Consider the following 60948-nt stretch of genomic DNA (forward strand, 5'->3'; position numbering starts at 1 on the left):
CAGTGTGCTAGCACTATAAATCGGCATCAGTCCGGACTAGTACAAGCAGACACACAAATAATAGTTCAACTTGTCACCTCACCACAGTCTTTAAATGGATTCTAGCAGAAAACGAATTGTGATCTTACCGACAGTAATGCAAACTGCAAGTCCTAAGAACATGATTGGAGTCTACCAAATAAGCAATTGAGTCTGGACATGATGGGATTGTCTTTATAGACCCCTCTTGTATACCATGCATGCGTGGGGACGTCAGCTTAACATGGGAGAAAAGATTTTGCTTCTGATAATCTTCATTGATGTTCCGTATCCGATGAAAATCTATATGATTTGGTTTCAGACAATGACGTTTATTCATTGACACTGAAGTCAGACATCTACATTGTAGTTATCAGACAAGCAAACAGACAGTTGTACTCTGGAAATGAGGTAGCTTTACACTGGGAAGGAGAGTACCATACTCTGCGAATGAGGGTACTGTACTCTAGGAATGAGGGTACTATACTCTGCGAATGAGGGCACCATACTCTGGGAATGAGGGCACCATACTCTGGGAATGAGAGTACTGTACTCTAGGAATGAGGGTAGTGTACTCTTGGAATGAAGGTACTGTACCTTGGGAATGAGGGTACTATACCCTTGGAATGATGGTACTATACTCTGGGAATGAGGGTACTATACATCTGGAATATGGTAATATACTCTGGGAATGAGGGTACTATACTCTGGGAATGAGGGTACTATACTTTGGAAATGAGGGCACGATACTCTGGGAATGTGGGTACTTTACTCTGGGAATGATGGTACTTTATTCTGGGAATGTGGGTACTGTACACCGGGAATGATGGTACTTTATTCTGGGAATGCGGGTACTGTATTCTGGGAACGTGGGTATGTTTATGATTTGTTCATTTCACTGTCTGTCTTTCTTGCTGGAGGGATAAAATGACAGGATATTTTATTTAGTCAAGCTATTGAGGGTTTTTTAATGAATCCACCAGGGAGTCAACCCACATCGTTGTTATGTAATCAAGTTCAGGAGTATTTATATTCTGAAACGTCTCAATGGATTTGTTGGCACTAGCTGGGCCACAGAAGGGGGCGCTGTTGCTTGTACTGTCGCTAATGCAGCCCCCCTTCTACCACGTTTGATCATACAATGAGTACTACCCCTATTGCTGTTGGTAGTACAATATGACCTCTAAAGTTTCTACATGGAAAATAATATGCTCGTTCTCGTTAGATACAATAGAAAGTGGTACCTGACGAGAACTGGCGAGGTATTCTATATATTACACACGTTAAATATGTAGTATTATGTAAATGTATAACAAGTTTAGTTCGTTAACAAACTAAACCGAAACCGGCTGCAAGTGCGGGTGCGTGTTCAAACTGATATATACCCAAAATTGTTAATACTACTATGCACCCGCAATAAAACGTGTTCCTGCTGTGCGCAAACATGACAGTAATACTTTAACATGGACCTGTGACTTTCGTAGCTCTACGATCGCTTCACTTTGTGGTACGACTATATAGCGCTACTACAGTCGTACGTCTATGTTAAACTATGGAAGTTACGACCATCTAAGTGCTATGATAGCTTTGTGGAACCGGGCCTTGGATGCATAATCAGGAGCATCTAACTTCCTGTCCCAGAAAACTGAAGCCATGAATGTTCATTCAGTCCTCTCCCTTTTGGAAATAGACTTCACGGTGATGGCCGAAGAAATTCTTGTTCATGTTCATGTGCAAATTTAACATATTTGAGAACCTTCTAATATACCATACAACATAAAGCCGCTTGTATACTGAACAACAAAAGTCCCTGTGACATTTAATAGGATTTAATGCAAACCAATTCAGAAAGAATTTCGGTTTGCCACAGATAAACAACTCCTGCAAGTGTTCAAATGGTTAAATTTGCCATACTGACTTCAGAAAATGCGTGATTTCATTAAAAAAACCATGAACATGCCAAAATGTCAATTTACAAATCAATAGCGTGTGTGTTCACCTCTGGTTGGGATGCAAGCAACGCATCCTCGTCTCATGGAATGGACGAGGCGTCGCACAGAGTCCTGTGGGATATCTGTCCATATCAGCTGGAGCATGTTTCAAAGTTCCTGGAGTGTCTGTGGAACAAGTGGTTGACATCGAAGGCGTCGATCCATTTCATCCCACATGTGCTCGATTGGTGAGAGATCAGGGGAGCGAGCCGGGCAGGGGATGACATTCACGTTGTTTTGTTGAAGAAAATCCTGAACAAGTCGAGCAATATGAGGCCGGGCGTTGTCATGGTGAAAGGTAATGCCTGGGCCATGACGACGCAAAAACAGTAGAACAACAGGGCCGATGATCTCGTCGCAGTAGCGCTGTCAATTGAGATTTCCTTCTACCACTATCAAACGGGTCCTCTGTCTTGCTTTAACCCCACCCCAAACCATAATGCTGCCGCCCCCTAAACGATCTTCTTCCATGACACAATGATTGACGTTACGTTCACCTCGACGTCTGTACACTCAAATCCGTCCATCGCTGCGGCTGAGGTGAAAACGAGAATCGTCGGTGAATAGAACTTGTCCCCACTGCATGGCCGTCCAGCGTAGACGCTGTCTGCACCACTTGGTTTCCTGTCAAAATGGGACGTCTGGTGGGTCTTCTGGCGACAATCCCTGCACATCTGAGGCGACGACGTACGGTTTATGAAGATATTCGTCGAAGGCCAGGAATGCTTCTTGCAGTCAGTTGCTGGCTGGAATCGATTTCGTAGGTGTGTTGTTCGAATCCAGTTGTCGTGTCGATTATTGGTTACGCGTGGCCTGCCACTCCGAGGATGGTCTCTGACTGCATTCGTCTGTTGCCAACGTTGCCATATATACCAAATGTTGTTTCTGTGGACGTTAAATTGTCTTGCAACATCACGTTGATTCGATCCTGCTTCGAGCATACCAGTTGCTCGCAGACGCTCAATTTCGGACAGGCGTGGCATTTCGTAATGTTCAATAATTGCGTAATTTTGTTGTTTTTTCTGAGTGGTTGTCGTCAGCTCGATGCTAAACAATGCATAAGGAATCCCCTTAACACACATGTTTTTAATACCCATTGTGGGGTAGTGAAATGCAGGGGCTTGCATAAAAGTCAACTTTTGCATGGAATGCATGCTTTTCTGTAGCAGTTGCGTTTTTGTGACTTGATTCCATACATGTACTTCAATATTGAAAACCAAACTTTACTTGTTTGAAAAATACACTAAAATATTGGTGTCACAGGAAGTTTTGTTGTTGAGTAGTTGTACCTTGCCTTTTTGTCGCCAACTGGTGTATTAAAGTCTATGTTATATACGTCCAAAAGTGGAATATTAGACTGCATTTCCTACAATGAATTTGAATTGAAAGAAATTGTACATATATTAGTATCCAGGCTATCCTTAATACTACTCAGAGTACCCTTACTATTTTACAACTATTAAGGCAACCCTTCCTAGCGCAGCTAGTAGTCACACTACCCTTCTTAGTACTAGTAGTACTGCTGCTGCTACTACCACCACTACTACTACTACTACTACTACTACTACTACTACTACTACTACTACTACTACATGAGCTGACGGTGTGAGTGCAACCCAGTATGCAAATACAGCTGGTCATGGCTGTGTCATAGTCATGCATGCGTTGGACGGCGCCCGGGTAAGTGAGATGGCTTGTGAGATGGCGCCCTGGAAGAGTGAGATAGCGACAGGTTGAGTGAGATGGCGATCGGGTGAGTGAGATGGCGCCCTGGAAGAGTGAGATAGCGGCCGGGTGAGTGAGATGGCTAGTGAGATGGCGCCCTGGAAGAGTGAGATAGCGACAGGTTAAGTGAGATGGCGATCGGGTGAGTGAGATGGCGCCCTGGAAGAGTGAGATAGCGGCCGGGTGAGTGAGATGGCTAGTGAGATGGCGTCCGGGTGAGTGAGATGGCTAGTGAGATGGCGTCCGGGTGAGTGAGATTGCGATCGGGTGAGTGAGATGGTTAGTGAGATGGCGTCCGGGTGAGTGAGATGGTGTCCGGGTGAGTGAGATGGCTAGTGAGATGGCGTCCGTGTGAGTGAGATGGCTAGTGAGATGGCGTCCGGGTGAGTGAGATGGCGTCCAGGTGAGTGAGATGGCTAGTGAGATGGCGACCGGGTGAGTGAGATGGCGTCCTGGTGAGTGAGATGGCGATCGGGTGAGTGAGATGGCTAGTGAGATGGCGTCCGGGTGAGTGAGATGGCGACCGGGTGAGTGCGATGGCGATCGGGTGAGTGAGATGGCGCCCGTGTGAGTGAGATGGCGACCGGGTGAGTGAGATGGCGTCCGGGTAAGTGAGATGGCGTCCGGGTGAGTGAGATGGCGATCGGGTAAGTGAGATGGCGTCCGGGTGAGTGAGATGGCGACCGGGTGAGTGAGATGGCGACCGGGTAAGTGAGATGGCGACCGGGTGAGTGAGATGGCGTCCGGGTAAGTGAGATGGCGTCCGGGTGAGTGAGATGGCGATCGGGTAAGTGAGATGGCGATCGGGTAAGTGAGATGGCGCCCGTGTGGGTGAGATGGCGATCGGGTAAGTGAGGTGGCGACCGGGTGAGTGAGATGGCGACCGGGTAAGTGAGATGGCTAGTGAGATGGCGACCGGGTGAGTGAGATGGCGACCGGGTAAGTGAGATGGCTAGTGAGATGGCGATCGGGTAAGTGAGATGGCGCCCGTGTGGGTGAGATGGCGATCGGGTAAGTGAGGTGGCGACCGGGTAAGTGAGATGGCTAGTGAGATGGCGACCGGGTGAGTGAGATGGCTATTGAGATGGCGTCCGGCTGAGTGAGATGGCGTCCAGGTGAGTGAGATGGCTAGTGAGATGGTGTCCGGGTGAGTGAGATGGCGTCCGGGTGAGTGAGATGGCTAGTGAGATGGCGACCGGGTAAGTGAGATGGCTAGTGAGATGGCGACCGGGTGAGTGAGATGGCGACCGGGTAAGTGAGATGGCTAGTGAGATGGCGATCGGGTAAGTGAGATGGCGCCCGTGTGAGTGAGATGGCGCCCGTGTGAGTGAGATGGCGCCCGTGTGGGTGAGATGGCGATCGGGTAAGTGAGGTGGCGTCCGGGTAAGTGAGATGGCTAGTGAGATGGCGACCGGGTGAGTGAGATGGCTATTGAGATGGCGTCCGGCTGAGTGAGATGGCGTCCAGGTGAGTGAGATGGCTAGTGAGATGGTGTCCGGGTGAGTGAGATGGCGTCCGGGTGAGTGAGATGGCGATCGGGTGAGTGAGATGGCTAGTGAGATGGCGCCCGGGTGAGTGAGATGGCGCCCGTGTGAGTGAGATGGCGTCCGGGTGAGAGAGATGGCTAGTGAGATGGCGACCGGGTGAGTGAGATGGCTAGTGAGATGGCGCCCGTGTGAGTGAGATTGCGCCCGGGAGAGTGAGATGGCTAATGAGATCGCGTCCGGGTGAGTGAGATGGCGCCCGTGTGAGTGAGATGGCTAGTGAGATGGCGCCCGTGTGAGTGAGATGGCTAGTGAGACGGCGCCCGGGTAAGTGAGATGGCTCCCGGGAGGGTGAGACGGCGCCCGGGTAAGTGAGATGGCGACCGGGTGAGTGAGACGGTTACTCTGTAAGTGAGATGCCGACTTTGTTAGTGAGATGGCGCCAAGGTCAGTGAGATGGCGCCCGGGTTAGTTAGATGCCGACCGAATGACGACATTGGATCGTTGCTTCTGCTGTCACAATCACTGGTTGACCTGGTATGGTTTCGATTATGTTCTAACCGACACCAAAATAACTGAAATAGTTCATGACTGCTCGTGAAGCACACATTCACATCACTGTTAGTCTGCTTGTCACCTGACATTTACACTTTTCGTGACATATTGCAATGAACATTGGAGGGGTTATATGCTATATACAAGTTCATGCGTGCCACGCTTAAATATACCCGTTCGTAAATATATCTACAACATGATTTCAGTTGTGAATGAATCACCTGAAATAGTTATTGTTTTATATCATGTCATATCAGATCCTAGCAATGTAATCAGAGACGAACACTTCCAGTCTACATGCGATGTCAGCGAACAATACAGTGCTTAATGTCACGCTGATACAAGGCTAATGTATACACAAACATCTACAAACACGAGTAATGAAAACACAGGTACATGAAATCTCCCTAACAAATGACTATGTGATGAATGTCTGCTCACTGCGTCTAGCACTTTGTGTATTATATAATCTGCTCATTCTTCCATTCTCACCAGTCACTGTGCAGGGTACCAGAATCCAGTGATTCTAATCCAAGATTCGACACGTTATATTTGTTACGGTTCTATTCTCTGGGGTGCTATGTGTTATGGTTGAATTACAGATTGAATTATTTTTATGAACGTAATTAAGTTCTGTGGGTTTTTTCGTCTCTGTCGGCGGTCATATTGCAAAGAGAGATTACAATATTCTTCATGTACAAAATGATACATTAACAAGTTGACGAAGCTATTCGGTATATCAGGGGTAATGGTTAGATTATTGACGATTTTGAAATTAGGTAAGCTTAATTGGAGTATGGTTGGTGACTCTGCTTGTCGATGTGTTATTTCATGCATGCCACGTTGTCGTCCTGGTACCATTTGCAGCAATAAACAATCAGTGCGGAATGATGGTAACACGATACGTATTGCCACGGTAACGATCGGAGAGCATTGGTATAAGGACTCGGGGAATGAACAGTGTTGTGATGACATTGAAAACAAGAGAATGATGTAAGAGTGAGTGAATGAGCATATCTGTGATGACGTTGTGCCCTAGAAAATGGAAGTGTGACAATGAATCCGAGAGAATGATGGGGGAGTGAATGAATCATTGAGCATTGCTGTGATGACATTAACACGAGAGAATGATGGGAGAGTGAATGAATCATTGAGCAATGCTGTGATGACATTTAACACGAGAGAATGATGGGAGAGTGAATGAATCATTGAGCATTGCTGTGATGACACTTAACACGAGATGATGATGGGAGAGTGAATGAATCATTGAGCAATGCTGTGATGACACTGAACACGAGAGAATGATGGGAGAGTGAATGAATCATTGAGCATTGCTGTGATGACACTGAACACGAGAGAATGATGGGAGAGTGAATGAATCATTGAGCAATGCTGTGATGACACTTAACACGAGAGAATGATGGGAGAGTGAATGAATCATTGAGCAATGCTGTGATGACACTTAACACGAGAGAATGATGGGAGAGTGAATGAATCATTGAGCATTACTGTGATGACACTTAACACGAGAGAATGATGGGAAAGTGAATGAATCATTGAGCATTGATTTCGGTCGACTGTAGGATTAACAAAACATACGTACGGTCAACTATGCGTCCATAGATAAATTGCAAATCTTTTCATGTTTTTAACGAAGGGGCTCAAGTGATTTGCTGTACTTGGCGAGGTAAAACCAGTATTATTACAATATAGATCTTGATTATCAATCGCCATGTTGTTTGAAGCTAATGAAACTGATGTGAGAGATGGAATCTGATCGGTCAATCGAATGGACACAGAAGGGACATAACTCGTAATAGCCACTGGTGGCGCTCCGATCGAGCCCTGAAATTCTAACCTAGTTCGGCAAGGTTGGAAACATGACTTTATAGTTAATTATCTCCCTTGCCACGGGACGATGTGACACGGGAGCACGCGAGAACGCTACCTGGAGCTTTCCACGATGGTGATAGCTTCTCTCAACTGCCATAGCTCTGTGGATTAATATTGCTGAAGGTATCCTGACATCATTGCAGATAGTCAATAATGATATCCTCTTACTGTCCCAGAAAACCGAAGCCATGACTTTGCCAACTGACCACACCGCCTATACGTCAGTCGTGGATCAGGCTTCTACGGTTTGCTCTGAAGTTTTGAATCGGGGTCAAAGTGAAGATTTCAGATACCATCATGGATTACAATTCGTTTAAACATGATCAGAAGTATTCTGATAACTGGTGAAAAGTCCCTTGGTATGTTGAGTCGGACCGTGTTCTTCACATCTTTGTATATTTGCTTTGGTGACATGCTCTGTTCATGTATGTACTCAATCACAGCTTGTGTGTCAGTTTTCCCCAATTTCGACGGTTCTCTTACCCTTGTCAATTTCTCTTGTTAACTTCTCGAAAACAGATGCACTTATTAGTCTGTAACTTTGTTGACTTTGTGATGATACATTACTCAAAACAATTTATATAAGGCCACAAACTATTGAAGTATTGGAAATACGATCGACCTGTACATGCAATCTACTGCGTCTTGGTGATATGGGGATTTATCCCCGTATAGGTAAAACACATCGAGGAATGTTGATACAACATAGCTTATGGATAGATTTCTATCTATTAAATATTCGTGTCCCAGATGCGCGAATATATCTTGTAAACCTTTGTTTACTATATGGATGTTTTGTTTATAGAAACCAGGTAAACTATCTTCAGAGTAAACATAGTTTACCTTATTTAAGCACATGCCAGAAACGATAATACCATAGTAGGGTCAGCTGACGCCTAAATTAACTCCTTACATATAATATTATATATGATAACCTAACTTTGCTTTGTTTGGTATCAGACGGGATGTCATATGAAAAATGATCGCCATGTATGCATCATAATCCGAATTGATTTATTTATATCAGTTATGTCAACTCTCAATATACGGGTATTATATTTCCTGTGTTTAGACGGACAAACAGAAAGAGATTGAATGTACGTTGAACCCAGTTAAGTCAACAGTCCTTTGAATAGGCTGAATGACCGCGGCGCACAGTTGTTTCCAAGATGTCGACCTACTTACACAGGGTCTTGTTCCTCGTGCTGGGTCTGTCGTCAACTGTACAGGGTACTGATGGTGAGTATTTAGGCTATCAGACGAGAATGACAGTAGCAAGTATTTCAGGTAGCCAGTAGCAGATCATCCGCTATAAATAACACAGCGAGGTGTGGATATGATGTACTAGACGTAAAGAATAAGCTCATCTATAGGGCTTTGTGGTGTTGTCAATTGTACAGCAACGAATGTGAATAGGTCACATCTATTTCTTATTCACTTACACGTGTCTTTTTTTATGACAGGCATCAAAGCATTCTTGAGGTTTTCTCCACAAAGCCTCAAGGACAGCCGCGGCTGTCACCTCCCCGTGACTCTCTCCTTCAGTATCAGAGCAGGACCCTACAACTGCAGTATCAACGTGACCACCAACACTCATGTGGACGTCAACGTCCCGGTGTATACCCCGAGAGGGGGCGAGGGGGAGGGGTACATCTCACAGAGCACTCTGCAGATTCAGGTGCATCAACATGTTTCTTAATGTATTCAGTTGATATGATCTGTCTATTACTGCACAATATGAAAAGAGGACCGCGCATCGTGTGTCGGCCTGAAAAGACATCCTTAAAGATGAAAGAAAGAATTTGCTGCATGTATAGGATGCATTCTGGAGGAGGTATTCTCCATGAATGAGTTAGGTTTAACGCCGCTTTTAACAGTATCGCAGTTATATCGCGGCGTGTCAGCTTAATGTGGGAGGAAAGCCCGAATTGATGCAGGCCTCATACGTTTACCACTTTGGGTAATAACCATGAGCATGGGTATGGTGCTGACAAACCTAGAAACATTATCGGGGCAAACCGGGAATCGAACCCACAATCATAGGTTTCTGGTGTGCCCAAGGGACGCAACTCTGCACAGCGAGTCCCGGCTCCCTAGACGACTGGCCTACCCGTGCCCCTGTATTCTCTATGAACCAAGTTCCTGAACACAATAGTCATGTCGTCCCTGATGTTTAACTTCGTGTGTTCTTCAGGAGCAAATAAAATATATTTAAAATATATTCGTGTTTACATAATGGACGCGGTGACATACGATATTGATATATGATTTCAGACCAAGTTCTATCACAACTATACATCAATGACAACCATGAAAGTTACCTGTCATCGTTTAAAGAATGGAGTGCAGCTGGTGGTGGTAGGACATCCTCATCTTCTTATTTGTGTTCCAGGTACCATGATGATGTCTAACAACAGGCACCCATACCCATGATGTAAGTGGATGTAGTAGAAACACACGTTGCGTGGATGTAGTAAAAGCACACGTTGTTGGATGTAGTAGAAGCACACGTTAACGGATGTAGTAGAAGCACACGTTAATGGATATAGTAGAAGCATACGTTAATGGATATAGTACAAGCACACGTTGAGTGGATGTAGTAGAAGCACACGTTAATGGATATAGTAGAAGCACACGTTAATGGATGTAGGAAAAGCACACGTTGCGTGGATGTAGTAGAAGCACACGTTAATGGATATAGTAAAAGCACACGTTAATGGATATAGTAGAAACACACGTTAATGGATGTAGTAGAAGCACACTTTAATGGATATAGGAGAAGCACCCGTTAATGGATATAGTAGAAGCACACGTTGAGTGGATGTGGTAGAAGCACACGTTAATTGATGTAGTAGAAGCACACGTTAATGGATGTAGTAGAAGCACACGTTAGTGGGTGTAGTAGAAGCACACGTTCCGTGGATGTGGTAGAAGCACACGTTGCGTGGATGTAGTAGAAGCAAACGTTAATGGTAAAGTAGAAGCACACGTTGCGTGGATGTAGTAGAAGCACACGTTAATGGATGTAGTAGAAGCACACGTTGCGTGGATGTAGTAGAAGCACACGTTAATGGATGAAGTAGAAGCACGCGTTTATGTATATAGCAGAAGCACACGTTGCGTGGATGAAGTAGAAGCACGCGTTTATGTATATAGGAGAAGCACACGTTAATGGATATAGTAGAAGCAAACGTTAATAGATGTAGTAGAAGCACACGTTGCGTGGATGTTGTAGAAGCACACGTTAATAGATGTAGTATAAGCACACGTTAATGGATATAGTAGAAACACACGTTAATGGATATAGGAGAAGCACACGTTAATGGATATAGTAGAAGCACACGTTAATGGATGTGGTAGAAGCACACGTTAATGGATGTAGTAGAAGCACACGTTAATGGATGTAGTAGAAGCACACGTTAATAGATGTGGTAGAAGCACACGTTAATGGATATAGTAGAAGCAGACGTTGCGTGGATGTAGTAGAAGCACACGTTAATGGATGTAGTAGAAGCACACGTTGCGTGGATGTAGTACGAGCACACGTTAATGGATGTAGTAGAAGCACACGTTAATGGATGTAGTAGAAGCACACGTTAATGGATATAGTAGAAGCACACGTTGAGTGGATGTAGTAGAAGCACACGTTAATGGATGTAGTAGAAGCACACGTTAATGGATGTAGTAGAAGCACACGTTAATAGATGTGGTAGAAGCACACGTTAATGGATATAGTAGAAGCAGACGTTGAGTGGATGTAATAGAAGCACACGTTAATGGATGTAGTAGAAGCACACGTTGAGTGGATGTAGTACGAGCACACGTTAATGGATGTAGTAGAAGCACACGTTAATGGATGTAGTAGAAGCACACGTTAATGGATATAATAGAAGCACACGTTAATGGATGTAGTAGAGGCACACGTTGCGTGGATGTAGTAGAAGCACACGTTTATGTATATAGGAGAAGCACACGTTAATGGATATAGTAGAAGCACACGTTAATGGATGTAGTAGAAGCACACGTTGCGTGGATGTAGTAGAAGCACACGTTAATGGGTATAGTAAAAGCACACGTTAATGGATGTAGTAGAAGCAAACGTTAATGGATGTAGTAGAAGCACACGTTGCGTGGATGTAGTAGAAGCACACGTTAATGGGTATAGTAAAAGCACACGTTAATGGATGTAGTAGAAGCAAACGTTAATGGATGTAGTAGAAGCACACGTTGCGTGGATGTAGTAGAAGCACACGTTAATAGATGTAGTAGAAGCACACGTTAATGGATATAGGAGAAGCACACGTTAATGGATATAGTAGAAGCACACGTTAATGGATATAGGAGAAGCACACGTTGCGTGGATGTAGTAGAAGCACACGTTGCGTGGATGTAGCAGAAGCACACGTTAATGGATGTAGTAGAAGCACACGTTAATGGATATAGTAGAAGCACACGTTAATGGATATAGGAGAAGCACACGTTGCGTGGATGTATAATAGAAGCACACGTTAATGGATGTAGTAGAAGCACACGTTAATGGGTATAGGAGAAGCACACGTTTATGGATGTAGTAGAAGCACACGTTGCGTGGATGTATTAGAAGCACACGTTAATGGATATAGTAGAAGCTGACGTCAATGGATGTATTAGAAGCACACGTTAATGGATATAGGAGAAGCACACGTTGCGTGGATGTAGTAGAAGCACACGTTAATGGATGTAGTAGAAGCACACGTTGCGTGGATGTAGTAGAAGCACACGTTAATGGATGTAGTAGAAGCACACGTTGCGTGGATGTAGTAGAAGCACACGTTAATGGATGTAGTAGAAGCACACGTTAATGGATATAGTAGAAGCACACGTTAATGGATATAGGAGAAGCACACGTTGCGTGGATGTAGTAGAAGCACACGTTAATGGATGTAGTAGAAGCACACGTTGCGTGGATGTAGTAGAAGCACATGTTAATGGATGTAGTAGAAGCACACGTTAATGGATATAGTAGAAGCACACGTTAATGGATATAGTAGAAGCACACTTTAATGGATATATGAGAAGCATACGTTGCGTGGATGTAATAGAAGCACACGTTAATGGATGTAGTAGAAGCACACGTTAATGGATGTAGTAGAAGCACACGTTGCGTGGATGTAGTAGAAGCACACGTTAATGGATACAGTAGAAGCACACGTTAATGGATATAGGAGAAGCACACGTTGCGTGGATGTAGTAGAATCAAGCGTTAATGGATGTAGTAGAAGCACACGTTAATGGATATAGTAGAAGCACACGTTAATGGATATAGTAGAAGCACACTTTAATGGATATATGAGAAGCATACATTGCGTGGATGTAATAGAAGCACACGTTAATGGATGTAGTAGAAGCACACGTTGCGTGGATGTAGTAGAAGCACACGTTGCGTGGATGTAGTAGATGCACACGTTAATGGATATAGTAGAAGCACATGTAGTGTGAGACCCGTGACGATCCGGGGTAGAATAGGGCTTCAGCAACCAATGCTTGCCATAAAAGGCGGCCATGCTTGTCGTAAGAGGCAACTATCGAGATCGGGTGGTCAGGCTCGCTGACCTAGTTTGATGCATGCAATCGTTTCCCATTTGCGTGAATCGATGCTCAGTCACTGGATTGTCTGGTCCAGACTCGATTATTTACAGACCGCCGTCATATAGATGGAATATTGCTCAACAAACAAACAAAACAAAACATGTAGTGTTAGTGGACGTAGAAAAAACAAACGTTGCATTTGTGGATGTAGTAGAGGTACACGTTGCTTTAGTGGATGTAGTAGAAGTACACGTTGCATTAGTGGATGTAGTAGAAGTACAAGTTGCATTAGTGGATGTAGTAGAGGTACACGTTGCTTTAGTGGATGTAGTAGAAGTACACGTTGCATTAGTAGATGTAGTAGAAATACACGTTGCTTTAGTGGATGTAGTGGAAGTACACGTTGCTTTAGTGGATGTAGTAGAAGTGCACGTTGCTTTAGTGGATGTAGTAGAGAAGTACACGTTGCTTTAGTGGCTGTAGTAGAAATACACGTTGCTTTAGTGGATGTAGTAGAAGTACACGTTGCTTTAGTGGATGTAGTAGAATTACACATTGCTTTAGTGGATGTAGTAGAAGTACACGTTGCTTTAGTGGATGTAGTAGAAGTACACGTTGCTTTAGTGGATGTAGTAGAAGTACACATTGCTTTAGTGGATGTAGTAGAAGCACATGTAGTGTTAGAGGTTGTGGTATGCTGTGTGTGAAGCTATGTGGTTGTTATAGAGGAGAAGAGCTAAACAGGGATATACTTGAAGTGTATATATTTGGCTATACAATCACGGGAGGAAAATAACTTTCCATGTATGCACACACCATAAAGGAAAACAGGGTGACATACGTGGATCATTTCAGACAGCGGTATCAGTTAAAGCCGTCAACATGTCAAGTGTCAGGTGAAACGCACACTATGTCTGTGTGTACAATATCTAGTTTCACACATTGCCTCGGCGATGTTTATTGTCGTGACTGGCTAAGTAAACGTTGTATCCGTTGTATCATCATATCCGTACTGATGTTTTGTTACTAAATGTTATTGCCTCTTGAAACAAAAGGCGATTTGACAATTAGGACATTGTGGAAATTGTAACAAGGGGCGGACGATATTTCGGGGTGGGGGGGGGGGGGGGGGGGGGGGGGGGGAGGCAGGTCATTTTGTGTAAATAAAAAAATCAGCCTCCATCTTTTTGAATAATAATAACTCAGCCTCAATACAAATTCACGACCACAATATTGCCAGCCTCGTCAATCCAGAATATTTTGTGAGCAAATCCATGACCTTTGACAGAGAGACAGTATGCCTGTAACCCTCATTTATTAATAATCATTTCAAATCATGTTGACTGTGATGATAAATAATCATTAAGCATCATATAGCCTTATTGACGGGCAAAAGAAACGTTTTACACGTGCCTCGAAGTGACTCAAATGTTCCCAAAACGTTTTAGAAAATATTATCTCATCTACATATATCAGTATGTAACGCCAATTCGTTTCTTTTATTGGTTTGCAGAAATGCCACAGGAGCATTTTTAGACCAAAATGGAGGCAACTTCATCCAAAACACCATGGGGTGTAATTTAGGCCGACTTGTGTTTTGCATCTGGATGGAGTGGTATTTGCCAAAAGCCACTAGCACATTTAAACACCCTAAAAATATTGGCAGAGGTGGTACAGGGAAAAATATAGGTTTGGTAACTGCATTGAGGCGTCTGTAATCTCACACAGCGGTAAGAGCTATCATGTTTTCTAACCATGACAATGGGAGTGTGCCATTCAGAAGGACTGGACTGAATGATATTGGCTTCAAACATTTCTTGCACCTGTCTGGAAAATTCTTTCCTAATGGGTGCGCTGTGCCTATAAAAAGGGAGTCTAATGGGTATGGTGTCACCGGTTTCTATTTTATGATGTAAATGACTGTGTTCTAATTCTGACCAATCTGAGGCAAAAAATTATCTTTGTGATTGCAGAAATGCATTTTACTGTGTACTTGGACTTTCAATATTTTTAAAATGCTTTGGGGAAAAAAAAGCTCAGCGTTCAGGGGTATTGTTATAGTGCATGGCTAACCAACGACGTCGGCGATGAACTACTGCCTGTCTTCCGTCCATATAACGGACCATCAGCCTGGTGACTGTCATTCGGCTACAGCCAAAAGTCATAGCAACGTGGTCATGCATTGCTTCTTAATGTCTCATACCAATAGCCGGTTCTTTCAGTACCATTAATCTCAGCATGGTATTTGTCACTGTCCAGGGGTTTGGGTGTGGATGAACAGTACATCGTTCCTTTTATATTACTATCTTTGAAGGCTGGAATGCTGCACGTGCAGCAAACGTTTCACGTGCATTGCTCAGCAAACTGTTGTGGTTGTGTTTGGACGATTGGTTCTCAACCATTTTGTAACACTAATCGGGGTTTAGACCCACTTGTCCAACTTTCAGTTTGGTAACGTTTCTTTTTTTCGTCAGTTAACTTTAAAAGTTATGCCGTTTATGTCCACCATCCACATCATCTTAGTAATTAAAAAGTACTTTCCTCCAGTAGATGTGAGTACAAACATGTCAAGTTGACTGGGTGTTGTAAAAATTGGTCTTTTATTTATTATTTTAATATTCTGCTATTTTCATTGTTCTGTTTCAAAATCACCTTCATCTGTACAGTTATTATATTTGGTGAGAAAAATTTAACACTCCTTCTAAAGATTAAATTTGAAAAGTGCTGTAAGAAAATCTCAGCTTCCTTTTCAGAAGAAGAAAAATCTCAGCCCCTAAAGATGCATTCTCATTAAAATCAGATCTTAGTTCTCTTTATCGCTAAACAAATATCTGATGACATCCCCCGTCATCACGTCAGAACGACCTTTCATCCAACCAATCAGAGCGTCGCTTACCAGATCACAAAAGTGACAGACGGAATGCGTTTTCTGATCATGCAACCTCGAAATGTTTAACAGAGGGTATTCCCAACGACAGTAACGGGTTTTATTATTATATGTTTCGAAGCGTAGTCGACAGTTTGAAACTAATGTCGTAAAGCTCGAGAAAGCTGCCTTCTGATTGGCTAATGTCGATTTCTTGTCAGTCATTTCGCGAGAGGTCGCTCTGACGTGACCCGTAATGGGAGGTCCTCAGATCTTTGTTTAGGCGTAGCGAAAACTAAGATGTGATTTTTATGAGATTGCTCATGGGGATTGCTCCCCCACCACCCCAACCCCAGCCCCCAGTCCCCAGCCCCACCCCTCCTAAATATCAAATGGCCCTCCTCTAATGTCAAATCATGTGGAATAATTTCACCCATTGCCATTGCTTGGAATAAATATGCCAATGCAAACTCGTTTACTCGTTTTGTAATCAAAGTGTGGCGGTCATGTGTTATAGAATTAATTGACGTGGAAAGGAACACAATACACCAGAAAGGTATACGTAATTTCTCTTCTATTTACAACATTATGCGAATTAATTTGATTATTTTTGTATGAAACACTTTATATATACGAACCTCACACATTACAATTAAAAACATACTGGATAGCCGACTGAGGAACATCGGCCACCCATCGTCTATCTCCTGCTTACCGTTATTGTGATTGTCGTATGGTATTACTGGTTGGTTATCTGGCTATCAATAGGGGTATTACAGTGTAAACTGACAAGGTCCGATATAATGCAGTTTCTATGTTATCAGTCAGGATCCTTCATGACCAAGGATGGGGATGTATACAGCCTGGAGCGTGAAAGTCGAAGTCTGTCAGAAACAGTCCAATATAATGACGTGTACAGACTTGCTCAAGATGATGTATCGTACCTCAACCCACACCACGACTACAACATTCCACGTGAGTTATGGGTGTACATGTCGTCCAAAACATTGCAGATACACCGACAACATTAGCTCAATACCACTTATGTTTGACACGAGTTTGGGTTTGACACGTGTTGGGGTCTTTTGTTAGTGACACGAGGTGCCATAAGTGATGAATGACTTATGTTTGACTGGTGTTTACTTCTTGCGTCACGTCTTGGTATGTTTGTTGGTTACACAAGGTCCCGCCAGTGCTGGGTGACACTTATGTTTGACGTATGTTTACTTCTAGCGTCCAGTTCTGATGAGGAGGTCGATGTCAGTGGTAATCACAATAGCTACAGACATCGTCGCCAGGCTGACGACATCTTTATCGATGTACTCGTCTTCATAGAACACTCCCTCTACAGCAGGTCAGATTTTCAAACTACACGTGTTACGGAATTATCTCATTAGATATGAATATTAATTTTGTTCAACATTTATTCTTACAATACGACAGTTTATAAATTTCAATTCTACCGTATCATCGTAAATTTTCTCCTGTTTTTAAGCATGAAATATATTTTTCTGTGGGAACAGCATAACGAACCCTCTGCTGATTCCTACCTAGTTATTGATGTTGTTTATTCCGTCATGAGGCCCCCGGCCCATTATACAAGTAAATACTTACACTCATATATATTTGACAGAGAGCGCCAACATGTTTGCTTTATGATGTAGAGTAGTGGAAAGTATTACTACTAAGGATAATTAATGACATCTTTAAAATATCTATTACGTTTCTGAAGTGCAAAGAAAATATATTTCCCTAGACTGTTAAGTGAAGGCGGATTCGAGCTTGAGAATAGCATTTTAAATTTTTGCTGGTCTGGATGGACACAGTAATACTTTGGTAAAATGCTGTCTCTTAAATCTGCATGGAATGGACATTGGAGGCAGAAATGGTATTCTGATTCTACTATGAAGACTATGAAAAATGGACAAAATCTTACATTTCTGTTAATATTGTACTGTCGACCTATTTCTATCATTAAAGTATGACTAGAGCATCTAAATTTAGCTTAAGCTTTAAGATAGATCATACTGTGAAGACAAAAAATATAATCTTCGGAACCATATTCTATTTTAATATGTCTGCAAAAGTCTAACTTTGGAAAAGCTGTGATATTATCGTTCCATATCTGAACATCAATATCTTTACAGCGTTTCACAAATTGGTCAATAAAAAAATCAACGTAGCCAACTCCTTGATGGAGCCAAACGTCTCCAAAACCATACTTATATAACAAGAATTTAACATCATAAACCCAGCAATACACACACACACACACACACACACACACACACACACACACACACACACACACACACACCACCATCACCACACCACACACACACACCACACACCCCACACCCCACACCCCACACCACACACACCCCACCCCACCCCACCCAACTCTTATCGGCCTTACTGAACTCGAAGTGGTACGCATGCTTAAGAATACTATTTGATGTTTAGCTGAGCAATCACAACCAATAAGTGATGGGAATATTCTCTTATATTGAAAAACCATCACAGAAAATTTCCCAACTTCCCCTCTCGCAGCTTTATTCGGGGTTTGACGTTTAAGACCCAATACTAATTTACAAAACCTGTCATGAATTATATCAATATCTGGGGATGGGTGGAAACCCAATACCTCAGATCCATATAAAAAATGGCATGATTTTAATATCAAAGTTATGAAGCAGTATACTTATAGGAAGTTTTTGAAACATACAAGATTTACATTGTGATATTTGAATAACTTTCCAAGCTTGTTGCGCTAATATTCTATTTGGTTTAGTACAATGAGGCAGATGAGGAACAAAATGAACACACACACTATTTCAAGATAATTTGTGTTAAAGCATAAGTTTTCATAACACCGTAATGGTCCACCATTTCTAAAAACAATGATTTTACTTCTGCCAATATTAATCTTCAAATTCCATTTGTTACACTAAAATTTATCTAAACGCTTTTGTAGGCCAACTGGTGTGAAATCAAACATGACAATGTCGTCAGCAAAACATCAATGTAAACAACTCCAATTGGTCCATCGCTATTCCTTTTTGTCCATCAGAACTTAAAAGTCTTCAATATCATTGATAAATTTATTTTTTTTAAAACAGGTGACATTTGACATGCATGCCTCACTCCGTATTTACATATGAAAAAATCTGTATAGCAAGCATCCCTTTACATACAAGCTATAACGTGTTCAGTCTGCCTTTAACCCCACCATGCCAAAGTTTATACAATAAACCATTTCTGTAAACAGTCAAATGCAGCCTTCAGATCTTTAAATGCACAACAGAAACGACCACGTTTCTAAATATATTATCTGATGTCTGATATCCTTTCCGAAAACCCGCCTGTTCCTCTATTATTTTATCCTCAATATCAGCCCATATTGTTAAAATAGAGCAGATAAGTCGATGATGAAGTTATTACTGAAGCATATTACTGGATGCACAGATAACCTCACCGGAGTGTCTTTTTAAATACCTAATAGCAAGATTCCATGTCAAAAGACACGAGGGAAATATTATTTTTCTTAAATCAGTTTGAAATTACTACCTGTGTGATGTATTTCTGTGTTATCATCAATATAAAACACCTAACGAATGTGTTTTTCGTTTTAAACATTGATTTCCAATAGGCACATCGTTCGACGGTTATTCGTATACGTAAAACTATGTTTGAAAGTGCAATATATTCTGAAGTACTATTGCTAGGATTAGAACACAAACGTCATGCTACGTCACCAATCGATGATGAGAACTCCCTGTAAGAGCCAGTGTTGGAAATAAATGGGGGCCAACCGAGTATGGGATTGTGATGTTTATGTGTCAACAATGTCAATGTTAACAGGTGGTACAACAGAAGTACGCAGTCTAGCGAAACACTACGTCGAGAGGAGGCGCTACAACAAATACGTCAATACTACGGATATATTGTGAATGGGGTAAGATGGCAGACGCTGTAGTCATAGTCGTTTTTAAAGATTGCGCGACCTTAGTTGAATTATTTACTGAACTCTGATTTATTTCGTTTCCTTCTTTCTAGATTGACGTGCGATATAAAAGTTACTCCCCGCGAATGAATATTCGCTTGGTTGGTTATATGATAGAGGTGAGAAAATCTTGTCATTATTTGATTATTTGCCCGAGTTGAGTGTATAGTTGCACAATATAGTCCGTTACATCAACAACATACCCCGGACACCATGGGGAAGTGCAATTGCACTAACACCGCACACCGACCAATCCCTCCGCATAAAGTTCGTACTACATAAGAGTCGAGTTGGAGAATCTTTCTGGTAAATAGCATGCAATGTGATACAGAACAACGTTTATGAAAGGGTCGCCACTGCCGCCAGATTCTGTTGTGTTATATTCATGTGTAGTAGCTACTGAAGTAGGGGCTTCCTTCCCCTACTGGTCGAGATGCATGCCGAGTTGACACAGTGTACCTTGAATTTGTATGAGGTCTCTTCAGTTCAGTAAAGCTTGGCGAAATTATAACCAAACAATTAGCAACGCATGTGCATCCCCACTGAGTTATCAGGAAAAGTATTTAATGCGGTCACAACAAGCTTTGCCTTTTTTGTCAGGTAGAAAGTTAGCGCAATGGGTACGTTTTCGATAATGGTGTACATATGTGTGATGCACGTTGTGACGTACTTAAATGGGAGGGGGTGTCTATGCTACAACGATTATACAACTGTTAATAGTATCGCAAGTTGGAAACACATGTGCTGTCTCCAGATGTCCGGCGAGGGGGAGTGGATCCGCCGTGTCCGCCTGAACGAGACCCAGGAATACCAGGACCTCTACCGCGTGAATGGCGACAGGCTACAGGACGGAGCTCTCCAGTTGAAGCAGAACATCACACACCTCCCAGCCCACGACCATCTCATGATCTTTACAGCGTTAGTTTCCCCACGTAATGTAGCCCACCTTGTACAAGGGTGTGCATCTTTACACCGTTAGTTTCCCCACGTAATGTAGCCAACCTTGTACCAGGGTGTGCATCTTTACACCGTTAGTTTCCCCACGTATTGTAGCCCACCTTGTACCAGGCTGTGCATCTTTAAACCGTTAGTTTCCCCCGTAGTGTAGCTCACCTTGTAACAGCGTGTGCATCTTAACAGCGTTAGTTTCCCCACGTAATGTAGCCCACCTTGTACCAGGGTGTGCATCTTTAAACCGTTAGTGTCCCCACGTAATGTAGCCCACCTTGTACCAGTGTGTGCATCTTTACACCGTTAGTTTCCCCCGTAATGTAGCTCACCTTGTACCAGGGTGTGCATCTTTACACCGTTAGTTTCCCCACGTATTGTAGCCCACCTTGTACCAGGGTGTGCATCTTTAAACCGTTAGTTTCCCCACGTAATGTAGCCCACCTTGTACCAGGGTGTGAATATTTAAACCGTTAGTTTCCCTACGTAGTGTAGCGCACCTTGTACCAGTGTGTGCATCTTAACAGCGTTATTTTCCCCACGTAATGTAGCCCATCTTGTACCAGGGTGTGCATCTTTAAACCGTTAGTTTCCCCACGTAATGTAGCTCACCTTGTAACAGCGTGTAGATCTTTACACCGTTAGTTTCCCCCGTAGTGTAGCTCACCTTGTAACAGCGTGTGCATCTTAACAGCGTTAGTTTCCCCACGTAATGTAGCCCACCTTGTACCAGGGTGTGCATCTTTAAACCGTTAGTTTCCCCACGTAATGTAGCCCACCTTGTACCAGGGTGTGCATCTTTAAACCGTTAGTTTCCCCACGTAATGTAGCTCACCTTGTAACAGCGTGTGCATCTTAACAGCGTTAGTTTCCCCACGTAATGTAGCCCACCTTGTAACAGCGTGTGCATCTTTAAACCGTTAGTGTCCCCACGTAATGTAGCCCACCTTGTACCAGTGTGTGCATCTTTACACCGTTAGTTTCCCCCGTAATGTAGCTCACCTTGTACCAGGGTGTGCATCTTTACACCGTTAATTTCCCCACGTAATGTAGCCCACCTTGTACCAGGGTGTGCATCTTTAAACCGTTAGTTTCCCCACGTAATGTAGCCCACCTTGTACCAGGGTGTGAATATTTAAACCGTTAGTTTCCCTACGTAGTGTAGCGCACCTTGTACCAGTGTGTGCATCTTAACAGCGTTATTTTCCCCACGTAATGTAGCCCACCTTGTACCAGGGTGTGCATCTTTAAACCGTTAGTTTCCCCACGTAATGTAGCTCACCTTGTAACAGCGTGTGCATCTTTACACCGTTAGTTTCCCCCGTAGTGTAGCTCACCTTGTAACAGCGTGTGCATCTTAACAGCGTTAGTTTCCCCACGTAATGTAGCCCACCTTGTACCAGGGTGTGCATCTTTAAACCGTTAGTTTCCCCACGTAATGTAGCCCACCTTGTACCAGGGTGTGCATCTTTAAACCGTTAGTTTCCCCACGTAATGTAGCTCACCTTGTAACAGCGTGTGCATCTTTACACCGTTAGTTTCCCCCGTAGTGTAGCTCACCATGTAACAGCGTGTGCATCTTTACACCGTTAGTTTCCCCACGTAATGTAGCCCACCTTGTACCAGTGTGTGCATCTTTACACCGTTAGTTTCCCCCGTAGTGTAGCTCACCTTGTACCAGTGTGTGCATCTTTACACCGTTAGTTTCCCCCGTAGTGTAGCTCAATTTGTACCAGTGTGTGCATCTGTACACCGCCACGTGTTCATCTAAAGATCTTTAGTTCTCCATATAGTGTAGCTCACCTTGTACAAGCGTTTGCATTTTTAGGGCTTCAGTTGCCCCATTCGTGTGCAGGACAGGTTTCTAAGTACGAAAATATATAATGTAATCGGGTCGACATTTGCACTTCTTGTGGCCTGCTTTCTTATCATGTTATTGAATGTTCACAGTGGTTTACAACTAGAGCGGTCTGGGCAGATACTCTGCCATTGTGTGCTACCGGATGATCTGTGGCAGATCTGTGACCTGTATCATGGCTCTAATACGCTATGCTGGTGTGACCTGTATCACGGCTCTAATACGCTATGCTGGTGTGACCTGTATCACGGCTCTAATACGCTATGCTGGTGTGACCTGTATCACGGCTCTAATACGCTATGCTGGTGTGACCTGTATCACTGCTCTAATACGCTATGCTGGTGTGACCTGTATCACGGCTCTGATACGCTATGCTGGTGTGACCTGTATCACGGCTCTAATACGCTATGCTGGTGTGACCTGTATCACGGCTCTAATACGGTATGCTGGTGTGACCTGTATCACTGCTCTAATACGCTATGCTGGTGTGACCTGTATCACGGCTCTAATACGCTATGCTGGTGTGACCTGTATCACGGCTCTAATATGCTATGCTGGTGTGACCTGTATCACTGCTCTAATACGCTATGCTGGTGTGACCTGTATCACGACTCTGATACGCTATGCTGGTGTGACCTGTATCACGGCTCTAAGACGGTATGCTGGTGTGACCTGTATCAAGGCTCTAATACGCTATGCTGGTGTGACCTGTATCACGGCTCTAATACGCTATGCTGGTGTGACCTGTATCACGGCTCTTATACGCTTTGCTGGTGTGACCTGTATCACGACTCTCATACGGTCGGCTGATGTGACCTGTACAAGTATTTTAACAGGGCAATGTTTGGTCAGACTCCACTTGTTATATTGATATACCATACACAAAAAAAGGTTTGTGGGACATTCATGCTATGGGTAAGAACGGTATGAATTCTCAATCTCCCTCTAATTTAGATCTGATTTTAATGAGATGGTATGATACTGTATGGTGATATTTCAGGTATGATCTCTACTTCCAAATTGACGATACAAGAGGGGACCTGTTAGGTAAGACTAAGAATTGGACCTTCCACATTTCCTACCCCGTAGAAGAGAAACGAGAACAAGTTTATGGAACGAATCAATATAAAACGACAATCTACCTATATTATATGTTAAGATTTTATAGATATTGAAAAAGGCAGCCGACTGAAATTGCCACTTATGTCAACATATGCGTCATTCCAAAAAAAATCCTCTTCTGAAGGGTATCTTTGGTAACATAGTGTTGATGGATTAGGTATCGCCTTCTACGCCACCGTGTGTAAGCTGCCACCCTTCAGTATCTCCGTGATAGAAGACAAGGAGGTCTTGATGTCAGTCATCTTCACAGCAACACATGAGTTGGCTCACGGGTAAGCCACTTCTACATACATCATCACTCATCATCGCGAGCAGTTTAACATACGGGCATATCGCTGGTCCATATATCACCGCTCAACTTTCTCTGCAACACAGGGACATCACTGGTCCATATATCACCGCTCAACTTCACTGCAACACAGGGACATCACTGGTCCATATATCACCTCTAAACTTCACTGAAAAACAGATACATCACTGGTCCATATATTACCGCTCATCTTCATTGCAACACAGGGACATCACTGGTCCATATATCACCGCCCATCTTCATTGCAACACAGGGACTTCACTGGTCCATATATCACCGCTAAACTTCACTGCAACACAGGGACATCACTGGTCCATATATCACCGCTCAACTTCACTGCAACACAGGGACATCACTGGTCCATATATCACCGCTCGTCTTCATTGCAACACAGGGACATCACTAGTCCATATATCACCGCTAAACTTCACTGCAACACAGGGACATCACTGGTCCATATATTACCGCTCATCTTCATTGCAACACAGGGACATCACTGGTCCATATATCACCGTTCAACTTCATTGCAACACAGGGATATCACTGGTCCATATATCACCGCTCAACTTCATTGCAACACAGGGACATCACTGGTCCATATATCACCGCTCGTCTTCATTGCAACACAGGGACATCACTGGTCCATATATCACCGCTCATCTTCATTGCAACACAGGGACATCACTGGTCCATATATCACCGCTAAACTTCACTGCAACACAGGGATATCACTAGTCCATATATCACCGCTAAACTTCACTGCAACACAGGGACATCACTGGTCCATATATCACCGCTCATCTTCATTGCAACACAGGGACATCACTGGTCCATATATCACCGCTAAACTTTACTGCAACACAGGGACATCACTGGTCCATATATCACCGCTCAACTTCACTGCAACACAGGGACATCACTGGTCCATATATCACCGCTCGTCTTCATTGCAACACAGGGACATCACTGGTCCATATATCACCGCTAAACTTCACTGCAACACAGGGACATCACTGGTCCATTTTTCACCGCTCATCTTCATTGCAACACAGGGACATCACTGGTCCATATATCACCGCGAAACTTCATTGCAACACAGGGATATCACTAGTCCATATATCACCGCTCAACTTCATTGCAACACAGGGACATCACTGGTCCATATATCACCGCTCGTCTTCATTGCAACACAGGGACATCACTGGTCCATATATCACCGCTCATCTTCATTGCAACACAGGGACATCACTGGTCCATATATCACCGCTAAACTTCACTGCAACACAGGGATATCACTAGTCCATATATCACCGCTAAACTTCACTGCAACACAGGGACATCACTGGTCCATATATCACCGCTCATCTTCATTGCAAAACAGGGACATCACTGGTCCATATATCACCGCTCAACTTCAATGAAAAACAGATACATCACTGGTCCATATATTACCGCCCATCTTTTTTGCAACACAGGGACTTCACTAGTCCATATATCACCGCTAAACTTCACTGCAACACAGGGACATCACTGGTCCACATATCACCTCTAAACTTCACTGAAAAACAGATACATCACTGGTCCATATATTACCGCTCATCTTCACTGCAACACAGGGACATCACTTGTCCATATATCACCGCTCAACTTCACTGCAACACAGGGATATCACTGGTCCATATATCACCGCTCAACTTCACTGCAACACAGGGATATCACTGGTCCATATATCACCGCTCGTCTTAACTGCAACACGTGGATATCACTTGTCCATATATCACCGCTAAACTTCATTGGAACACAGGGACATCACTGGTCCATATATCACCGCTAAACTTCACTGCAACACAGGGACATCACTGGTCCATTTTTCACCGCTCATCTTCATTGCAACACAGGGACATCACTGGTCCATATATCACCGCTCATCTTCATTGCAACACATGAGCATCACTGGTCCATATATCACCGCGAAACTTTACTGCAACACAGGGACATCACTGGTCTATATAACACCGCTCAACTTCACTGCAACACAGGGATATCACTTGTCCATATATCTCCGCTCAACTTCACTGCAACACAGGGACATCACTGGTCCATATATCACCGCGAAACTTTACTGCAACACAGGGACATCACTGGTCCATATATCACCTCTCGTCTTCACTGCAACACAGGGACATCACTTGTCCATATTTCACCGCTCATCTTCATTGCAACACATGAACAGCTGACACAGTGGCTGGTCATTTATAACTGCGAGAAATGTTATAAATAATTTTTCTGCTCGAAAGCCCAGTTGAGTGACTAAAATATTGACAAAGAGCCGTTCTTTAAAATATTAATAAGTTGTTTGCAGTAGCATTTCCTCGAACAATCATAAGGATGTGTACTCTTGTCACGACCGGTGCATCACACTGATCGTTGTGTTGTTTCAGATTAGGAGTAGACCACGATGGTGGCAGCAACAACTGCTCTTCTGCCGATAGATACATTATGTCTGATGGGGTCGGCTACCAACGCACTGAATACAACACGTACAATCCCTACACCTTCTCCCCATGCTCAACCCTGAAGTTAACACAATACATCAGCACCCAGCTGGACATGGGGTGAGATACGCTGTCAACATTCTATACAAATATAACTAACCCATGTAACCTTACATCATCATACTATAGTATAAATACATATCAAGTGATTCCGTGGCATTTCATTGGCAAACCAAGCATCGCTTTTAAACCCAAACCAGGCCCACTAACGAAATACTGTTTACTGCTTGGATGATGCTAGAATGAACACGGCTTGCGATGAACAATGTCATTGATTTGGTATCGCTGTCTACAGTTTTTTTTGTATGTTAATGAGTAAATGAGCTGTCTGTGAAGTTATTATTGTTAGCACATTCACGCACAAGGAAGTGGCTTCAATTTCAAATGTTTTTGCGTTTGTAGAGTTCTGCGGATTTTCACAGAATACCCACCGGTTTTTATATACACATGCACAAAAGTTAAGCGCCACCCACCATATTTGTGAGCTGTTATTTTTGGCACTTAATGATGACTATTATAACGAGATGTACGATTGTTTTAAGCCGTATATGTAAACCTCATGTGATGCAAAAGTTGTCCCAAAGCAAGTTTATCTTGTGTTCCAAAAGAATATGAGCAGAATTGAATTTTATCGAAGACCAGAAATTGAAGGATTAGAAAACATTGAAAAACTTTATTTGTCATGTAACTGTCATCATATCAGCAGAACATATCAGGTGTCACATAAACACCCTAGGGAGTGCAGAGTCTATTGCAAGACAGAAACGTCAGTAACGTGTGTATGATCCACGGACATTGACCACAGCTTCAACCCTACGCCTCATACTTATTACAAGTCGTTGAATGCTTCTGTGAGGCAAACGGATCCATTAGTCATGAAGTGCGGCTTCAAGTCCAGCGAGATTTTGAACTGGGGGATCACGATGTCTGATTTTCCGGCCAAGATCGTCCCAGAGATGCTCAATCGGATTAAGATCCGGACTACAGGCCGGCAAAGGAAGAGTGGCAATAGCTTCTTGACGCAAATAAGCCAAAACTGCCCGAGATCTGTGTGGTCTAGCATTGTCGTCCATGTAAACAGGTCTTGTCTGAAGAGGATGGTTGTCAAAATGAGGGACTACCACTGGACGAAGAACGGCATCTTGGTAGTGTTGGCCATTCAGGTTTCCACGAAATGTCACCAGCGGAAGAATGCAGCCGAAGGAAACACAACCCCATATCATGACAGATCCCCCGCCACATGCTAAGGTCTTCTGGATGTTCCTTGGAGCAAAACCAGTGTTACCTTGCTTCCAAACACGTATTCGACCATCAACAGTTCGTAGCAGCATTAGACACTCGTCAGACCAATGGACCCTTCTCCAGTTGGCCAAGTTCCATCTACTACGGGCACGACACCATATCACACGATTCCGCATGTGCCTCTCAGTCAGTTGAGGACGTTTTACTTGTCTTCTGGCGTTATAACCAGCCGCTCTGAGGCGACGCCTTACGGTCATCGTGGAGAGTTTCTGATGGGTAATCCACTGCAGTCTTAAATCTGTGGAAGTGGCAAATGGATTTCGTCTGACTATCCTGAAAAGACGTCTATCCTCTCTGTTAGAGGTCTTTCTTGGCCTACCAGACCTATGCCTGTCATTGACATCATTGGTTTGACCATGTTTAACAATCAAACGAGTGATAACACTGTGATGACGACCCATTTGTCTTGCAATGGCCCTGCATGACATGCCAGCATTTTTCATGCCTATCACTTGCCATCTTTCAGCGTTCGTTACCTTTCTCCTCACCATGGCTGATTTCCATCACTGTTGGAAGGGGAATCTCACACAAGAGCAAAATGCAACCACGTGTCTGAAACTTGAATTTCACTATCTATAGGGGAACTGCAGCAACACGTAACGCACGCTTTCCTTGTGGTATCTGGACAAATTTGGGTTCATGAAACTATGGAAGCCTAATTCAGTCATACATCATCATATTTCGTATTTCTGATTCCCACACGTGAAATCAAGAGACTATGATTATGGTGGCGCTAAACTTTTGTGCATGTGTATATTTAAACCTCCACAAACACATAAGAATATTGAAGTCAATTCTGAAGTAACTTCGTTAGTACGGACCCCGTTAATCCGAAATCCTGTCTTCGGATTTGTTTTGTTTGTTGTTTAACGCCGCACTCAGCAATATTCCAGCTATATGACGGCGGTCTTTAAAACATCTGGATCAGACAATCCATTGATTGACATCATAGTCATTGATCCATACATTTGGGATACGATGACATGCATCAACCAAGTCAGCTAACCTGACCACCCGATCACGTAAGTCGCCTCTTACGACAAGCATCGTCGTCTATTGCGGCAAGCATGGGTTGTTGAAGACCTATGTTAACCCGGATCTTCACGAGTAACTGAGTTTCACTGACTAAATGAACATTGTCGTACTATACTCTGGCTGAAATTCCACGTGAATATATTTGTGACAGATATAACTAAATTGAGACCTGATTTCTGTACTTGGTTTCAGCGATGAGTCAAGGCGTTGTCTGATCCAGTGGATCCCGGCAAGTGACGTGCCTGATGTCACCAGTTCTCTCCCAGGACAGGTGTACAGCGCCGCCCAGCAGTGCCAGATAGCACACGGGGATCAGTCGGCCCTCTGTGTGGTAGGCGGCCTTGTCCACAACAACATACATGTGTTTCAACAGAGAATGGTGCAGGCCTGAGGTTAAACCTACACAATGTGGGTATGGTGCTTGGCAAACCACGGGTAACACTCAGGATGAATCTTGGAAAGTTCTGAGAAGTCTGTCTAAAACATATCAAGATGCAACGACTGTCACGTCTCTTTAGAGGAGACACTCTTGTTCCAATGAATGTCACATCGCGGAAGGCTGTCGTAGCACCATGACTATCGCGTTATGGAAGGCTATCGTAGCACCATGTCTATCACATCACGGAAGGCTATCGTAGAACCTTAACTATCGCGTTATGTGAGGCTATCGTAGCACAATGTCTATCACATCACGGAAGGCTATCGTAGCACCTTGACTATCGCGTTATGTGAGGCTATCGTAGCACCTTGACTATCGGTTATGGAAGGCTATCGTAGCACCTTGCCTATCACATCAAGGAAGGCTTTCATAGCACCTTGACTATCACATCACGGAAGGCTATAGTAGAACCTTGACTATCACATCTAAGAAGGCTATCATAGCACCTTGACTATCGGGTTATGGAAAGCAATCGTAACATTTTGACTATCACATCACGGAAGGCTATCGTAGCAACTTGTCTATCGCGTTATGGAAGGCTATCGTAGCACCTTGACTATCACATCACGGAAGGCTATCGTAGCACCTTGACTATCGCGTTATAGAAGGCTATCGTAGCACCTTGACTATCGCGTTATGTAAGGCTATCGTAGCACCTTGACTATCACATCACGGAACGCTATCGTAGCACCTTGACTATCGCGTTGTAGAAGGCTATTGTAGCACCTTGACTATCACAATACGGAAGGCTATCGTAGAACCTTGACTATCGCGTTATGGAAGGCTATCGTAGCACCTTGACTATCACATCACGGAAGGCTACAGTAGCACCTTGACTATCGCGTTATAGAAGGCAATCGTAGCACCTTGACTATCACGTCAAGGAAGGATATAGTAGCACCTTGACTATCGCGTTATGGAAGGTTATCGTAGCACCTTGACTATTACGTCACGGAAGGATCTATTAGCACCTTGACTATCACATCACGGAAGGCTATAGTAGAACCTTGACTATCACATCACGGAAGGCTATCATAGCACCTTGACTATCGGGTTATGGAAGGCTATCGTAACACATTGACTATCACATCACGGAAGGCTATCGTAGCACCTTGACTATCGCGTTATGGAAGGTTATCGTAGCACCTTGACTATTACGTCACGGAAGGATCTATTAGCACCTTGACTATCACATCACGGAAGGCTATAGTAGAACCTTGACTATCACATCACGGAAGGCTATCATAGCACCTTGACTATCGGGTTATGGAAGGCTATCGTAGCACCTTGCCTATCACATCAAGGAAGGCTTTCATAGCACCTTGACTATCACATCACGGAAGGCTATAGTAGAACCTTGACTATCACATCTAAGAAGGCTATCATAGCACCTTGACTATCGGGTTATGGAAAGCAATCGTAACATTTTGACTATCACATCACGGAAGGCTATCGTAGCAACTTGTCTATCGCGTTATGGAAGGCTATCGTAGCACCTTGACTATCACATCACGGAAGGCTATCGTAGCACCTTGACTATCGCGTTATAGAAGGCTATCGTAGCACCTTGACTATCGCGTTATGTAAGGCTATCGTAGCACCTTGACTATCACATCACGGAACGCTATCGTAGCACCTTGACTATCGCGTTGTAGAAGGCTATCGTAGCACCTTGACTATCACAATACGGAAGGCTATCGTAGAACCTTGACTATCGCGTTATGGAAGGCTATCGTAGCACCTTGACTATCACATCACGGAAGGCTACAGTAGCACCTTGACTATCGCGTTATGGAAGGCTATCGTAGCACCTTGACTATCACGTCAAGGAAGGATATAGTAGCACCTTGACTATCGCGTTATGGAAGGTTATCGTAGCACCTTGACTATTACGTCACGGAAGGATCCATTAGCACCTTGACTATCACATCACGGAAGGCTATAGTAGAACCTTGACTATCACATCACGGAAGGCTATCATAGCACCTTGACTATCGGGTTATGGAAGGCTATCGTAACACATTGACTATCACATCACGGAAGGCTATCGTAGCACCTTGACTATCGCGTTATGGAAGGTTATCGTAGCACCTTGACTATTACGTCACGGAAGGATCTATTAGCACCTTGACTATCACATCACGGAAGGCTATAGTAGAACCTTGACTATCACATCACGGAAGGCTATCATAGCACCTTGACTATCGGGTTATGGAAGGCTATCGTAGCACCTTGCCTATCACATCAAGGAAGGCTTTCATAGCACCTTGACTATCACATCACGGAAGGCTATAGTAGAACCTTGACTATCACATCTAAGAAGGCTATCATAGCACCTTGACTATCGGGTTATGGAAAGCAATCGTAACATTTTGACTATCACATCACGGAAGGCTATCGTAGCAACTTGTCTATCGCGTTATGGAAGGCTATCGTAGCACCTTGACTATCACATCACGGAAGGCTATCGTAGCACCTTGACTATCGCGTTATAGAAGGCTATCGTAGCACCTTGACTATCGCGTTATAGAAGGCTATCGTAGCACCTTGACTATCACATCACGGAACGCTATCGTAGCACCTTGACTATCGCGTTGTAGAAGGCTATCGTAGCACCTTGACTATCACAATACGGAAGGCTATCGTAGAACCTTGACTATCGCGTTATGGAAGGCTATCGTAGCACCTTGACTATCACATCACGGAAGGCTACAGTAGCACCTTGACTATCGCGTTATGGAAGGCTATCGTAGCACCTTGACTATCACGTCAAGGAAGGATATAGTAGCACCTTGACTATCGCGTTATGGAAGGTTATCGTAGCACCTTGACTACTACGTCACGGAAGGATCTATTAGCACCTTGACTATCACATCACGGAAGGCTATAGTAGAACCTTGACTATCACATCACGGAAGGCTATCATAGCACCTTGACTATTGCGTTATGGAAGGCTATCGTTGTACCTTGACTATCACATCACGGAAGGCTATCGTAACACATTGACTATCACATCACGGAAGGCTATCGTAGCACCTTGACTATCGCGTTATGTAAGGCTATCGTAGCACCTTGACTATTGCGTTATGGAAGGCTGTCGTAGCACCTTGACTATCACGTCAAGGAAGGATATAGTAGCACCTTGACTATTACGTCACGGAAGGATCTATTAGCACCTTGACTCTTGCATCACGGAAGGCTACAGTAGCACCTTCACTATCACATCACGGAAGGCTATCGTAGCACCTTGATTATCGCGTTATGTAAGGCTATCGTAGCACCTTGACTATGACATCACGGAGGGTTATAGTAGAACCTTGACCATTGCGTTATGGAAGGCTATCGTTGTACCTCGACTATCACATCACGGAATGCTATCGTATCACCTTTACTATCACATCACGGAAGGCTGTCGTAGCACCTTGACTATCACATCAAGGAAGGATATGGTAGCAGCTTGACTATCGAGTTATGAAAGGCTATCGTAGCACCTTGACTATCGCGTTATGGAAGGCTATCGTAGCACCTTGACTATCGCGTTATGTAAGGCTATCGTAGCACCTTGACTATGACATCACGGAGGGTTATAGTAGAACCTTGACCATTGCGTTATGGAAGGCTATCGTTGTACCTCGACTATCACATCACGGAATGCTATCGTATCACCTTTACTATCACATCACGGAAGGCTGTCGTAGCACCTTGACTATCACATCAAGGAAGGATATCGTAGCAGCTTGACTATCGAGTTATGAAAGGCTATCGTAGCACCTTGACTATCGCGTTATGGGAGGCTATCGTAGCACCTTGACTATCGCGGTATGGAAGGCTATCGTAGCACCTTGACTATCGCGTTATGGAAGGCTATCGCAGCACCTTGACTATCACATCACGGAAGGTTATCGTAGCACCTTGACTGTCGCGTTATGGAAGGCTATCATAGCACCTTGACTATCACATCACGGAAGTCTATCGTAGCACCTTGACTATCAAATCACGGAAGGCTATCATAGCACCTTGACTATCACATGACGGAAGGCTATCGTAGCACCTCGACTATCATATCACGGAAGGCTATAGTAGCACCTCGACTATAGCGTTATGGAAGGCTATCGTAGCACTTGGACTATCACATCACGTAAGGCTATCGTAGCACCTTGACTGTCGCGTTATGGAAGGCTATCGTAGCACCTTGACTATCACATCACGGAAGGCTATCGTAGCACCTTGACTATCGCGTTATGGAAGGCTCTAGTAGCACCTTGACTATCTCGTTATGGAAGGATATCGTAGAACCTTGACTATCGCGTTATGGAAGGCTATCGTAGCACCTTGACTATCACATCACGGAAGGCTATCGTAGCACCTTGACTGTCGCGTTATGGAAGGCTATCGTAGCACCTTGACTTTCACATCACGGAAGGCTGTCGTGGGACCTTGACTATCACATCACGGAAGGCTATCGTAGAACCTTGACTATCGCGTTATGGAACGCTATCGTTGTACCTCGACTATCACATCAAGGAATGCTATCGTATCACCTTTACTATCACATCACGGAAGGCTATCGTAGCACCTTGACTATCACATCAAGGAAGGCTATCGTAGCAGCTTGACTATCGCGTTATGGAAGGCTATCGTTGTACCTCGACTATCACATCAAGGAATGCTATCGTATCACCTTTACTATCACATCACGGAAGGCTATCGTAGCACCTTGACTATCACATCAAGGAAGGCTATCGAAGCAGCTTGAGTATCACATCACGGAAGTCTATCGTAGCACCTTGACTATCAAATCACTGAAGGCTATCATAGCACCTTGACTATCACATGACGGAAGGCTATCGTAGCACCTCGACTATCATATCACGGAAGGCTATCGTAGCACCTTGACTATCGCGTTATGGAAGGCTATCGTAGCACCTTGACTATAGCGTTATGGAAGGCTATCGTAGCACCTGGACTATCACATCACGGAAGGCTATCATAGCACGTTGACTATCGCGTTATGGAAGGCTATCGTAGCACCTTGACTATCACATCACGGAGGGATATAGTAGCACCTTGACTAACACATCACGGAAGGCTATCGTAGCACCTTGACTATCACGTCAAGGAAGGATATAGTAGCACCTTGACTATCGCGTTATGGAAGGTTATCGTAGCACCTTGACTACTACGTCACGGAAGGATCTATTAGCACCTTGACTATCACATCACGGAAGGCTATAGTAGAACCTTGACTATCACATCACGGAAGGCTATCATAGCACCTTGACTATTGCGTTATGGAAGGCTATCGTTGTACCTTGACTATCACATCACGGAAGGCTATCGTAACACATTGACTATCACATCACGGAAGGCTATCGTAGCACCTTGACTATCGCGTTATGTAAGGCTATCGTAGCACCTTGACTATTGCGTTATGGAAGGCTGTCGTAGCACCTTGACTATCACGTCAAGGAAGGATATAGTAGCACCTTGACTATTACGTCACGGAAGGATCTATTAGCACCTTGACTCTTGCATCACGGAAGGCTACAGTAGCACCTTCACTATCACATCACGGAAGGCTATCGTAGCACCTTGATTATCGCGTTATGTAAGGCTATCGTAGCACCTTGACTATGACATCACGGAGGGTTATAGTAGAACCTTGACCATTGCGTTATGGAAGGCTATCGTTGTACCTCGACTATCACATCACGGAATGCTATCGTATCACCTTTACTATCACATCACGGAAGGCTGTCGTAGCACCTTGACTATCACATCAAGGAAGGATATGGTAGCAGCTTGACTATCGAGTTATGAAAGGCTATCGTAGCACCTTGACTATCGCGTTATGGAAGGCTATCGTAGCACCTTGACTATCGCGTTATGTAAGGCTATCGTAGCACCTTGACTATGACATCACGGAGGGTTATAGTAGAACCTTGACCATTGCGTTATGGAAGGCTATCGTTGTACCTCGACTATCACATCACGGAATGCTATCGTATCACCTTTACTATCACATCACGGAAGGCTGTCGTAGCACCTTGACTATCACATCAAGGAAGGATATCGTAGCAGCTTGACTATCGAGTTATGAAAGGCTATCGTAGCACCTTGACTATCGCGTTATGGGAGGCTATCGTAGCACCTTGACTATCGCGGTATGGAAGGCTATCGTAGCACCTTGACTATCGCGTTATGGAAGGCTATCGCAGCACCTTGACTATCACATCACGGAAGGTTATCGTAGCACCTTGACTGTCGCGTTATGGAAGGCTATCATAGCACCTTGACTATCACATCACGGAAGTCTATCGTAGCACCTTGACTATCAAATCACGGAAGGCTATCATAGCACCTTGACTATCACATGACGGAAGGCTATCGTAGCACCTCGACTATCATATCACGGAAGGCTATAGTAGCACCTTGACTATAGCGTTATGGAAGGCTATCGTAGCACTTGGACTATCACATCACGTAAGGCTATCGTAGCACCTTGACTGTCGCGTTATGGAAGGCTATCGTAGCACCTTGACTATCACATCACGGAAGGCTATCGTAGCACCTTGACTATCGCGTTATGGAAGGCTCTAGTAGCACCTTGACTATCTCGTTATGGAAGGATATCGTAGAACCTTGACTATCGCGTTATGGAAGGCTATCGTAGCACCTTGACTATCACATCACGGAAGGCTATCGTAGCACCTTGACTGTCGCGTTATGGAAGGCTATCGTAGCACCTTGACTTTCACATCACGGAAGGCTGTCGTGGGACCTTGACTATCACATCACGGAAGGCTATCGTAGAACCTTGACTATCGCGTTATGGAACGCTATCGTTGTACCTCGACTATCACATCAAGGAATGCTATCGTATCACCTTTACTATCACATCACGGAAGGCTATCGTAGCACCTTGACTATCACATCAAGGAAGGCTATCGTAGCAGCTTGACTATCGCGTTATGGAAGGCTATCGTTGTACCTCGACTATCACATCAAGGAATGCTATCGTATCACCTTTACTATCACATCACGGAAGGCTATCGTAGCACCTTGACTATCACATCAAGGAAGGCTATCGAAGCAGCTTGAGTATCACATCACGGAAGTCTATCGTAGCACCTTGACTATCAAATCACTGAAGGCTATCATAGCACCTTGACTATCACATGACGGAAGGCTATCGTAGCACCTCGACTATCATATCACGGAAGGCTATCGTAGCACCTTGACTATCGCGTTATGGAAGGCTATCGTAGCACCTTGACTATAGCGTTATGGAAGGCTATCGTAGCACCTGGACTATCACATCACGGAAGGCTATCATAGCACGTTGACTATCGCGTTATGGAAGGCTATCGTAGCACCTTGACTATCACATCACGGAGGGATATAGTAGCACCTTGACTAACACATCACGGAAGGCTATCGTAGCACCTTGACTATCGCGTTATGTAAGGCTATCGTAGCACCTTGAGTATGACATCACGGAAGGATATAGTAGAACCTTGACCATTGCGTTATGGAAGGCTATCGTTGTACCTCGACTATCACATCACGGAATGCTATCGTATCACCTTTACTATCACATCACGGAAGGCTGTCGTAGCACCTTGACTATCACATCAAGGAAGGATATCGTAGCAGCTTGACTATCGAGTTATGAAAGGCTATCGTAGCACCTTGACTATCGCGTTATGGAAGGCTATCGTAGCACCTTGACTATCGCGGTAAGGAAGGCTATCGTAGCACCTTGACTATCGCGTTATGGAAGGCTATCGCAGCACCTTGACTATCACATCACGGAAGGTTATCGTAGCACCTTGACTGTCGCGTTATGGAAGGCTATCGTAGCACCTTGACTATCACATCACGGAAGTCTATCGTAGCACCTTGACTATCACATCACGGAAGGCTATCATAGCACCTTGACTATCACATGACGGAAGACGTTCGTAGCACCTCGACTATCATATCACGGAAGGCTATATTAGCACCTCGACTATAGCGTTATGGAAGGCTATCGTAGCACTTGGACTATCACATCACGGAAGGCTATCGTAGCACCTTGACTGTCGCGTCATGGAAGGCTATCGTAGCACCTTGACTATCACATCACGGAAGGCTATCGTAGCACCTTGACTATCGCGTTATGGAAGGCTCTAGTAGCACCTTGACTATCTCGTTATGGAAGGATATCGTAGAACCTTGACTATCGCGTTATGGAAGGCTATCGTAGCACCTTGACTGTCACATCACGGAAGGCTATCGTAGCACCTTGACTTTCACATCACGGAAGGCTGTCGTGGGACCTTGACTATCACATCAAGGAAGGCTATCGTAGCAGCTTGACTATCGCGTTATGGAAGGCTATCGTAGCACCTGGACTATAGCGTTATGGAAGGCTATCGTAGCACCTGGACTATCACATCACGGAAGTCTATCGTAGCACCTTGACTATCACATCACGGAAGGCTATCATAGCACCTTGACTATCACATGACGGAAGGCTATCGTAGCACCTCGACTATCACATCACGGAAGGCTATCGTAGAACCTTGACTATCGCGTTATGGAAGGCTATCGTTGTACCTCGACTATCACATCAAGGATGCTATCGTATCACCTTTACTATCACATCACGGAAGGCTATCGTAGCACCTTGACTATCACATCAAGGAAGGCTATCGTATCAGCTTGACTATCGCGTTATGGAAGGCTCTCGTAGCACCTGGACTATAGCGTTATGGAAGGCTATCGTAGCACGTGGACTATCACATCACGGAAGTCTATCGTAGCACCTTGACTATCACATCACGGAAGGCTATCATAGCACCTTGACTATCACATGACGGAAGGCTATCGTAGCACCTCGACTATGTTATCACGGAAGGCTATCGTAGCACCTTGACTATCGCGTTATGGAAGGCTATCGTAGCACCTGGACTATAGCGTTATGGAAGGCTATCGTAGCACCTGGACTATCACATCACGGAAGGCTATCGTAGCACGTTGACTGTCGCGTTATGGAAGGCTATCGTAGCACCTTGACTATCACATCACGGAAGGCTATAGTAGCACCTTGAGTATCGCGTTATGGAAGGCTCTGGTAGCACCTTGAATATCTCGTTATGGAAGGCTATCGTAGCACCTTGACTATCGCGTTATGGAAGGCTATCGTAGCACCTTGACTATCACATCACGGAAGGCAATCGTAGCACCTTGACTGTCGCGTTATGGAAGGCTATCGTAGCACCTTGACTTTCTCATCACGGAAGGCTGTCGTAGCACCTTGACTATCACATCACGGAAGGCTATCGTAGAACCTTGACTATCGCGTTATGGAAGGCTGTCGTTGTACCTCGACTATCACATCATGGAATGCTATCGTATCACTTTTACTATCACATCAAGGAAGGCTATCGTAGCACCTGGACTATCACATCAAGGAAGGCTATCGTAGCAGCTTGACTATCGCGTTATGGAAGGCTGTCGTAGCACCTTGACTATCACATCACGGAAGGCTATCGTAGCACCTTGACTATCACATCAAGGAAGGCTATCGTAGCAGCTTGACTATCGCGTTATGGAAGGCTATCGTTGTACCTCGACTATCACATCAAGGAATGCTATCGTATCACCTTTACTATCACATCACGGAAGGCTATCGTAGCACCTTGACTATCACATCAAGGAAGGCTATCGAAGCAGCTTGAGTATCACATCACGGAAGTCTATCGTAGCACCTTGACTATCAAATCACTGAAGGCTATCATAGCACCTTGACTATCACATGACGGAAGGCTATCGTAGCACCTCGACTATCATATCACGGAAGGCTATCGTAGCACCTTGACTATCGCGTTATGGAAGGCTATCGTAGCACCTTGACTATAGCGTTATGGAAGGCTATCGTAGCACCTGGACTATCACATCACGGAAGGCTATCATAGCACGTTGACTATCGCGTTATGGAAGGCTATCGTAGCACCTTGACTATCACATCACGGAGGGATATAGTAGCACCTTGACTAACACATCACGGAAGGCTATCGTAGCACCTTGACTATCGCGTTATGTAAGGCTATCGTAGCACCTTGAGTATGACATCACGGAAGGATATAGTAGAACCTTGACCATTGCGTTATGGAAGGCTATCGTTGTACCTCGACTATCACATCACGGAATGCTATCGTATCACCTTTACTATCACATCACGGAAGGCTGTCGTAGCACCTTGACTATCACATCAAGGAAGGATATCGTAGCAGCTTGACTATCGAGTTATGAAAGGCTATCGTAGCACCTTGACTATCGCGTTATGGAAGGCTATCGTAGCACCTTGACTATCGCGGTAAGGAAGGCTATCGTAGCACCTTGACTATCGCGTTATGGAAGGCTATCGCAGCACCTTGACTATCACATCACGGAAGGTTATCGTAGCACCTTGACTGTCGCGTTATGGAAGGCTATCGTAGCACCTTGACTATCACATCACGGAAGTCTATCGTAGCACCTTGACTATCACATCACGGAAGGCTATCATAGCACCTTGACTATCACATGACGGAAGACGTTCGTAGCACCTCGACTATCATATCACGGAAGGCTATATTAGCACCTCGACTATAGCGTTATGGAAGGCTATCGTAGCACTTGGACTATCACATCACGGAAGGCTATCGTAGCACCTTGACTGTCGCGTCATGGAAGGCTATCGTAGCACCTTGACTATCACATCACGGAAGGCTATCGTAGCACCTTGACTATCGCGTTATGGAAGGCTCTAGTAGCACCTTGACTATCTCGTTATGGAAGGATATCGTAGAACCTTGACTATCGCGTTATGGAAGGCTATCGTAGCACCTTGACTGTCACATCACGGAAGGCTATCGTAGCACCTTGACTTTCACATCACGGAAGGCTGTCGTGGGACCTTGACTATCACATCAAGGAAGGCTATCGTAGCAGCTTGACTATCGCGTTATGGAAGGCTATCGTAGCACCTGGACTATAGCGTTATGGAAGGCTATCGTAGCACCTGGACTATCACATCACGGAAGTCTATCGTAGCACCTTGACTATCACATCACGGAAGGCTATCATAGCACCTTGACTATCACATGACGGAAGGCTATCGTAGCACCTCGACTATCACATCACGGAAGGCTATCGTAGAACCTTGACTATCGCGTTATGGAAGGCTATCGTTGTACCTCGACTATCACATCAAGGATGCTATCGTATCACCTTTACTATCACATCACGGAAGGCTATCGTAGCACCTTGACTATCACATCAAGGAAGGCTATCGTATCAGCTTGACTATCGCGTTATGGAAGGCTCTCGTAGCACCTGGACTATAGCGTTATGGAAGGCTATCGTAGCACGTGGACTATCACATCACGGAAGTCTATCGTAGCACCTTGACTATCACATCACGGAAGGCTATCATAGCACCTTGACTATCACATGACGGAAGGCTATCGTAGCACCTCGACTATGTTATCACGGAAGGCTATCGTAGCACCTTGACTATCGCGTTATGGAAGGCTATCGTAGCACCTGGACTATAGCGTTATGGAAGGCTATCGTAGCACCTGGACTATCACATCACGGAAGGCTATCGTAGCACGTTGACTGTCGCGTTATGGAAGGCTATCGTAGCACCTTGACTATCACATCACGGAAGGCTATAGTAGCACCTTGAGTATCGCGTTATGGAAGGCTCTGGTAGCACCTTGAATATCTCGTTATGGAAGGCTATCGTAGCACCTTGACTATCGCGTTATGGAAGGCTATCGTAGCACCTTGACTATCACATCACGGAAGGCAATCGTAGCACCTTGACTGTCGCGTTATGGAAGGCTATCGTAGCACCTTGACTTTCTCATCACGGAAGGCTGTCGTAGCACCTTGACTATCACATCACGGAAGGCTATCGTAGAACCTTGACTATCGCGTTATGGAAGGCTGTCGTTGTACCTCGACTATCACATCATGGAATGCTATCGTATCACTTTTACTATCACATCAAGGAAGGCTATCGTAGCACCTGGACTATCACATCAAGGAAGGCTATCGTAGCAGCTTGACTATCGCGTTATGGAAGGCTGTCGTAGCACCTTGACTATCACATCACGGAAGGCTATCGTAGAACCTTGACTATCGCGTTATGGAAGGCTATCGTAGCACCTGGACTATAGCGTTATGGAAGGCTATCGTAGCACCTGGACTATCACATCACGGAAGGCTATCGTAGCACCTTGACTGTCACGTTATGGAAGGCTATCGTAGCACCTTGACTTTCACATCACGGAAGGCTATCGTAGCACCTTGACTATCACATCACGGAAGGCTATCGTAGCACCTTGACTATCACATCACGGAAGGCTATCGTAGCACCTTGACTATCGCGTTATGGAAGGCTATCATAGCACCTTGACTATCTCGTTATGGAAGGCTATCGTAGTACCTCGACTATCACATCACGGAATGCTATCGTATTACCTTTACTATCACATCACGGAAGGCTATCGTAGCACCTTGACTATCGCGTTATGGAAGGCTATCCAGTGCCTTGACAGTTTCTGTTACGTGACTTGGAGCCTCGTCTGTCACGTCACACAAAACAAAACACTCGTTAAATGGTGAAGATCCGACATCTGAGAACACCATGCTAAACACTTTTCCAACACCTTGCAATGAGACCAGTGTGTCATAATGTTTATACGCAACCTCGTGTCAAATCGTTAGCCGCATATGTATCAGTTACAGTGTTTGTTTATCTTTTCAGGGGGCATATAACGGCGACTTGAGCGCATTGTGTTCCATGATGCTGTGCCAGGACCGAGAAGATCGGTGTGTGGATACATTTGCTGCAGAGGGCACAGAGTGTGGCGCCAGCATGGTACTTGAACAAACCACACTGTACACTAATAACACAATACACACCAGCAACATGGTACTTGAACAAACCACACTGTACACTCAACACAATACACACCAGCAACATGGTACTTGAACAAACCACACTGTACACTAATAACACAATACACACCAGCAACATGGTACTTGAACAAACCACACTGTACACTAATAACACAATACACACCAGCAACATGGTACTTGAACAAACCACACTGTACACTAATAACACAATACAAACCAGCAACATGGTACTTGAGCAAACCACACTGTACACTCAACACAATACACACCAGCAACATGGTACTTGAACAAACCACACTGTACACTCAACACAATACACACCAGCAACATGGTACTTGAGCAAACCACACTGTACACTCAACACAATACACACCAGCAACATGGTACTTGAGCAAACCACACTGTACACTCAACACAATACACACCAGCAACATGGTACTTGAACAAACCACACTGTACACTAATAACACAATACACACCAGCAACATGGTACTTGAACAAACCACACTGTACACTAATAACACAATACACACCAGCAACATGGCACTTGAAGAAACCACACTGTACACTAATAACACAATACACACCAGCAACATGGTACTTGAGCAAATCACACTGTACACTAATAACACAATACACACCAGCAACATGGTACTTGAGCAAATCACACTGTACACTAATAACACAATACACACCAGCAACATGGTACTTGAACAAACCACACTGTACACTAATAACACAATACACATCAGCAACATGGCACTTGAACAAACCACACTGTACACTAATAACACAATACACACCAGCAACATGGTACTTGAGCAAATCACACTGTACACTAATAACACAATACACACCAGCAACATGGTACTTGAGCAAATCACACTGTACACTGATAACACAATACACACCAGCAACATGGCACTTGAACAAACCAAACTGTACACTAATAACACAATACACACCAGCAACATGGTACTTGAACAAACCACACTGTACACTAATAACACAATACACACCAGCAACATGGCACTTGAACAAACCACACTGTACACTAATAACACAATACACACCAGCAACATGGTACTTGAGCAAATCACACTGTACACTCAACACAATACACACCAGCAACATGGTACTTGAACAAACCACACTGTACACTAATAACACAATACACACCAGCAACATGGTACTTGAACAAACCACACTGTACACTAATAACACAATACACACCAGCAACATGGTACTTGAACAAACCACACTGTACACTCAACACAATACACACCAGCAACATGGAACTTGAACAAACCACACTGTACACTAATAACACAATACACACCAGCAACATGGTACTTGAGCAAACCACACTGTACACTCAACACAATGCACACCAGCAACATGGAACTTGAGCAAACCACACTGTACACTCAACACAATACAAACCAGCAACATGGTACTTGAGTACACCACACTCAACATAATACACACCAGCAACATGGAACTTGAGCAAACCACACTGTACACTCAATACAATACACACCAGCAACATGGAACTTGAGCAAACCACACTGTACACTCAACACAATACAAACCAGCAACATGGTACTTGAGTACACCACACTGTACACTCAACACAATACAAACCAGCAACATGGTACTTGAGTACACCACACTGTACACTCAACACAATACACACCAGCAACATGGAACTTGAGCAAACCACACTGTACACTCAACACAATACACACCAGCAACATGGTACTTGAGTACACCACACTGTACACTCAACACAATACAAACCAGCAACAAGGTACTTGAGTACACCACACTGAACACAATACAAACCAGCAGACGAGACACAACACAATACAATGAACACAATACACACAAGCAGCATGGTACTTGAGTACATCAGGCTCAACACAATGCACACCAGCATCATGGTACTTTAGTACACCATACTCAACACAATACTCACTGGCAACATGGTACGTTAGTACACAACACAGTACACTCAACACAATACACACCAACAACATGGTACTTGAGTGCACCACACTCAACACAATACACACCAGCAACCTGGTACTTGAGTACACCACACTCAACACAATACACACCAGCAACATGGTACTTGAGTACACCACACTCAACACAATACACACCAGCAACCTGGTACTTGAGTACACCACATTCAACACAATACACACCAGCAACATGGTACTTGAGTACACCACACTCAACACAATACACACCAGCAACCTGGTACTTGAGTTCACCACACTCAACACAATACACACCAGCAACATGGTACTTGAGTACACCACACTCAACACAATACACACCAGCAACATGGTACTTGAGTACACCACACTCAACACAATACACACCAGCAACCTGGTACTTGAGTACACCACACTCAACACAATACACACCAGCAACCTGGTACTTGAGTACACCAAAATCAACACAATACACACAAGCAGCATGGAACTTGAGTACACCACACTCAACACATAACACACCAGCAACATGGTACGTGAGTACAACACACTCAACACATAACACACAAGCAACATGAAATCATCACTAACGTGATACACAACATCAGGAACATGCCGCACAATGCCAGCAACGTTGTACACAACAACAGGAACATGACGCACAATGCCAGCAACGTGGTACACAACAACAGGAACATGATACACAATACCAGCAACGTGGTACACAACATCAGGAACATGACGCACAATGCAAACAACGCTGTACACAACAACAGGAACATGACGCACAATCCCAGCAACGTTGTACACAACAACAGAAACATCACGCACAATGCAAACAACGCTGTACACAACAACAGGAACATGACGCACAATGCCAGCAACGCTGTACACAACAGCAGGAACATGCCGTACAATGCCAGCAACGCTTTACACAACAACAGGAACAAGACACACAATGCCAGCAACGTTGTAGAGAAGAACAGAAACATGACGCACAATGCCAGCAACGTGGTACACAACACCAGGAACATGCTGCTCAATGCCAGCAAAGTGGTACACAACAAACGAAACATGACGCATATTGCCAGCAACGCTGTACACAACACAAAAAGCATGACTCACAATGCCAGCAACGTAGTACAAAACACCAGAAACATGACGCACAATGCCAGCAACGTGGTACACAACAACAGAAACATCACGCACAATGCCAGCAACGCTTTACACAACAACAGGAACATGACACACAATACCAGCAATGTTGTAGAGAAGAACAGAAACATGACGCACAATGCCAGCAACGTGGTACACAACACCAGGAACATGCTGCACAATGCCAGCAACGTTGTACACAACACAAGAAACATGACGCACAATGCCACCAACGCTGTACACAACAACAGGAATATGACACACAATGCCAGGAACAGGGTACACAACCACAGGAACATGCCGCACAATGCCAGCAACGTGGTACACAACAACAGGAACATGACGCACAATGCCAGCAACGTGGTACACAACAACAGGAACACGGCACACAATTTCGAGCAACGTGGTAAACAAAATCAGGAACATGATACACAATGGCAGCAACGTGGTACACAACATCAGCAACATGACGCACAATGCCAGCAATGTGGTACACAACAACAGGAACATGATACACAAAGCCAGCAACGCTGTACACAACATCAGCAACATGACACACAATGCCAGCAACGTTGTATACAACAACAGGAACATGACGCATAATGCCAGCAATATGGTACACAACAACACAGGAACATGAAAAACAATGCCAGCAATGTTGTACACAACAACAGGAACAGGACGCACAATGCCAGCAACGCTGTACATAACAACAGAAACATCACGGACAATGCCATCAACGCTGTACACAACAACAGGAACATCACGTACAATGCCAGCAACGCTGTACTGAACAACAGGAACATGACGCACAATACCAGCAAAGTTGTAAACAACAACAGGAACATGACACACAATGCCAGCAACGTGGTAAACAAAATCAGGAACATAATACACAATGGCAGCAACGTGGTACACAACAACAGGAAACATGACTCACAATGCCAGCAACGTGGTACACAACAACAGGAACATGATACACAATGCCAGCAACGTGGTACACAACAACAGGAACATCACGCACAATGCCAGCAACGCTGTACACAACAACAGGAAGAGGACGCACAATGCCAGCAACGTCGTACACAACAACAGGAACACGACGCACAATTTCCAGCAACGTGGTACACAAAATCAGGAACGATACACAATGGCAACAACGTTGTACACAACAACAGGAACATGATACACAATGCCACCAACGTGGTACACAACAACAGGAACATGATGCACAATGCAAGCAACATGGAATCATCACTAACGTGATACCCAACATCAGGAACATGACACACAATGCCAGCAACGTGGTACACAACAACAGAAACATCACGAACAATGGCAGCAACGTGGTACACAACAACAGGAACATGACGCATAATGCCAGCAACGTGGTACACAACAACAGGAACATGACGCACAATGCCAGCAACATGGTACAAAACAACAGAAACATGACACACAATACCAACAACGTTGTACACAAAAACAGGAACATGATGCACAATGCCAGCAACGTTGTACACAACAACAGGAACATGATACACAATGCCAGCAACGTGGTACACAACAACAGGAACATGATGCACAATGCAAGCAACATGGAATCATCACTAACGTGATACCCAACATCAGGAACATGACACACAATGCCAGGAACGTTGTACACAACAACAGGAATATGACGCACAATACCAGCAACGTGGTACACAACAACAGGAACATGACACACAATGCCAGCAACGTGGTACACAACAACAGAAACATGACAAACAATGCCAGCAACGCTGTACACAGCAAGAGGAACATGACGCACAATGCCACCAACGTGGTACACAACATCAGGAACATGACACACAATGCCAGCAACGTGGTACACAACAACAGGAACATGACGCACAATTCCAGCAAAGTTGTACACAACAACAGGAACATGATGCACAATGCCAGCAACATGGAATCATCACTAACGTGATACCCAACATCAGGAACATGACACACAATGCCAGGAACGTTGTACACAACAACAGGAATATGACGCACGATACCAGCAACGTGGTACACAACAACAGGAACATGACACACAATGCCAGCAACGTAGTACACAACAACAGAAACATGACACACAATGTCAGCAACGCTGTACACAGCAAGAGGAACATGACGCACAATGCCACCAACGTGGTACACAACATCAGGAACATGACACACAATGCCAGCAACGTGGTACACAACAACAGGAACATGACGCACAATGCAAGCAACGTGGTACACAACAACAGGAACATGATACACAATGCCAGCAATGTGGTACACAACAACAGGAACATGACATACAATGCCAGCAACGTGGTACACAACAACAGAAACATCACGCACAATGCCAGCAACGCTGTACACAACAACAGGAACATGACATACAATGCCAGCAACGTGGTACACAACAACAGAAACATCACGCACAATGCCAGCAACGCTGCACACAACAACAGGAACATGACACACAATGCCAGCAACGTGGTACACAACAACAGAAACATCACGAACAATGCCAGCAACGCTGTACACAACAACAGGAACACGACACACAATTTCCAGCAACGTGGTACACAAAATCAGGAACATGATACACAATGGCAGCAACGTTGTACACAACAACAGGACACATGACTCACAATGCCAGCAACGTGGTACACAACAACAGGAACATGACGCATAATGCCAGCAACGTGGTACACAACAACAGGAGCATGACACACAATGCCAGCAACGTGGAGCACAACAACAGAAACATGATACACAATGCCAGCAAACGCTGTACACAACAACAGAAACATGATACACAATGCCAGCAAACGCTGTACAGAACAACAGGAACATCATGCACAATGCTAGCAACGCTGTACACAACAACAGGAACATGACGCACAATGCCAGCAACGTTGTACACAACTACAGGACCATGATACACAATGCAAGCGACGTGGTACACAACAACAGGACCAAGATACACAATGCCATCAACGTGGTACACAACAACAGGACCATGATACACAATGCCAGCAACGTTGTACACAACTACAGGAACATGACACACAATGCCAGCAACGTGGTACCCAACAACAGGAACATTACACACAGTGCCGGCAACGCTGTTCACAACAAGAGGAACAAGACGCACAATGCCAGCAACGCTGTACACAATACAAGAAACATGACTCACAATGCCAGCAACGCTGTACACAACAACAGGAATATGATACACAACGCCAGCAACGTTGTTCACAACAACAGGACGATGATACACAATGCCAGCAACGTTGTACACAACAACAGGAACATGATACACAATGCCAGCAACGTGGTACACAACAACAGGAACATGATGCACAATGCCAGCAACATGGAATTATCACTAACGTGATACCCAACAACAGACACATGACACACAATGCCAGCAACGTGGTACACAACAACAGAAACATGACACACAATACCAACAACGTTGTACACAACAACAGGACCATGATTCACAATGCCAGCAACGTTGTACACAACAACAGGAACATGACGCACAATGCCAGCAACATGGTACAAAACAACAGAAACATGACACACAATACCAACAACGTTGTACACAAAAAAAGGAACATGATGCACAATGCAAGCAACGTTGTACACAACAACAGGAACATGATACACAATGCCAGCAACGTGGTACACGACAACAGAAACATGATGCACAATGCCAACAACATGGTACAAAACAACAGAAACATGACACACAATACCAACAACGTTGTACACAAAAACAGGAACATGATGCACAATGCCAGCAACGTTGTACACAACAACAGGAACATGATACACAATGCCAGCAACGTTGTACACAACAACAGGAACATGATGTACAATGCCAGCAACATGGAATCATCACTAACGTGATACCCAACATCAGGAACATGACACACAATGCCAGGAACGTTGTACACAACAACAGGAATATGACGCACAATACCAGCAACGTGGTACACAACAACAGGAACATGACACACAATGCCAGCAACGTGGTACACAACAACAGAAACATGACACACAATGCCAGCAACGCTGTACACAGCAAGAGGAACATGACGCACAATGCCACCAACGTGGTACACAACATCAGGAACATGACACACAATGCCAGCAACGTGTTACACAACAACAGGACCATGATACACAATGCCAGCAACGTTGTACACAACAACAGGAACATGACGCACAATGCCAGCAAAGTTGTACACAACAACAGGAACATGATGCACAATGCCAGCAACATGGAATCATCACTAACGTGATACCCAACATCAGGAACATGACACACAATGCCAGGAACGTTGTACACAACAACAGGAATATGACGCACAATACCAGCAACGTGGTACACAACAACAGGAACATGACACACAATGCCAGCAACGTAGTACACAACAACAGAAACATGACACATAATGCCAGCAACGCTGTACACAGCAAGAGGAACATGACGCACAATGCCACCAACGTGGTACACAACATCAGGAACATGTCACACAATGCCAGCAACTTGGTACACAACAACAGGAACATGATGCGCAATGCCAGCAACACGAAATCATCATTAACATGATACCCAACATCAAGAACATGACGCACAATGCCAGCAACGTGGTAAACAACAACAGAAACATGACACACAATGCCAGCAACGTTGTACACAACAACAGGAATATGACGCACAATGCCAGCAACGTGGTACACAACAACATGAACATGACACACAATGCCAGCAACGTGGTACACAACATCAGGAACATGACACATAAATGCCAGCAACGTGGTACACAACAACAGGAACATGATGCACAATGCCAGCAACATGGAATCATCACTAACGTGATACCCAACAACAGGAACATGACACACAATGCCAGGAACATGGTACACAACAACAGAAACATGACACACAATGGCAGCAACGTTGTACACAACAACAGGACCATGATACACAATGCCAGCAACGTTGTACACAACAACAGGAACATGATACACAATGCCAGCAACGTTGTACACAACACCAGGAACATGATGCACAATGCCAGCAACATGGAATCATCACTAACGTGATACCCAACATCAGGAACATGACGCACAATGCCAGCAACGTGGTACACACCATCAGGAACATGACACACAATGCCAGCAACATGGAATCATCACTAACGTGATACCCAACAACAGGAACATGACACACAATGCCAGGAACATGGTACACAACAACAGAAACATGACACACAATGGCAGCAACGTTGTACACAACAACAGGACCATGATACACAATGCCAGCAACGTTGTACACAACAACAGGAACATGACGCACAATGCCAGCAACGTTGTACACAACAACAGGACCATGATACACAATGCCAGCAACGTGGTACACGACAACAGGAACATGACGCACAATGCCAGCAACGTGGTACACAACAACAGGAACATGACACACAATGCCAGCAACGTGGTACACAACAGGAATATGACACACAATGCCAGCAACGTGGTACACAACAACAGGAACATGACACACAATGCCAGCAACGTGGTACACAACACCAGGAACATAATACACAATGCCAGCAAAGTCGTAATTAACATCAACAGCATAATACACACTGACACCAACATGTTACACAACATCTGCAACATTCTACACGTCATCAGGAATCGCTTAATGGCAAAATAATGTCATTTGTTTACATTTAATCAGTTTATTACGTGAATACACGCCGAGAACATTAAATCATATATATTTTCAGTGGTGCTTGAGTGGCCGCTGCGTGAATGCAACAATGGGTATGTTTACTTTCCTTTGTTTGTGGGTGGGGTGGATGGGGTGGGGTAGGCTGGTTTAGCTTGGGTTTAGGTGGGGTGGGGTAGGCTGGTTTAGGGTGGGATAGGGTGGGGTAGGGTGGTCCGGGGGATAATTAACAAAAATCATTCAAATGCTCATCGAAGATATGGAAATATGTATACCGTATCGTGATAGTAGTTTATATTGTAGCATGAATATATTTCATATATTACTGTTATTATATGTCTTATTGTACGAGGGTGGATTGATAAGTTGTTTTTAGCCTCACGTAATATGACTTTGCCTATTGACGTTCAAATGACTTTTCAACATACTCCCCCTCCCACATTGATACACTTTTGCCAAAGATGTTGGAGAGATTAAATCCCCTTTTCGTAGACTTCCTTCTCTTGGTTGTCCAAACTTGCTCCACAGTTGACATAACGTCATCGTCCGAGTAAAAAAGGGTGCCGGCGAGAGCTGTCTTCATGTTTGGGAACAGATGGAAGACTGACGGAGCCGGTGTAGTAGGCTCAAACAACTCTCCCTAAATTTGACTCTAGGGTCATATGGGCCTATGCTTAAATGACTCTGGAGTCGTCTGAGCCTGGGGTGTCATTTGAGCCTCCTACACCGGATGAGGATAATATGTCGGGTTCTAAAGCTGTTCGAAGCCACACTCGTGAATTGAAGCCATGTCATTGATTGATTTCTGTATTGGCGCATTGTCCTGATCGATGAGCACAACTTTTCTCAGCTTCGCACGTCTCTCACTCTTAATTTCATCCAATAATTGCCTCAAAAGTGCAGCATAACATTCTTTGTTTATTGTCTAGTCTTTCGGAAGATGGTCCACCATGATGACACCCTAGGCATCCCACGCGGAAGCCATAATCTTTCCAGCTGATTGGCCTTTGCCATCTTTGGTGGCGATAATGTCATATGCTTCCCCTGTACATGTATTGCTTGTTGTCTGGACAGTGACTGGAAGTGGTGAACCCATGTTTCATTCATAGTCACAGATCGATGCAAGATACCACGAGACATGTTGTGTCATCTGAGTCATTTTATGAGATATCAGGAGCTTAGCACCCAAACGAGATGATACTTTCTCCAATGCCAAAGTTTCTGTTATAATAGATTGTACTCTCTCCTGTGAAATGCCTACTGAACTAGCAATATGACATTCTCCGATCGGTCATCACGAGACCGTGGAATCATCGGTTCATTTCTTGTGTTACTGACGAGACAGGCCTTCCAGGAATCGGGTCGTCTTTAAAGGGGCCGTCACACCATGACGTTCTGGTCAACGTTCTCTGAACATTTCAATCGTTCAATTTTTGAGCGTTCTAGAATGAGGATGACACATCTGGCGTGTGATTAACGTGTGCCTAACGCATGACTAGCGTGTGTCTAACGCACGAGAAGCGTGTAACAGCGACCAAGTAAGATACCCCTGAAAACCATTAGCGTATGCTAACGTGCCACTGGCGCGCGACAAACGATTTGTCAACGTTAGACGAGCGTGTTGAGCGTGTGACTAACGTGTGAATAACGACAGAATAGCGTCTTGCTGGCGTGTTATTTTTACGGTGCGCTATGGGACCGTTCAGCGGTCGTTGACAGGTCGCCAGTGAGTCGTTCAATGCAAAGCAAACGATTAGTAACAACCAAGTAACGCTAGAGTAACGACTGACTAACGATAGCCGAACGCGTGCAACGCTCGGCGAACGTTAGTAAAACGTTCCACGAACGTTATTAAACGTTCTTCAGCGTTTAAAATTAAACGTTGAAGAACGCTGGTCTCAGTGAGAACTTTCGTGCATGTTCAAAACTTTTTTTTCTGGACCAGCGTTCTCCGCCGATTCCCGGCGATCACCGACGTTCACTAGCGTTCACACAACGCTCTTCTGGCGCTATCCCAGCGACCATGGGCGACTACCAACGTTTCCTCAAACGTCATAGAACGCTGACCAGAACGTCATGGTGTGACGGCCCCATTAGGCTCTCTCTGCCACGCTTAAACTCGGTTGTCCTTTACGGTGGCCTCGGAATGATCATCCTTCTCTCGTGTTGTTCTCATATCTTTATGAATGGCCTTGGGTGTTAATCCCTTTTTTCTGCAAATTCCTGATCACTCCACGTTCCCAATGGTCACAGACCCCTTTTTATTTCACTGACTTGTCACAGGAAAATAATTTGTTCAATTTACTCAGGTGTTTGCGGATATTCTTCTGTGACCGCACATTATCAAATCAACCCGTGTAGAATAAACACGTAGTTCTTGTGACATTGCAGACTGTGGTACATGTCTGTCGACCTCTTCAACAGTGCCTCCTGCCACACGTTCGTCTTCATCTGTAGGCACTCCAACTTGCATGCCTTCAACACCCATATCCACGTCCCCATCTCTGTCCCCACCCACGCCTACGCCCATGTCCATGTCGACATCAAAGTCCACGTCCCCGCCCACGCCCACGCCCACGCCCACGCCTACACCCACGCCAACGTCCACACCCACGTCCACATCTACATCAAAATCCACGTCAACCTCCACGTCCACGTCCACGTCCACACACCTACATCTACCCACGTCATCATCGTTATCACCAGTTTCGTCATCATCAACATCCCCTTCAGCCTCATCAACGTTAGACATGTCAAGCTGGCTCAGTTCAACTGGAGATGCGACAACGTCCACATCTTCGCCCGCATATACTTCCGTTATAACCAGAAAGACATCCACGACGGTGAGCACAAGAACAATGGTGACTGGCAAAAAAACAACAGATGTCAAGATTTTCCCCGACACCACTGTGGCCAAGGAACAAGGCAAGTCCAACACTTACCCCGTAACTTCCTTTGTAATGTTCTCATTGTCTAGAAGTCATCATTAGATACTCCTCAAAGTGCCTAGGTAATTAAATACGCACTGCATGTGTGACCTTAGGTCACAGTTGTCCAATTTTAAAATGAATGAAACGAGGTCAATTTTGAACTACTTCCTGGATTTGGCTTTTTATGTTTGAAATAAATGACGTGTGGGAGTTGTTTGTCGTACAATGCCGAGTTTCATATCTCGCCCACCTTTAGATGCGATTGTTCGGCCATTGCGTTTATCTGCGTTGCGAGGCTACATCTATTTGGAACAACTCACTAGAAGCTTCTCTCTAAACAACGACGTCGTCAAATTTAAGACGTCTTCTTGTTGCGAGCGTATGATCGAATCTCCAGAAAAGACGTCATGATAGAACCATGTTTTGTCGGGAAATAAACCACGCTTCGTTCTTCATTGTACTTTGAGATTTATCTCGTAGCTATCTTATTTACTACAAATAATATCGCACGTGTGGAGATCGGTTATACAATGTGATTTCTTCATATTTCATAATTGTCATTTTCTGATGCAAGTTACTATTATTATTCCCAATATAATATGTCACTTGGGGACACATATTTTGGTTCTTTGATCCTTTATGAAGTTTAAATTATTTAAGTCAATCGCCATGGCCAAGTATCGCGTCTTTGTGAACATATAACCAGACATTAGAGACACTGGACAAGTATACAGGTTTTTGCCAAATAGATGCCAACCAAATGTTTAGCCAGCTGACCGTGTATCCTGTGCTTATCTCCAGGCAGTGTATCTGCAGTCGTTCTAGGTGCTTCAATTGGAGGCGTGGGTGTTGCAGTTACGATCACCGCCATCGTCGTTGTCATCATCTGTAGACGCATTCGGCTTAGTGAAGGCAAAGACAATGCACGCCATGCCGTCGAGATGACTTGATGACGTGCGTCCGAGAATGTCGTGCCTCGAGGAGTGGTCCACTATAGATGTGTGATCAGCATTGGGCACAGTGTTCCTCAGTTGATAATGAACACTTGATGAATGATGATGGTACTCTATATTAATTGCATCATGAAAAATGAACATGATACTATATTGTGTTCATGGTTTGATTATGAAAAAAATATTTGTAATAATGCTATTTCATAATAATGGATGATGAACTTTGGATGCGTGAACACGGTTATGTTGTTTTACGCTCTTATAAACTTGAGATGAATTACTCCGTTATTTGTTACCGGATTCTATGGTTTAATAAGCATTAAATCATAAACTTGAATTCTTTCGTCGTTTGTGTGTTACTTTTCAATATATTTTAACCGTTAGAAAACGGATTTCTAACATGATAGAAGATTGCAACTTAAACAATTATAGGACATTACAGAAAAAGTGTGATACAGGAAAGAGCAGAGGAGTAATGTGTTCATCTGCCACCTTAGTAGAATCACAGACAGGAGCATATAACACGACGTGACAGGAGTTGTCATCGACTGCACTGTATCAATACACGTCTGGTTGTGTATATTAATTTACTCGGTGCCTAACATATCGTTTGCATTAGTTGTAGAAAGAACAATTTGCAGTTGATTTACATACAGTGAACGAACCTCTGGCACAGGGAAAGCAATAACGTCCTAAATAAGGCAAATAATGAGTGAGTGAGTGTGTGAGTGAGTTTAGTCTCACGCAGCTTTGAATGAGGTTTCAGTTCTTTCACGGCGTGTCAACTTGATGTGAGAGGAAAGCCCAAAGTGATGCAGGTCTTCAACAGTTACCACTTTTGTGAACCTACGAACACGGGTATGGTGCTGACAAACCTAGAAACATAATCCGGGCGAACTGGGTTTGGATCACATATGTTCCTATCGTGCAAGAAGGGACGTAACACTGCATAGGTTCCATCAAGGACAACGCGACATTTTGACGGGTGGTTGGTGGATTGATGAGAGGATTGGCGAGACAGTTTCTTCTTGGTTGGAAATATCTATCACATATCAATAGTAGTTCATCTACCACGGCACCAAGGCTTCCGGTGTTGCAGAATAAACAGAAGCGTCCGTTATATGGAGTCTTTGTAAGGCGGTCACATTCAACTGTAAGTCTGAAGTTATTACACCCAAACATGGTTACCTTTTCCGTTGATAAGGGAGAAGGTCACAGGTAAAATAGGTAAAGTGATATAGAAAACTGAGAATATTAATTGTATTGAGATGAAGCGTCGAGGAAGTGATGCCAAAATTTAAAGAAGATGTCATAAAATCTCTGAAGATGTCCATGAATGATTATATGAAACCACAATGTTATGAGAGGACCGTGTATACTGACGGAAAAAAGTGACTGTGCTTCATATAAAGTGGTGTAAATGTTTTCTTATGGAAAATAACAAGATGACTTTGGTAATTCGTCTTATATATGTTTTATCATAAAAACTTCATTGACAAAACCCTTACCTAGCAACAGGAGACGGAGCGACGCACCCTGAACGCACAATGTCAATATCGGGTGTAACTACCATTTGCGTTAATACAGGCGAGTCAGCGTCGGCGCATTAAAGAGACCAGATCATTAGAAACTGTCTCGAGTAAGTTGTTCCAAACGTCACCCAAAGATTGACACAAATGAGCTAGCGTTACCGACTGGTTCTGGTCCTGTCGTAGGCGTCGACCCAACTCATCCGCGATATGTTCTATGGGGGAGAGGTCTAAAGAAAAAGCCGGCCGTGGCAGCATAGCAATGCATTGCTGCCTCAAAAAGTCTGTCACAACACGTGCAACATGTGGGCGGGCATCATGCTGTTTGCAACGTGACATTACGTCCCTACTTTTGCACAGAGGGTGAAACCTCGACTCATCTGTGAAGAGTATTCTGTACCCAGTCTTGTCTTTTGAACCTCAAATGCTGTCTACACCAAACTAGGCCTGCCTGGCGGTGACGTGGAAGCACAATTGGGCGTATCGCTTGACGTCGAGGACGCATGCTCCCTCAACCGTTTGCGTACGGTTCTGCCGCTAATTGATCTCAACCCAGGAATTGCCCCAGGTGTTAATGTGGCAGTTTGGTATCGATGCCGTAGATGGATCAACCGAATTTGGTTGTCTTGTTGACGTGACATGATTCGTGGACGACCGGCGCGTGGCAAGTTATGAGTGTTGCCCTGCTATAGATAACGTCTCTAAAGAGATGATAGTGTGTTTCGATGAACATTAATATGTCTGGCGTGTTTGTGCCATTCCTGTTTGCACCATATTTACGTCTCGTAGACGTTGATTTTCAGCAAGCCGTGGTATTGCGTATTTAGGGTTAAATAAAACTCTTTAATGAGCACTTGGTAGCTAAACAATCATTCTGTGCTGTTCACATTAAACTAAACACACGTGTAAATATCATGCTCCCAACAAACACGCAAACATCCAAATTGTGCGCCGTGCATGAACATGAACATGCAAGTTGTGAATCAGGACCTTAAAGTCGAGATGTCTTCAGGAATACATACACCTCGTCAAAAGTATCGCACCGACAAATCTGAAGCGTAATTGTGAGTTCATTTTCAATGTAGAGATTTTCAAATGGTAACTGTGTGTTTCCCCATCATCTGCCTGTAGATGGCAGCTAACTTAACTGCCCAACCTTGTGGGTGCGTTTATGCGAACCGTAGGCACACTGAAGGGGTCTCTATAGATAAATTCATGTTTGATAAAAAAAAAAGTTCATGCGTCTTTACTGCTACTAATTTTGAATGAAAGTTCTACCAATTTGAAATCCTGTCTTGGGAACGATTGTCACTGAAATGCCTAAGTGTATTATCCCATAAAATCAAAGATGGCAAATCATTGGCATGCACCAAACTGGCATGACAGGTCGGGCTATTGCCACCTCGTTGAACAATAATCATGCTGTAATCAGTCGACTCATCAGAAAGAACACATTGACTGGACATGTGAGGCACGAGATCAGGACGTCCACGCAAGACCAGTGCCAGAAAAGACAGGGACGCCAAGCTACCTCGTCATCACTGGCCTACCAACAACAGAGTGTCCCTTAGCACCCTCAGGCGTCGACTGAATGCAGCAGGATTTGGGGCCAGAAGACCAACAAGACGTCCCCTCCTCTCACCCCCAACACATGCGGAACACTTTAGCCTGGTGTCAGGTTCGAGCACAATGGAACTTAGGTCATGGAGGATGATTCATTGATCTGACGAGAGTCGGTGTTGACTGCACGACACAGATGGTAGGACTCTTGTCTGGAGGCATCCTATCATCTGTGCATGTGATAATGGTATGGGGATGTTGCTCCTTTGATTGTAAACCTGATTTGGTCACAGCTCAGAGGACATTAAATGGACAAGGTACCCAGATACCATAACTGGCGGTTTTGTTGTGCCTCATTTTGATAACCATGCATTTACCACACGTCCTGTCTTCATGGATGACAATGCCCGACCCCAACGAGCACGAACTGTGACTGACAACGCCGTTGAGACTCTGCCTTGGCCTTCTCGAAGCCCAGACCTTAATCCAATCGAGCATCTATGGAATAAGTTGGGACGTAGGGTTAGAGCCAGGGACCCTTCAGTACAGAATCTCCAAAACTTGACCCAGACTTTGCTTTAGGAATGGCAACACATCCCTCAGTTTAGGATCAGACGTCTGATTTTGAGCAAGAGGGGACGTGTGGCGGACCTGATCCGTTTACGGAGTGGCTACACCAGATATTGACTTACCATTTTTTTTACAATGATTCTATCCATTACGAGATTTGATCAATTTAATGGTATCATATTGCGAGAGAATGAGATACTTTCAGTTTTCTCAGGGCTTAACTTCACTTGCCAAGTTTTCGCCCAGTTGGAGGTTTCGGTCAGATCACTGTTTAACGCTGAAGCTGCGATGGCTGGGTTTTTAACATAATTTTCAAGGACATATCGTCAGCAACAAGTCTAATATTACTATTTATATTATCAACTACAACATTGATGTAAATAAAGAACAGCAACCTGGCAAGTACAGACCCTTGTGGTACTCCAGCCGGTAGAATGTTTAATTTGGATTTGTTTTCTATCCATCAAATAACTTTCAAACCCTATGACCTGTGTCCGGGTGGCTACACCAGATAGTGACACTGTTGAACATTTAACTGTCACACGCGTACAACTTTACTGAGCGGGGTACTTGTTGAAATGTCCATCCCATTCTTGACAGTTACCATACTTATGCTCTATTCATCCCCAGTTACAGTCCTTGTTGTCGCTTGGGAATAAAGTTTATTCTATGCTAAAGTTCATTGTTCTTTTTATTCATCACATCTTATCTGACATTATGTTACACTTTTGATTGCCTTTGTGTTGTTTTCCAGCTTCTCCTCGCCCATATCTTTTCTGATTATTAGACAATCTTGGTTTAGCGATACTGTTAGACATATTGAAAGAAGCATTATTTTATCCCAATCTAATGTTTCGTTATATAACTTTATATTGAGTGTAGTTACTGTTTCCGCTAGTATATGGTTAAATCCATAAATTGGCAACTTCCATATTGTCGCTGGACAGTAAAAACTGTGATTTCACCCGAGCACATTAAGCATGATTTAGCTAAGATTTTATCCAATTTAATTAATATCGTGAACTAAACCTAACTTGCATCGTGCACCGAATGGTTTTTTTTAGGATGTGTATCAATGTGTAACCTTTGTCTGATGTATATATTTTAAGATATTTAACAAAACAAAAACTTACGAGTTGATGGTAGTTGGTTTAGCATTGACAAGATTGTTGCTTTTCTATGTGAGCTGACTGCCTCGGTAGTTGTAGCTTGACAAAACCTTTTGGCATACCATGGTCAAACCAGCATGCATCATAATATCAATCTCAAATGCTTCATTGTTTAGGAACCAAATATGCCAGCAAGAACGATTTGTCTAGCCACGTCAAGACGTGTAACAGAAAGTATAAGTATGCCTGGTTCAAGTGGCCAAGTCCGACATGACGGTACACACTGACAGTGCCCACAACATGATGGTGTGCCGATGTCCTCAGGGTAACACAGGCTACAAGTGGCGATCCTCCTTTAGATGACACTTTGAACATGGACATCTAAACTTATGCCCCTTACGTTTTCCTCTAAGGACAGACAATCTTTTGTTATACTGCAGTTTACCTTCCATGACATTATATATATTTTTGCCAAAGACAATGTTTTTTCGATATGTTTGTGTTATGTGCCAAACGTTGAACTGCAATAATGAACTGTTTGCTTGGAGGAGATCACATCACTTTATGTCGTGTTTATTTTAGCACATGGATACAATTTGTGTTGGTTGTTACACAACTTGTACATATTAGTAGATTATGCATCAAACAAAGCATGTTATAACCGTAAAGTTCACTAGAATGTATCTAGAAGGGCATACATAGCATGCTGCTATTTCTGTTATCTGCTTCTA

At 44.1% G+C, this 60948-nt stretch overlaps 1 protein-coding gene across 3 annotated transcripts; it reads left to right on the forward strand.

The window, feature by feature from the left end:
* Positions 1-7684: 7684 nt before the first annotated feature.
* Positions 7685-55786, forward strand: LOC124142958 (A disintegrin and metalloproteinase with thrombospondin motifs adt-1-like). 3 transcript variants are annotated; one of them, XM_048386285.1, is made up of 17 exons: positions 7685-7789; positions 8739-8905; positions 9130-9344; positions 9941-10024; positions 16925-17075; positions 17334-17454; positions 19962-20055; positions 20157-20222; positions 20858-21021; positions 23910-23956; positions 24189-24303; positions 26783-26956; positions 29426-29564; positions 42478-42591; positions 51625-51661; positions 53958-54491; positions 55298-55786. In XM_048386285.1, the coding sequence occupies exons 2-17, from the start codon at positions 8836-8838 to the stop codon at positions 55444-55446; spliced, it is 2274 nt and encodes a 757-aa protein (XP_048242242.1). In that variant the 5' UTR covers positions 7685-7789; positions 8739-8835; the 3' UTR covers positions 55447-55786. The 3 variants fall into 3 exon arrangements, with proteins under 3 accessions (XP_048242242.1, XP_048242241.1, XP_048242243.1); XM_048386284.1 differs by having other exon boundaries at positions 7691-8025; XM_048386286.1 differs by having other exon boundaries at positions 7691-8025; positions 54300-54491.
* Positions 55787-60948: the final 5162 nt, after the last annotated feature.

This window comes from Haliotis rufescens, unplaced genomic scaffold (genome assembly GCF_023055435.1).
Source record: "Haliotis rufescens isolate VD_foot unplaced genomic scaffold, xgHalRufe1.0.p SCAF_6, whole genome shotgun sequence".
Lineage (NCBI taxonomy): Eukaryota > Metazoa > Mollusca > Gastropoda > Lepetellida > Haliotidae > Haliotis > Haliotis rufescens.

Excerpts from the sequence above, each read along its gene's own strand:
- LOC124142958 (XM_048386285.1), top strand. The coding sequence starts at position 8,836 with ATGTCGACCTACTTACACAGGGTCTTGTTCCTCGTGCTGGGTCTGTCG. Across the intron at positions 9,345-9,940 it reads AGAGCACTCTGCAGATTCAG|ACCAAGTTCTATCACAACTA; the intron begins GTGCATCAACAT and ends ATATGATTTCAG. Across the intron at positions 24,304-26,782 it reads ACACATGAGTTGGCTCACGG|ATTAGGAGTAGACCACGATG; the intron begins GTAAGCCACTTC and ends GTGTTGTTTCAG.